This window comes from Polyodon spathula, chromosome 3 (genome assembly GCF_017654505.1).
Source record: "Polyodon spathula isolate WHYD16114869_AA chromosome 3, ASM1765450v1, whole genome shotgun sequence".
Lineage (NCBI taxonomy): Eukaryota > Metazoa > Chordata > Actinopteri > Acipenseriformes > Polyodontidae > Polyodon > Polyodon spathula.
In genome coordinates this window covers 34848598-34920686 of record NC_054536.1, presented here as the reverse complement: position 1 = coordinate 34920686, position 72089 = coordinate 34848598, and the positions used below count along the sequence as shown (strand labels likewise).

Sequence of the window (72089 nt, the reverse complement as noted above, 5' to 3'; positions counted from 1 at the left end):
TATCCCTTTTTTATAAAGTAGTAGTGCACCCTTTTTGTTGCAAACATTTTTATGTAGGTGTTTTATTTTTTATAAAAAAAACAGTTTTTGTCTTTTTCTTTGTCTCCCTGCACTTGTGTTTGTTTGGGGGAGATTTTTCTTCTTTCATTGATTTTATTTTTGCCACAAAGGTCTTATCTTTCTGGTGTTATAAATTATTATTTTTATACACAAAACAGTTTTTACTCTGTAGTTAAAAATATCTTTGTTTTAAAATCCCCCATCTCTGCTGTGTGCAGAGTGGGGGAGGGGCAGGCAGGGAGTACAGGCCATGTGCTCCTTTGTTTGAATTATGCACTATTGTTTGTTATTTTTATTTTTATTTTTATTTAAAACTAGTTTTAGTTTGAATTTATTTAATTTCCTTTGTTAAGGAAAAAAACACTGTGTTTGTTTTGTGTGCCCCTGCCCTATTGGAGTGCAGGAGAGTGTTGTGTGTACCCCTGCTCTCCTAGTTTTTACAGAGCAGTGGTGTGTCTGTTTTGTTTTGTTAATTTAATAAATACGTAAACATAAAAATAACAATATACAAATAACAATAAACATCCAATTAACAATAAACAAATACAAATAAAAAAATAAATAAATAAATAAATAAATAAATAAATAAAAATGATTGGGCAAGCTCTACAAGGCCCAAAAAAGTGGTCACAGATGGCTGCAGGGCAGGCTGTAGTCCCTTTTAAAAATATTACAAGGAGGCACAGGGTGAGACACCCTCTCAATCGAGGCCATGGTAAAAGCCATGGCCAAAGTAGTCGAACCATCAACCATTGTGGCACACACAGCGATTGAGAGGAGTCTCACAGTCGAGGGGATGTACATCCCCAGAGAACCCCTGGAGGGGTTGGGCAGCAGGGTCATCCTTTCAAACGTCCCACCTTTCCTAAAGGACAACCCCCTGAAGCCCCATCTTCAGGTCCTAGGGGAGCTAAAAACAGCTATCCACCTACCCCCCCCCAGGGTGCAAGGACCAGCCCCTGCGCCATGTATTGTCCTTCTGATGCCAGGTTACCATCTCTCTGGCTCCTAGAAGTTTGGGCACTATAGTGGTTAAGTGATTGAGAGCAGCTCGGTTGGAACAAAAACCAGCAACACAGTGGGTCCCCAGGACCACGGTTGGGAAACACTGATGTTGATTGAGGAGACACAGTTTGTAGCTTTTAAACACTGCGAAACTTGACTCCCTTAACTTATTATTCTTAGTCCAGTTATATTATTTATGCATGAGTATTCATCAATTGTTGTAAGGGTGTGAATTCAACTGTTTTCTCCTCTGTCAATGTCAGAATATTTAGTTTCCCACTGTATTTATATTATCCATTGCACATTGTCTATTGTAAACCTTACTTGATATTGGATGCATACAGGGGTGATAGACTTGAATTGTCTGCCTCCCTATGTGTCACATTTTATCTAGAGAAACTCCTTTATCACAAGGGTATCAGAATGTGGAGGTATAATGAGGCCCATTGGTCAGTACTTACAGTAACTTACACAGTCAACTTTTTACTGATACAGATGCTGTAGGGTGGCCAGTGTCATAGTCCCTCATCTTTCTTGAGCACTCTGAACCCTTATAAAAGTTTACCACAGTAAATGTGCACAGAAATATTGCTTTTTTTTTTACATGCTCTTCCCATGCTTATACTTTGCATTAAGTAGTCTGCCGTGGTTTTCTTTAATACTATACCATACCATTAAAGTCAAGTTACTTTAAAATAAAATTTTAAACATTTAATTAATAGACTGGTATTTTGCTTCCAACATATAAATTAATGGGACAAATTCACATAAGCCTTCCCAATGGCTAATTAAAGACCAACAAAACAAAGACCTGACCAAAATAGTTGGTATTGTGGATAATCCTACCTGGAGATGGTTAGTAAAGTAGCTGTAAATCCTGCAGAATCACTGCTATATATTACCCTTTTTACTGATAAGATCGACTTCATTAAGTGTGTGAATTCAAAGGTTTGCCCTTCTGTTATCAGATATTATCTTTTTCCCACGCTATTCATGTTAACCATTGTCTTTAACCGTTAACCATTGTAAACCCTACTCTTTAAAAGTGACATTTTTATTGTTTGTTCTTTAATAATGAAAGAAATATGCTTGTACAACAATAACAATTTCCTTGGATAGTTGATCCTTGAAGTGTTTAAATTTATTTTTAATAGTGAAGCTTTTGTCAAGGTGTTTACCCCTGAATGTTAAAGATAATAGCCCTATTCACAAATATCTTAAAGATATTAACAAAATGTTAGTCTGCTTGATGGATAAAGAAACCATGAATATCAGTTTCCTTTTTTTTAAGCAATGGAATGAGTCATTCAGCAGTTTGGGATGTGCTGTAAAGGGGAGCCTGTGTGACATTTGTTTATTGAAACTATACCATGTCCTGTTTTTGCAGGATAACAGGAATTCCAATAAAAGTGACTGCCAAAGAGTTTGATGCCCACTGAATTAGAATATTGTGGTCATGCTTTTGATCACTAACATCATAAACCAAAATTGTGATGTCATTAATACTTCACAATCAGGTTGATATGCTATCTATATTTAAAATCACTGTAGCATGTGTTTGATGTTTTGTTTTGATCTTTGACACTTCCCTAAAAAGTTTCAATTACTTCAAGAAACTGTCTATTTTACCGTCTATTATTGTATGATTACATTTACTTTTAAGAACTACTGAAACTAACAACATGTTTCAAAAGATAGCAGCATTTTATGAGGACCACGTCAAACACCTCTTGTTTCCCAAGGAAGATTTGTCGGATTTAGCAGCAGACAACCTACATGTCAGGAAAATAACCCGGGCTGGTAAAGACATTAGGAACACATATATCCCTCTAAAGAAGAGAATCCAAGCTGCATCCCATCTTGGTCTACTGACATACACAGGTAGGTAAATATTAAGTGTGTAAGCCTACAGGGACCAGCTTTGGCATGTTAACTAATCCCAGTTCATTGTCAATTGCAGTTATCTTTAAAGTGAAAAATATTGTCATTTTAGTACATATAAGTCAAACTATAACTATTCCTCCATGAAAAAAAAAACAGTTCTATATTATGAATATAAGAACTGTTATGTAGTGGGAAATGTGGGTGAGTAGGGTAGCCTATTGCAGATGTACTACCAGTATAAAAAATGTACTGTACTAAAAACATTTTGACTGGATCATTTTCATATCATTTAAATACACCCTCCCGTATTTTAATATGAATTAGGTTATTGCATTTGGAAAGAGAATTGGAAAGACCCAAAAGGTACTAAAACACAGTTAGAAAAAGGCTTTTTTTCATTTTTCCATGAAAACTGCCCCAGTATCTCCTGAGCATCACTCCCTAGTTTTTTCAGAGGAATCATATTTAGACCAACTATTTTAACACCGGAAACCTGCAGCCCCAAGGTGTTATGGGTAATCCGAAAAGCAACTACCCTCTGTTCTTAACATGTCTTCAATCAACTTCCAAATATGTCCTCTTGTGCTGGTCTCTGTGTGAAGGACCTGGTATTGATTTTGTTGGCTAATTATAGATTTTAAAAACCTGGATCAGGTTTTCCCCAAACAAAGTGAAGCTGAGCTGTTCTGGTGCTTGACTGTGCGAAATTATACGTTTTTGAACATTGGAATTTTGGTGTTCTATGCACAGGATGACATCTGTACACAGGATAATATGTACTGGAATGCTGGCAAATACTGCACTGTGATTGGTTGATTTCTGATATGTGACTTATAATAGAGGTCACAGTGTTAAATTACGTAGAGATAGACTTGGGACAGGGAAGGAGACACCTTCACAGAGAGTGGTGAGGGTATGAATGGGTTATCTAGCCATGTTGTTGAGGCAGAGTCACATGCCTCTTTTCCACTGTACAACCGAACCGTACTGAGCCCTCACGATGTGGTTAAGTAGAGCCTGGGTTGTTTTTCCACTGCAGAGCTGAGTTGTGCTACTGACGTCACACACAGTGAAAGACAGTTGTTATTAATTAAGTCAGCGGGATTAAGGATTTTTCGTCATTAACTAATGCATTTAGACAGTTCAAGAGTGATTGTATTTTGATGGGCTTGTATTCATATTATTAAGTACAAATGTCATCTCATGCATAACACAGTAAGGTTTGAAAGTAGGAAAAAAATGACACTTTTCATGTTTAATATTAAATTCCACAGTACAGGCTTTGTTGTGTGATTTATAATAAGCTATAGCAATGTGTAGTGTCTTAACCTAAAGATGTCATTTAGCATGGTTTGCGATGTGTTGGGTTATTATCATAACCCTGGTTCCCTGAAATAGTAATGTAACTATTACCTAATGGATATTTAACCTAAAGACCCTGAATCCTGAATATGTTACATCAACACTGCATGTAGTGCCTGTGACGCAATCAAGCCCACCCTCCAAGGGCAAAAAAATGACTGCTGACAAACATCACCATCATTTTTCCTTCAAGACTGCTGCAATCATGGACGCAGCGACCTTGAAGGTTAATGGTTACATTTCTATTTCAAGGAACCAGGGTTATGATAATAATTTAACGTTCCCTACCAAGTACGAAATGTAACCGTTACCTAATGGGTTTGAATACCAAGGCTAAGCCAAAGGCCACTTTGCGTGTTACCATTAGGAACCCCAGTACAAGTAGCTAGGCCTAAAACATTGAGGGAGAACAATATGTCAACTATATGTCTATTTGTAAGGGTTGAACCTGAATGTGCCCTTATTAATCTAGATCCAAAAAAACAAGGTTTAGTGGATCCACGACCTACTGTAAATGTGTAGAACCTAGTAAATGTATGGGGAGTAGCCCACACCGCTGCATTGCAAATGTCATTGACAGATGCACCCGGGAATAAAGCCCACAAAATTACCATGCCCCTGATAGAATTGGCAGTGAGTTTTTCTCGAGGGGGCAGGCTGGCCAGCTCATAAGCAGTTCTGCATGTGTCTGCTATCCTTTTGGACAGTCTCTGCCTAGACAGCGTTTGATCATGGGATCATCCCAGATCAGACAACACATCGTACGGGCTGCCTACAACTTTTTATCCTGTCAACATAGCATGCCAGGACCAGCACTGGGCAGAGTGAATGGAGCTGCAGCTCCCTGTCAGACTGGAAGGAAGTGGAAAGGTAGTGTTAGGCAAAGGCAGGATCGGTAGCGAGCATAACTCTTGTCCTGGCCTCTGTAAAAATTAAACAGGTTCTCATTAAGGAGAAACCCTGCATCTCGTTCACCTTTGCAAAGGCGATAGCAAGAAAACAGTCACTTGAGCAATTATATTTCAGTTCAGCTGAATGCATGGGTTCAAATGGAGGCCTTGAGCGCCATATTTAACCTCCAGCGAGGAACAATGACCTTCATAGGCGACCGAAGCCACCAAACCCTTTCAAAATGTTTTGCTTCTGGTGGGACTGAATCAATTTTGATATAGTAAGCTGAAATAGCTGCCAAATAGACCTTTAATGTAGAGGGGGATTTCCACTCATCAAACAGGTCCTGCAAAAATTGCAGTATAACTGCCATGGGACAGGTCATGGGGTCAAAGACCTTAGGCAAACACCATGTCTGAAAAACACCCCACTTGTACACATACCAGGAATGCACGGATGCTGCTCTGGCATTCTGCAGAGTGTCAATAGCCCTATTTGACAGGTGTGCCAATGTTCAGGGCCCAGGCCCAGAGCTACAAGCTTGAAATTCCCCCATGCCTGACTGAGCAGGTCACGGCGCTTGGGCAGACTCCACGGCTGGCCGCTGCATCAGGGTTTAAACACGTCCCCTGCGCCAATAACGGGCTACTAGGAGCCCCTTGGCCTGGTGCCTGATTTTCTCCACACACAGCAGGAGCAAGGCAATGCGCTGGGAAAGCATACAACAGTTACCTTGGCAACTGTTGTACCAAGGCATCTACCACCAGTGGGTCCCCATCTCCTGTTATGGAGAGCCAGAGGTGATAGTGGGTTAATTCCTGGGAGGCAAGAGATGTATTTCTGCTCTCCTGAACCTCTCCCAAATGACGCTACCACCTGAGGAGGGTTCGCCTCCACTTTGAGGCACTGGGACCCTCCTTGAGAAGAGGTCAGCTACCCAGTTTTTCCCCTTGGGCAGATGTACTGCCCACAGTGAGAGAAGGTTATCGTGTGCTCAGAGCAAGGCTTACGGCAATATGATGGAGAATGAGCAACCTGAGGCCGCCTTTGTGGTTGATGTAAGCCACCACTGTTACGTTGCCTACATAGGCAAGGACATGCTTCCCCCGAACCTTCTGTAACAATGCCACACAATGCACCAGCCCAGGCTGGATGCGCTCATAGTGACGGCCTCTCTTTGGTGACACTGCCCAACGCTACCCTGAGGCACAGATGGGCAGGTTGTTTGCACCAGTAGAGTGCCTTTAGACAGTGATGAACACCATCAATGGGCAGTCACGGTTCAATGCAGGCTGAAAAAGCATTTTGAACATTTTGAACCTCCTTCAGGTCAGAAACAGGTAGACCTGCCTCAGGTGGATTGGTTTGAGACCACCATCCCGCTTGAGCATGGAGTAGACCCATCCTCCAACTGGAGGGGGTATACCATATGAATAGTTAGTTTTTGCAGTAGAGCATCTACTTCCTGAGACACCACAGCGGTGTCCTGTGGGTCCGAGACTGATGCTGCCGTCCACACGTGAATGCTGCAGGGGGGTGTGGGGGGGGGGGGTTGGGGGGGGGGGGGGGGGGGGGTGGGGGGGGGGGGGTGGGGGGGGGGCTGGTCTGAACGATAGTAAGCACCCAGATGTCTGTAGTGCACTCAAGTCAATAGTCCAGATAGCTCCTTGAGAAAGGACCCTGGACCTGTGGCAGCAAACTCCTAGAGCTGTTGCTCACCTTGTGGCTTGGCCTGAAGCTCTTGCTTCTGTGACGGGCGGTGGTCTGGCTGCAGGCACAGCTGGCTGTGCTGGCCCGTGAGGCTGTTGGCACTGGGATAAAAACCCAGGAATAAAGCAATAGCAAGCAATGTACAGAAGAATGTACCGTTGCTGCCTCAGACAATAGGATTGTCAAATGACAACAGGATTGTCAACAAGGCCTGCTTGGTACCAGACTGGGGTGTAAAGCACACATGCCTGTGGGAAACTGCTGCCCAGAGCTTCTCTATTCCCGGGTGCGTGGCTCTCCCTTGGCACAGTGTCATGAGGTGAGGATGCAGCCACCTCTCTATGAGAGGGTGATGAGGAAGAGTGCTGTACAAATACAAAGCAATGTACTGTAAGAATGTACAGTTGCTGCCTCAGCTTGCTAAAAAAACACCAATCCGACTGTCAACAAGGCCCTGTTCACTACCAGATTGGGGATTGTAAAAGCCTGGTTGGTAGCAGGTCTGAACCAGGACTATTAACGGAACGATACAGGTCGGTTTGGTAGCACCAGGTTGGTGCAGTAATGTAAGTACTGTTGCTTCCCTCAAGGGGGCGTCTACTCATGCAGCAACGACGCTGAGCAGTAATGCAACAGAGAGGATCTGTAGACTAGGGCACCTGCAAGACTGCAGTGGCCTCTTGACCAATGGCATAAGCTCTGCCATTACAGGGAGAGCTTAACCGCAGGGGATGAGCCATGTGTGTTCATATCCTCAGAGACTGGGAGCGCCTTGGAGGAATGTGCATAAAACTTGCAGAAAAGCAGTTTGATAAAGACAGTAACTGGGCTGTCAACAAGGTCTGCTTGGTACCAGACAGACAGGCTGGCCTTGCATGTGTCACAGGGATGAACCCATGCATTATGCAAATAGCAAGCAATGCACAGTAAGAATGTACAGTTGCTGCCTCAGCTCATTAAAGACAGTAACTGGACTGTCAACAAGGTCTGCATGGTATTAGACAGGCAGGCTGGCTTTGCATGTATCACATGGATAAAACCCAGGCATACAGCGAGCAATGTACAGTAAGAAAGGATTTGTATTGGACCCCGACACCCACGATATATCGAGTGGGTGGTGTATTTTGGTGTCCTGTACTGTCTAGGGGCTTGCAGGTCTAAAAATTGAAAATACATTTTATGTAAATATGTCTACATTTCTTAACAGTTTTACATAATATTTTATGATTATACCATGGTCCTGTAGTGTAAAACACAAATACAAAAAACACAATGGACATAAGTGGAGGGGGTGTTGCCTGTGTTATATTTCTGTCAATGTTACAACTGGTATGAGAATGGTAAGTGTCATGTTTATACAGTGGCTCTGAAAGTGCTGTAATATCTGGGGGAGTGGCCTGTATTGTGATGTATTTGCATTATGAAATGACTTCTGTTGTGTTGTGGGCTTTTTGTATTTGTGTTTTCTGGTCTTATATTTGTGTTTCCTGCTTTTGCTTTTGTGTTCTCTGGTTTTTCTTTTTCTTTTTATGCTTTTTTTGTTTGTTTTTTTTTTTTTTTTTGCATTTGTGGTTTTTAATTTGTATTTGTGTTTTTTTATTTGTCTTTGTGTTTTTGTATTTGTGTTTTGCACTTCAGGGCCACCGTATGATTAAGGCAATTGGAAATAAATACAAAGACGAAAGAAAGGTTTTAACAAAGAGAATGTTTGATTCACGAATATATACTGAGCACTAATGATAAGCTAAACTTCCTGAGTGAGAGATTTCTGCAATCAATTACTTGCTTCTTTTTTATTTACACTAATTAATCAGTCATCGTTTGTATTGTTCATTTTAGTGGGTAAAGAGACTTAGTTGACAGGCTTAACTGAGAGCAAAATGGTAAACCTTTGCAGGTTAAGAATCTGAATAAAAGGTAAAACTATAAAAGATCAAGATGAGGAATCATGCTCATTACCAAAACAAAACTGTTTGTAATTTTGAAATTCGGGGTATATTATAATATCTGATGTAGTTTTTTCAAAGTAATAAGTAGTTGTTTCTTGATGAAAGAAATGCACAGTCTTTTTCTTCAGATATAAGTTTGGTTTATTCAATATATACAGGTTTAAGTTGGAAAACAAAAAGAACGCTCAAAGCAAAACAGTACAGATCACACTTTCATATGCAAACTGCACTGTGCAAGTTTAAAACAAAACATAAGAGAACAAAATAATACAATTCAATGCTGTAGGTTTGCCAGGACTTTCTCGATCGACAAGTCTCCAATACTAGTCTTAATGAAAGAGAGAAGTTAGCTGAGCTGAGTGCACCTTGATTAAGTAGCCACTGACCTCAGCCCCACCCTCCTTTCTTCTCTTTGTGGGTTCAATCACCCCGGGCAACCCCCTGCGGAGAGTCTCCTGTACGTGTCGTAAGAAAACTGGTTCTGGCTCACACTGCCTAACACAGTGTTATCTTGGTGTGGCCCTTTGTTTCTTTATGCTGCCTAAGATGGTGTTATCTTGGTGTGGCCCTTTGTTCCTTTATGCTTAACCTATGTTATCTCTTGAGCGCATTGGTTCCTCAGCCCCCATGTTGTACGCTCAGGTGTGTGACCACGTGGTCAGGGTAGGCACTGTGCATAGCTGCTCCTGGTGTTTTTTAAATATTGCAGTGCGTGAGACTCAGCCCGTGCTACTTAGGTACCACGGTGCGCACAGTGCTTATTGACTCGCAGTACCAATACAGGCAAGTGTGCCGGTGCTGCACGGTACTCAATGCACGTGGTGCTCACGGTGCCCGGCCCTGCACGGTGCTCGGTGCACGCGGTGCACATTATACTGGTGCTCAGTGTGCACTGTGCCAAATAATGGAGCTTTTAGAGAGGCAACAGACCCCACCGGCTCCAGCCGTGGCCCCTTGTGTCGCTGTACCTCCCCCTGACTTCCACGTGGGAAAGCAAGGCGAGCGGGTCGACCGGGCACTTTGCTCTGACGAGGACACGCTCTCCATCACCTCCGCGTGGGGGGGAGTCTGTTTTTCCAGCAGGGATGGAGGTCGAGGCGGAACCTGAGTTTCCTATGGATGCGGTCCCTAATTCCGAGGTTTCCTCGATCACTAGCATGCCACCGCTATCAGGGTCAAGCAGCATACCTGCAGGTCCCCTGGACAATAGAGGCAGAGCCACGTCGCTCCATCTTTCGGCGGCATGATGTGGCTCCTTGACCCCAACCCTTCCTCACTTTCCCTGATTTTATGGAGGAGGTGCACACCTCACGGGACCACTCAGCCACAGCGCTGGCTCAGTTGAGACACGGTTCTCAACTGGCCTCGCTGGAGGGGGCAGAGAAGCTAGGCCTGGCAGGGCTTCCCCCCGTAGACTCCACCATCGCAGCCTCAGTGAAGGCTCCACCGGTGGGAGGTATGCCCAGCGACCCTATGTTCCCAAACCTGCAATGCAGGATACAGAGACAAACATCCAGAGGGCTTACGTGGCAGGGGCCCAGGGCCTCAGCCAACCCCGCCTCAGACTCAACCACCCTAACAGGGCCCCTGAGGGGTTGCGGTCTCAGACCCAGTTTACGGCACATCAGCTGCACTACTGGCGCACTTGCACCTCTGATGAGTGGATGCTCACAACCGTACAATACGGTTACGCACTTCAGTTTCGCTTGGGACCCCCTCCTTTTCACAACGTCACGACTACGTACGTGACGGATCTGCTTCAGGTCTCGGTGCTCCAGACCGAAGTGGCAGCCTTGTTGGACAAGCGCTCCATTCATCTTGTAGACCCCACCTCTTCCAGGTAGGGGTTCTACTCGAGATACTTTCTGATGCCGAAGAAGGACGGTGGCTTTCACCCCATCCTAGACCTGCAGTTCCTCAACCGGTTTCTGAAACAGAGGAGGTTCCAAATGCTGATTCACCATCACATACTCCAGTCTGTCTGGCTGGGCGACTGGTTTACCACCGTGGACTTGCAGGACGCGTATTTTCACGTCCCCATTCGTCCACAGCACAGGAAATATCTCAGCTTCGCCTTTCAAGGCAATGTGTACTGTAATTTTCCGTGCTGCTGTTTGGCTTCTCCCTAAGTACCTGTACATTTTTAAAGTGCGTAGATGTTATCCTCACCCCCTTGCGGCAGCAAGGGGTCAGAGAGTGATAAACTACCTCGACAACCTTGATCTGTTCCCAGTCACGGGAGGCAGCGGTGGCCCACAGGATGCTGGTGATGGAGCATCTAGTGAGGCTGGGCCTCACCATCAACGATGCCAAGAGTCCTGAAGGCGGTACAGTGCACAACGTATGTGGGGCTCCAGCTGGACTCCACTATGATGCGCGCATACCTGTCAGACGACAGGGTAGCAGCTCCCCAGCACCACCTCTTCCTGTTTCGACAGGGATCGAGGGTGACCCTTGTTTTGTGCCAGAAGTTACTGGGTCTGACGGCGGCAGTGATATCAGCCATCGAGCTGGGCTTATTGAGCATGCGCCTGCTGCAGTTGTGGCTCAATGCGTTCCACTTACATCCCAAGCGCGACAGGCACTGTCGGCTGACAGTGTGTCTTCCTTGCGTGGCGGTCCTGCGCTGGTGGAGGATTCCCTCTCACCTGCGCCAAGGAGTCTGAATGGGAGGGTGGTGACAACAGATGCCTCCAACTCAGGTTGGGGCGTGGTCTGCGAAGTTAGAGGAGTTAGCGGGCCCTGGTCGGGTTGTTGGACGTCCCTGCATATCAACATGCTGGAGCTGCAGGTGGTGTTCCTTGCCCTCACCATAGTGCGGAATGGGCATTTGTTGATCCGCACGGACAACACATCAGTTGTGGCGTAGGTCAACCACCAGGGTGGCCTTCGGTCCCAATGTTTGCATCGCCCGGCCTTCAGGCTCCTGATTTCGGCACAATGGAACCTGCTGTCTCTTCGGGCAGTGCATGTTCTGGGCATGGAAAATTAGGCGGCGGACCTCCTCTCAAGGGACTGCCTGCATCCGTTGGCATGGCGGCTCCACCTTCAGGAGGTGGAGCGCATTTGGGAATGGTTCGGGAAGGCGCAGGTCGATCTCTTCGCCTCGGCGGAGATGACACATTGCCCCCTGTGGTACTCCCTCTACTGCTGTGGTGGTCCACTCAGCATCAACGTCCTAGCCCACGTATAGCCCAGAACGCTCCTTTACACGTTCCCACCTCTGCCATTACTCCCAGCCTTTCTCGAAAAGGTCCAGTCAGAGAAGGCATCAGTTCTCCTCATGGCCCCCAGGTGGCCCAGGAGAATCTGGTTCTCAACCCTGTGGCAGCTATTAAATGGCCCACCTGGGAGATCTCGCCTCTTCGGGATCTCCTCAGCCAGCTGAGAGGCATGCTTTGGCGCCTGGAGCCGGGCAGGCTCTAGTTATGGGTCTGCCCTCTGAAAGGGACCTCTGGTCAGCCTTAGGGCTGTCAGACGCGGTTGTGGATACACTGCTGAATGCTACGGCGCATTCCACTAGGTCGCTGTACTCCTATAGTGGAAATATTTCCAAGGTTGGTGCCATACTAACGGTCATGATCCAATCTCTTGTCCCATGCCTGTCATCTTGCAGTTTCTGCAAGATCTGCTTGAGGCTGGTAGATCACCTTCCACACTGAAGGTATACCTAGTGACTCAGTGTCCCCGGGTGCGCATTTCCTGGCTACCCGGTTTCTCCTAGGCGCTCGGTGGTTGCGCCCTCTTAGGAGGGCTATTCTCCCCGAGTGGAGCCTTAAGATTGTATTGGAGGCTCTCACGCAGGCCTCGTTCGAGCCTATATACTCCACTGAGTTGAAGCACCTGTCCATGAAGACAGCCTTCCTCTTGGCTATCATCTCCGCAAAGTGGGTTAGTGAGCTGCAGGCGCTGTCTGGGCATAGCTCCTGCATGCGTATTTGGGATGATGGTAGCAGAATATCACTGTGCGCAAACCCTGCTTTTCTCCCCAAGGTGGTTACAGCCTTCCACATCAATGAGTCTGTGGAACTGGAGTCCTTTCATCCTCCACCATTTTCTGCGGAGAATAGGAAGTTGAACTTTCTCTGCTCGGTTCGGGCATTGAGATGTTATGTGGAGAGGACGAGAGCGCTGCGTCAGTCTGACCAGCTCTTCGTCTGCCACGGGACATGGACCCTGGGACAGCCCCTTTCGAAGCAGCGACTGTAGCGTGATGGTGCTGGCTTACCCTCGCCTGGGTGGATAGGCGCACATTCCACAAGAGGTGTGGCTACGTCATGGGCCCTCTTCAGAGGTGCCTCCATGGCTGAGATCTGTGATGCGGCTAGCTGGGCTACCCTGCATACTTTTTCCAGGTTCTATCACCTGAATGTGATAAATCCCTCATTGCCCTCTATGGGCACTAGGGTCCTTGAGGTTGCACCCTCCACCGCTGACCTTGGTCAGGCAGGGCTAAGGTGTCCCTCATATGCTGCCGTTCTTCTCTCCCTCGTGATGGCACTGGTACTCGTTTTCCAATAACAATGTTTTGGTGGCCATCTTTGAATTGAAAGGGACCGTTAGTTTACCTACCATAAACCCGGTTTCCTGAAAGAGAAGATGGCCACCGACCGCGAGGTCGCACCGGTCGTCATCACGGTTTCGTCGCAAAAAGAAGGTGAGGCTCCCCTACGTGACGGTTATGTAAACTCAGTAGGCGGGACTGAGGGGGTCACCGAGGGGAGGGGCCCTATCGGCAGCTTTGATAGAAAGAGCTCAGTAACCCCTACCAATAGGCAGGTGTATATCCCATAACGATGTTTTGGTGGCCATTTTCTCTTTCAGGGATCAGGTTTATGGTAGGTAAACTAACGTTTTGAAATATATACTGAATTATTTAAAAAATAAATCAAGAATCAAAAGATTCTGCACAATAAAAGGATTATTGGCACAATAAAAAGGGGAGGACCAAGAATAATGATAATACAGCTTATATGAGGTAAAACTGGATTTTAAAGCACTGACTAGTGATCCTTTAAATACATGGTATTTGCATTTTAGCATGCATTTTATTAAGATTATGTCATTTTGTAAGTATGATGATTTTTGTATTTAAAAAATGTGTTAAAAATACAGGCATTTAACTAAATATGAACACTATGATAAGAGGATGGAATCCTAAAAGACAGACAAACTTATCTCTTGCTTATGCTATCTTAAAGTTTTGACCATTGATATTCACCTACTCAAAGCATGAAAGAAACTGACCTAATTCCCCCTGTACATAACGATAAATATTGTTTAAATGTTCATGAGCTACCGTCAATTAAATTAAGTGCAGGAAGTTTGTTTACATGTGAAAACTATTAGAGATACATCTTGACAGCTATTCGTGAAAAATTGATGTAAAACTTCTGCATAAGATGAAAATTATGTAAACGAGTCCCTTAAATATTATGCATTCTCAATCATTTTGTAAGCCTTTTGTAGTGTTTTTTTTTATTTACTTCACTTAAAAATATTACAGTTGAAAATAGTTAGTGTTTGGTTGATCATTCATAGTCATTTGTTGAGCCACAATCAACTGATTACTCATTATTTGCGATCATCAGAGCAAGTAGGTCCAGGGTTAGCAATATATAAGGAAAACGTGTTCCACAGGCTGGTTGAATGTAGGTACTGTTATTACTTTATCAAAGTGTATTTGCCATGAATTGCAGCCATTACAGAACATATAGATGCTTCTCATGGCTTATCACACTGTATTTGTGTAAAAACGGTTTATCCCAGCCATCATCATCAATATGAGTCATATCCAGACTATGAAAAATCAACTCAGCTGTTGAATATAATTGCCTAATGATGTTGAATATGTTGATTACTCCTCTAGGACGGCAGTCTAACCTAGTTTAGTCACGATAGCTACACCGATAAGTGAGGCACACAGACTCGACCAAGTTTGACTCCCTAGAATTGCTAGGTGTTGCAGCCAATTAAATATATTTAATATGAACAATGAGAGATATTGTAAGTTTGGAAATCTTCAAGGGCAACCAAGAGGCTGTCTTTGTTTTACAGTGAGTTTTGTACAGTCAGTCAGAGAAAGGGAAGAGCAGGCATAACATCTTGAAGCAAAGCAAAAAAAAAGGACCTTGCATATACCATCTTTAACCAACATAGCCAAACATGAACGAATAACTCAGAGTAAGGAGATTGCTTTTAATAACTGGACTGCAAGCTCTAAATAACATCTAGAAAACACCCAATAATTAATAAACTTGAAAAAGACTCAGAAGATTGTTTAAAGGGCATTAAAATACAAATAACTTCACTACCTGGGATCAAGAAGAGGACAACTAATGATTTAAAGACTCAATTAATTGATCTACCAGGAATGGTCAGTTTTACTGGAAGAGTTTATGTTTTGTTAAACAAAGACTGAAAGAGGGCACCATTTAAACTAAAGAACAGAAAGTGTTACAAAAACTATACTTGGGGAATTAAATAGATGTGTATTTGCAGAAAAGTGGATAGTGGTGTAATGTAAAAAGGGTGTATGTTATATTTTGTTTTCTTACAAAAAGAAAGGCTAGTTTTAATCTTCAATTGCAGCCAACAGCTAGAATTGCAAGGCCATCTATGAACTTGAATAAAGAGTGCTGACTCATATTTTCCTTAAAGAACAGATGAAGGAATGTTAAAATGTTTTTGTGCAGTGATTCTAATTAAGGATATATAATTACCAACTGACTGATAAAGAATTAAGAATGATTTTGTAATATCCTATGAATTAGAATTCACTGAATTTATATTCATTTATTTAGTCACTCAAACGATTATCCTGCTTGCATAATCATATTATTATATTTAGTGACTTAAAAATATAATTAGTATTTGTAATTGACCTTTACACTGAGATTTTGCGTAACCATTAATGCATAGAGATTAACGTGCTGATTTATAATATTTTGATATTAACCTTCTTTTCTGCTTTTGTACTGCATTTTATTCACAAACATCTGATAAAAGTTATAAAAGATTAGAACAGTGCTGTGTGTTCTATTGTATAATTGTTTCCTCACGATCTTGATCTTGTTTTGGGAGAAATTTGTAACTAAGAGTGCTAACTGAATTAACCCATTACATATATTAATTATCTTCATCTAAACACCCATTCTCCCCAACAATTTGTGGTAAAAGTCATTTTTGGCAGATTCTTTTAAGATTAATTGTATAGCACTATTACTTCTAGACTTAGGTTGAGAGTTTTCTAGCCATTTAGTATAATTGTATCTTTACATGCCAAATGTGAGAAACCCTCCTAACAAACAAGACAAAGTTAACTAATTCCATAACAGGCCTTACAGCCAATGTCATGCTTTTCTGAGGTGGGATAACTCTAGAGGTGAAACAAACAACCTGAAATGAAGTAATTCAAAATTAGAGCTTTTTAACTGTTACACTACGAGAGAGAGAGAGAGAGAGAGAGAGAGAGAGAGAGAGAGAGAGAGAGAGAGAGAGAGAGAGAGAGAGAGAGAGAGAGAGAGAGAGAGAGAGAGAGAGAGAGAGAGAGAGAGAGAGAGAGAGAGAGAGAGAGAGAGAGAGAGAGAGAGAGAGAGAGAGAGAGAGAGAGAGAGAGAGAGAGAGAGAGAGAGAAACTGCACACTTCAGACCTGCATAGTGGACATAATATTTATGGAAATGATTTCATTTACATTACCCCTTTAAATTATTTTATTATTTTTAAATGTATTTTTTTTGTACATGTTGTAGGTGGCTCTGGGGAAGCATCGCAGGCTGGACATTACATGGGAGATCTGATCAACTTCCTACTGATTCCAGACCTTTCAGATAGTGAAAAAGTAACAGTCCTACAGAGTCTGAGTGGAATTTGCTATGGCAACACCAACACCCAGAAACAGGCCAAAGACCTCAAGCTCTATGGGCTTTTACTGAGTTATCTCCATACAAAAGAAATAAATCCTCTGCCTGATTCTCATGAATCTATTAAATTGAAGTTTTGGACCTGTTACCTCTTGAATATCCTCTGCTGCAACAACATCCCAGCTATTAAAATGTTAAACCATGATGAAAGTCTTCAGAGAAATCTGGAAATTTTAGCACACAAAGGATGGTACGGCTGGCCAAATAATTATGCCCAAGTACTCCTTTACCTTTTTGGCTATCACGTTCCAAAAACTGAAAATTGTAGATAAAAAAAACTGTTGTTATCAATAAAAGTCTAAAACAATTCAACAATTTACAGATTTAGTATTTCATTCTTCAATAAATGGCTATATTAAATAGCGGCATCTAGTTTTAATATCCATAAATGTATACAATATGTAGCTTATTCAATCATGTGACATGCAAAGGGTCCTCTCTCAAACTGTAGCCTGTGGAAGGTACTACATTACTACATCTTGTTTAATTTCTGAAGGATACTGTTACATACACAGCTACGGTCAAAAGTTTTGTATAGCACCCTATAGAATTAATACTCTTTAATGTGGAGTGAATCGTGTTCTCTGCCAAACTTGCATTCAAAATAAATCAATCTTATTTAAACCCAACACCAAAACCATACATGCACCATGCGGCTTACTTGTGTAACACACACACATTCTGGGTCTTCCATCAGGGACACCTGTTTACCCCCTTTTAAGACCTCTGGGCTTTTATAAGGGGGTGCCTGCTTAATCCTCTTTTTATCTCCTAAGATAAAGAGGCATTTTCCCACTCCAGGCTTCTCTAAAGAGAGTAGGCCAACCTGGGGGCAAGTGCCAGACTTGCATTCGGCAGTACCATTGGAAGCGACGCTGGACCCTCTGGTGTTGGTGGTGGGAGTGGCGCAGGTTCCGCCGACAGTAGTGGTGGAGCTGGGCACTCCGATGGGGGCAGCAAAGACCTCGACACGGGACCCTCCGGCATGGACAGTGGTGACAGTGACAAGGGACCCTGTGAATGTGCGGCTGGCTTTCACATTGCTCCCCTCAGCATCAGGTCTAGAGCGCTTCAGAGTCTGGAGCCAGCAGAAGCTCCTTGCCAACTGACATTGGACAGCAGAGGGTCCTCCCCTTCCGGCACTAGAGATGGGAACAGCTGTCAAAATGGCCAAGACTGTTTACTGGCAGGAAGGAGACCCAGAGGCAGTTTTAGCACTATCACACACATTTATTTACAGACAAAGAATAAACAAAACAAAGAAACAAGGCACAGGGGCCAAAATAAAAGGTTCTTGGACACATTCAGCTTGTTCGATGTAGAACAGGAACCGGTTTTAGCCTTTTCATGAAATCAGTTTGTTCTATTTTTCTGCTGTAGCATCATGTCTGATAGCAATTTGGGTATGCTGTTGTTTGTGCCTTGTGATGATTTTTTTCAGTCAGAAAGTTCTAAGCAGTATTTATACTGATCACATCAACAGACAATAAATAGTTGCTAGAGGCAGGACTTGAAAGGTATCTATGTATTAAGTGCTGTGGTTTCATTCCCATAAGTCGCCCTTTGAGTCCACAGTAAGTTGGGACCACCAAATTTCACGTGTCACTTCTGAATTTTAATCATTCAAATAAATACAATTTAAATATAGGTAGCAAATAAAATAATAATATACTATAATAATAGCAATAACCAAGTTAGCAAAGTTATTTCTACTGAAATAAATTACATAGGATAAACATTGGTAAAACCACTCGCTATTTTTTAAATTTCTTACCAAAAATAATAATTTAGAAATCATCTCTAGTTTGTGTAGTTTTAATATTTGCTGTCTGTCCGGTCTCCATTCCGCTCTGAATGACTAGGGGTCGTTGTCAGTCATCTCAGTGGTCCCCGTAATAGGCTACTGTAGTTTCACTGTCAGTCGTTGTCTTCTTCATCGTCCGTTTCAGACTCCACATCCTTGTCTATCACTGACATGTCTAAGATTTCAGTGTCAGTTGCCATTGCTGCTATCTCCACGTCATTGTCAAAGTGAGTGTCGTCATCAAAAGTCAGAGGGCCACCTCCAGTTACAGGTGCCCAATGTTCAGGTGCTGGGAGATCAGAATTTTCCTTGCTCATCTCAGAATCCTCCGAAACATGATCACTTTGCGGTGCTCCTTTTTCATGCGCTGAACAAAGGCTACAAGCCATTCCTGAAGATCGCTGATCATACAGGATTTCTTATTGGCTCGATACTCAACAGGCAAGGTTTTCACATTATGAAAGCAGCGTGTTTTCTTGGATTTGCCGATCACCAAGAGTTTACATTGGTCAGTCCCAGACATGTTAGCTCATTTCCAAAGCAAAACGTCTTGTCAGGAAGTGCTCTGTAAAACTGTCCCGTCTCATCCATGTTATACTTTGTCTGCAGAGTATCCGTCAAGCAGTAATGGTAACTTTGTCTTAAATTCGGAAACAATATCTTCAGAAACTGATGCAGACTCACCAACTGCTGCTTTGAACTTGATGCCGTGTCTCTTTTTAAAGTGTTCTAAAAAAAACGCTTGAACAGAAGTCCGAGAGTCCAAGTTCTTTGGCAAAATCTTTACCCTTTTCAGCAGGCAGAGGCCCACTAATATGTTTCAACCACGTACAAATTTAAACCAGTTCAACAGCATGTCTTCTAAATCCTCATACTTCCCAGTACGCATTATTTTAGTAGTGGAGGTCACGTGAGAATTATGATAGGCACTTAAAATTGCATCCTTGTTTTTAACAATATTTGAAATAGTTGATGGATGCATGGACAACTTTTCAGTTTTGTTTTTTTCTACCTTTCTCAAATAGAACAAATAGTTACATCTGATAATTTACAAGCCTTTTCCATTTATCCATACGCTTATTGAGGCCTTAACCGTTACAATAAGTCGCATTGATCACGTGACTGCAAGACTAAGGTAGACCGAACGTGCCAAAATTGGTTGGTCACAGATTGGCAGTTGAAAGTGATATTAAGTAGGAGTGAAATTAATTATGTGTCTGTTAAATGCGACTGACATTAACCGGAGTGTAACAATAACAGAAGTGATATAATCAGGAGTGTGTTTCCATTGACTTACATTATATTGGGGCCCGGACATTTCAATTTGATGATAATAAGCGGAGTGTGACATTAAGCAGATTCGACTGTATAACAATTCAGAACATGTTTATTATATATTGGTTTGCATGCAGCATTATATATTTAACTGTAGTACCAAATGTACCACAATACAGCCCTGTTTTTTTTTTGTTTAACAGAACGGATTTCAGTTATATGTAGTAATTACTACACTAGATATGCTGCTTTATGATAAATGTCTCCCATTAGTCTTAATTCTACCTAGCCAGATTCAGTTTATCTTGAAAACCAAATGCAATACAGGTTTACAGATGTTCATACAGGAGCATTTGGGCTCTCTGGCTGTACCGATCAATACAAGAACCATGTACTCCTGGTGTTGCAAGACCAGTACACAACAACACACTCCCTCTGCCCTACTTACAGTCAGTGATCAGCAGTAATCATTTGGCGTCAAGCCTAAAGCCCAATATTTTTTAGTAGTTTTTTTTTTTTTTTATGCAAATGGTTAGACCTTACGATTTAATTCTCTGAAATGGAAGATATTAGATAATAAATGACCACAGCTGCATTTTAAGGGTCTTGGTGTATTTCATCATACTCAACAGTTTAAGTAAGCAGCTTGAAACTTTACATATAATTTCAATGTTATCAATACAGCTAGCAGGCAACTTGTGTACCTTCAACTGGAACTGCTAATGTCAACAAATGGAACAGCCCTGACTTCTGGTAATGTAGAGCAAAAAAACAAACAAAAAAAAACTCAATTCAGTAGTTACACTTATTTTATTTGGATATAACAACCAGATTTTGGAACACTGCAATTATATGTTCACTTCTGTACCATTTTTTTTGGTCCAAGTTGAGAACGTTAAGCCCCAAATTAACTACAGACATTTCCAAGGAAGGTTAAACACAGTCCCAGACAAGGATTACCAGAGAGAATATGAATCACATAACATTTGCTTCTATAAAATTACAACTTTGGCATAGGAAGTACTGTACTTCCCACCAAAAAAAGATTAAATAGTAAAATTAGTACCAGTAATTGTTTGAGGATTATGGCCTATGGATATCATTTTTATAGCTTTACCTGTCAGAGTTGTTTGAAACACCACTTGATAAAAAAAACCTAATAACCTATTTAAATAGTATGTTGCATGTCTAATAATTTAAAATTAAAACGTGGCTTTGCAAGAAACTTACTCAACAATCTAAAGGATTTTATACAATAATCTTCAGACTTCTCCGGTTATATATTAAAAGTGCAGTTATAGGTTACTTGGCACCAGTATATTGACTAAATGTCAAAGTATAACAAGCCATGTAAAAGCACATCAAACCAATTAAAGAATATTGAGAATCACCAATTTTATTTTTGTGTTTAGATAAACATGCATTAAAACTGTACAATTTCAAAATATACATATTTAACTGTTCACAGCTGGTTAAACCTGTATTGGCAGGCCACAATTTATACCTTAACACAGGGGTGGCCAACGCTGATCCTGGACAGCCACAATGCTGCAGGTTTTCTGGGTGTCTTTAAAGCAATGACTAAAGACCTGGAAACAATGTTAGTGTTGACCAATAAAAGAAAATTGTTTCAAATCAAGTAATTGAGAAATGGTTTTCGTTCCATCTGAGAAGACCCCACGACTCTCCAGAACCTGGGTTGGCAACCCCTGCATTAACACATACAATGCATGAACAACTTCTTATCTCCAAAAAGAAAAAGACTGAACACGTCCCTCCGGCAGTATGAGAATCCAAGCCTTCACTTCCCACCAAGTTAACCATTCATTCTCACCTCGGTTAACCTTTGTAAAACGTGCAAAAGCTGATCTTTGGAAAGGTTCTCTGCCCAAGTCGATACAGACCCACTGGTTCAGTGAGTGAATCCTAATGCAAAATGCTTTTTTCCACATTGGTCCCTTTAAGAATTTATATTAAAAAAATAACAAATTGTCTAGTTTAACTGGATTTGACAACATTAATCAGGCAGAGTTGTATCATCTTCATTGTCACTTTCAATTTCTGAAAGCTTATCGTCTTCGTCCTCATCCTCACTGTTAATGTATTTCTCATCTTCGTGTTCTTGTTCTTCTACATCAAGGTCTCCAAGGACTTTGAGGTTATCTGGACTGTTCCCAGTTAATCTCTACAAAAAGGAAAGAAAACTGTTACTCAAGCTATTGAAAGCTTCATAGTTATGGATTCTTTTGTTTTTATAAATATACTAATCTTACCTCAATCATACTGGCCATGTGTTGTACATGCTCTGCAAGTTCAGCCAGTTCTTCATTTTCTTGCTTTAACTTTGAGATGGTCTCATCTTGTAACTCAATTTTCTTATGCAGCTTTTAGGGAGGGGGGGGGGGGGGGGGGGGGGGACACCACAATAAGTTAAACTGGTCTCAAGAGTTCATCTCGCAGGCCGCATTCAATGTTGCACATTGTCTTTTGCTGTAGCAATCATTCACTGAACAAGGCATTAATGTATTCTGATCCCATGCCAAGAGTTTATTAATTTTTAATTCACATGCGAGTCATTCAAAGCATGGGAAAAAAAGTCTGTACATTCAGACAAGTAAAAAAAACCTATACCTTTTCATTTTCTTGAAGAACCTTATGAAGTGCTTCCCTCCTTTCATCTGCCAGTTCTTTCCAGTATGTAGATGGAGGAGTTTCTGTTCAAAACAGAAACAAGGAAAGACTTTAAATATTACTGACTACAGAAATTGGTGCTTCCAAATGCTAGTAAATGTCTCGTTCCAGCAAAGTCATAGCTTAAAACACAAGCAACACACAAAGACCTTATCATGTTGCCACAATTAGTGGAGCAGTTAAAGGTGTAGCTACAGCAAAAACATGCAGGTTTGACGACTTACCTTTGACCATAAGCTCATAAGTCTCTTTGGTCATTCCCTCTGGCCGAGTCTCATTTTCACTGTCCTCTGTACACACAGCCACTTCAGTTTTGGCCCTCTTTGAACTTTTTGGCTGTTGAGTGCTGCAAAATGTCCTTTTTGGAAGAGACTTGACTGGCTACAAAATAAAAATTATGTTAAAAACTCCCAAGATTACAAATGTTATCCCTATAAAATGTTTGATTCAATTTTCTAAATAAATGAACAAGTGTTTCTTTACCTCTGCGGTCCTCCCAACAAGCTGCCCGGTTGTCACTGTAGGTTGAATTGCTTGTAGGGTACGCCTAGGATTTGAGCCTCCATTAACTCCTGCCGTTAAGAAGTTCTAAGAGAAAATAATAATAAAAAACAAACCTTTACCGTTTGACCAAGGACAGCTTAAACCACTTCTATGCTGCCTAATGTATCTGTTACGTCCTCAAAAACGCTCACCCAGTGCTGCCTAATGCAAGCAATACGTCCTAATCACATGCAAGTCATGTTGTTGAAGCCCACACCCTGGAATCCTTTTAATATGTATTAAAACCTATGAATAAAAAGTAAGTTAAAAAAGTAATGCAAGTGCAGAAATGTACAGTACAGGTGTGCTATATTACTGCAAATTGTTTCCAGCGAAGAACTCTGCGATACGCATCTGGACGATCTTTTTTTGCAACTATGGACGGCAAACCTTGTCAGTGTTTTCTTAAAAAAAAAAAAAAAAAAAAAAAAATCCCAATTCTGCTCTATATCCAAATGCTGCTCCATATTAGCAACGGTACCATCGCAGCACGTACGCTTACGTCATCGGTCTCCATTTCAGGCAGAGCATCCTGGTCCCTAAGGTGAGAGAGCTGAGAATTCTTCTCCGAAATCCCCTCTGGTGTTGTCAGTTTCAGTTTCGGTTGTATTTTTGTCTGCACTTTCCTCCTCAACTACAGAAATCCCAGCTTTTTTGAAGCAACGTTGCATTGTTTGCTGACTGACAGAGTTCCAATCACGCTTTAGCAAGCGCACAGTATTTACTTCCATTGAATTTGTACCACTGCCTGTCACTTCTCTTTCCAGCCATACTTGCTTTTAGTCAGTGCTGTTTTTTCAAACTCGAAAACCGACACTGCGTACAAGAATCAAATAGCCAAGGTACAGTACAAGGTCAATCGCACAGTAACGAGGTGCAAACAGTTGATTGAGCGATCTGTCAAGCTTTTACTACAATAAAGCGCTGCCTTTTGTATGAATCAAAGTGAATGGTAAAGTAACAAAGCGAAAGGAGCTGATTAGTGGATTAGTAGGAGTGATTAATACAGCATAAAGCAGTGTTTTATTTAAATCTATGTGAATGGCACATAACGGGATTAAACAGCTCAGCTTGCCCAAAATATACGGAGTGCTTAACACAAAGTCAACGATGCCTTTGTTATTGAAATCAATGGGAATGGCAAACGCCAATTGTCTGATACAAACTGCTGCCTGAAATAAACCTGCATGGTGAAAGTTGTGGATACTGTATATAGAACCAGTTAGATTCCCACGGGTAGCAGCTTTGCCTAAAATTGCTGCAGTGCTCTTGAACAAATGACAACTAGCGTGGGAACAGGCAAATCTATCATTAAGGCCAATTTTGTGTTACAGGTTAGTTAATACTTTTTAAATCACAACAAAGTGTGACAGCAGCATCTATGGTAGTTCTCAAAAGCACTGTATGAGGTCTGGGTAGGGAGGATTCTGTTCATTAAAAAGGCATTGGGGTGAAGATCAAAACTGTTGTATAACTATTATTCAAAATGACTATTACCTTTTGTAGGGGTTGAACAGTAAAATCTACAAACTGCCATCCATATACATTATTGGTTTAATTCTAAAAGCTTTTTTTATGCAGGCAATTTACAATAAGTGTAAAAAGCCAGGATCAAAGTATAAGTGATATAACACTGATAGTGCATTTTATTCAATGACTGAAGAGTAAATCATATCTGATTAATTTGCTTACCTTTATGCTTACAGCTGACTTGTCTGCATCCAGTCGGTGTTTCATGTTTGTATTCATTTCTTCAATGCTTAAAAATAAATAAATAAATAAATAAATACGCTTCCAGTTATGCATGTCTACAGATGGTTTAACAATAGTACATTAATTAGATTTACATATAAACAGAATAATGTAAGGCAAAATACTTTAATGCACTGAAACCCTGTTTTAAAAAATGGTTAAAAAAAAAAAAAACACACACAGCAAAAAGACCTAAAACTAATAAGGACATAGCTAAGTAACTGTGCATTTAAAAATTAAATGACTCGATTCGTCTACATGCATTAAACCGGAAGAATGTCCTATCACAATTAACAAATGGTACACTTGATCTACCATGGTGACACCAGTTTTAATTTTAGCGTTACATTTGTTTGTTTCTACCGATTGAGCTGCACGCTAGTTATAAGAAAGCGGTTACAAAGCATGTGCCCGCCGAAAATAAACCGCCAACTCACAACAAAGTAGCTCCCCATCCTACCGCTAGTTTCTCATGTACTCTTGTTTTGGTTTTTATATACATACATTATATATATATATATATATATATATATATATATATATATATATATATATATACACACACACACATCCAAAAACCAAAACAAGAGTATATATGTGTGTGTGTGTGTGTGTGTGTGTGTGTGTGTGTGTGTGTGTGTGTGTGTGTGTGTGTGTGTGTGGTGTGTTTTAATAAAACTCCACGGCTCACCATAGCTGCATTAAATGCCACAGATTAATTCACTGAATACCAAGCGACACCAGTAACTTTTAACAATGCGTTTTACAAAAACATCTTTCTAATACTGTAGTACTACGCTTCCGGGTGAAGTTATTTTGTTACAAAAACTAAAAAAGAACTACACACCGTCATCAGCTTAACTTCATGTTACACTAGTGCTGACGTACTGCATGACACATTGTACTTCAATTTGACTACTTGCCACACATCATCAGATATATATATATATATATTTATATATATATATATTATATATATATATATATATATATATATATATATATATATATATATATATATATATATATATATATATATATATATATATATATATATATATACAATTACCCACACTTACTTTGCGTAGTACAAAGAGCTGAGATACACGCCAATGTTACCCACACACCTCCGAGCTGACTGCTCTCTGGTACTTGAATGCGATATAATCGCGCGCTGGGTTCAATTGTGATCACTTGTCACGTGATCACCGTTCTCAAGGCGGATCCTCGGATGTCTCAAAGAACTGTGAGAAACAGCAGTGTTTGCAAACTTTAAGTATGTATAACCTGTCGTACCCTATGTAATTGGTTCCGGGGTACATAGAATAATTTAAAATATCCTATCTGAGGGAGTCTTATATACTACATTGGAGTTGCTTTATTAACGCCCGGAAATGCATTACAAAATTAACAAAGTCAGGTACATCAGTGTGTCACTGCAGCACAGCACTGCACGTATACACAAAGAAGATCAATGAACATTACTGCAAAAAAAAAAATTCGATCTGTCGCCTCTCCCGTATTCACCGGGAGTGTCGCGTAGTTTGGATCCTTCTCCCAGACATCACCCGGGAGAGACATTCTCCCGTATTTTGGTCAGAACTCTACTGTTAAACACCCTTATGTCAGCAAACCATTAATGTCTGCAAAAGTCATGGCCGGTGTGTGGTTACTTAAACCCCCATCTGTACCTACTGTACCTGTATCACGCACTGCGCCCCCTGCTGTTGTTTCGCCTTTCGGGACCATATTTTCACAAAGGAACTTCTGTATTTTCACGTTGTTGTTTTTGTCACATGTAGGACCCACTTGTGCAGTTTTGCTATTTTTTAAACATAAACGATGTGTGCTCCATCTTTAAATATTAAAGAATATTATTACATATTTAAAAATGGACACAAAGTAAACTGACCTTCCATGACCTAAACTGTATTTTTATTATTTGCGGTTAACAATGATACTACCAGGGTCGGGGTGTATTCGGTTTGTTTTTCAATTTCAATTCCATTTCCATTTTTTTTTTTAAGTCCCTTCTTTTAATTGATTAAAAAGGAATGGGATTTGTAATTGGGAATTTATGTTAAAAAAGGGATTGAATTGACTCAATTATACTAGAATACACAGTTCACATGTCTTAGGCTACAACATTGAAATGCTAAATATTTGGAAGTTGTTTATGCATGCGCGAGCAAGGCAGTGAGCTGCTTACCACTTTTTACCTGTGTACTGTTGAAAATAACACAACACTGGCAACCTGACAAAAACATTATTTCACTTTAATCAGTACTGTAGGCCAGTGGCGTGTAAAGGGCGGGGCGCGTATTTATTCATTGATTTAATGCATACAAGTTTTGAATTTAAAAATACGCGAGTTACATTACATTACATACATTAAATTAAGTTAAAATATAACGTTTTAAATGTGCGTCAGAGTTGGGGAGCAACAAAACGTATTCTAAGGGGGCTGCATAAATTTGCTCAATAAAAACGAATCACAGTGCTGTTTTATGTAATACAATCATTTGTGTGTCAGATATTCAAACTAGTAAATAATGAGAACTTAATTGAAATTTGAATTTTTACTAAGCACCCATTCCCCCTTCCTTCCCCAAACGCAAAGCGCTCATTCTTCTCTCCACCACGCACTTCAATCATATAACAAGTGGGAGGAGTTAACCCATGCCCTAGGACAATTGCAATTCATTTTCAATGAATTAAAAATAATTTTAATACAAACAGGCGACATCTTGATATTAACGATATAATATAAAACAAACTAAACAGAAAAAAATAATATATTTCCAAAGTTCTAATTAAAACAGTGATGCGTAGGCGTGGCGTGTAATCAGCCATTTTGGGTTGTTTGTTCTTACTGTCTCCGTTTTTCAGCCCAGTGAGGCGAGAGAGAAACGCATTGCAGGAATTGAGAAGACAGACCAACGAGCAAAAACGTCGTTTTATTAATTAATTGTAGTATGGGTCCGCCAGGGAGCAGAAACTGCTGTGTAACATTTGAAAGAATGGAGGATTTCGGCTGGTTGGTCAGTTTATCTTGACATGGCTTACTGGAGGGTGGGGGCCAACGTTTAAAAGAAGAAAGAAAAAAGTAAAACTATTTAAAAACAAGAAAGCGAATAAAGAACTGAGACGACTTTTCAATGATACTTTAAGAAAGGATGTCATTGGTGTGTAACCTGTAGCCATGGCGTTACTATAAGAGATTACAAAATGACGGAGTGTATTGTAGTTAAGCTAAAAAAGCCGGAACAAGACAGAATGTAAAAGGCGGAGAATCAGGCATTACTCCCAGGCCATGATTACGTTGCGTAGTACGGGGAGATAAGATGTAGTTGTATAGTCTCAAAAGACTCGTGACAACCTCCACTAAATTTACAATTACTGAGGTAATAGTAATGCTAACGAACTCAGAAATGATTTCTCATTTTTTTCCGTTTCCTCTGTTGGTGCCAACTATGTTTGTTTGGCATGTGCTTGCATCTGCCTTGGCCATTTTTACCTATCCTTTAATTACGTGTTCATAAAATAGTCACTTAAGACAAAAGTAACACCAGCCAAGAATGAGGTTGGGAGAAGCCAAACGTGTGTACTTATTTTATATTTGGTAGCAGTTGCGTAGGCATGGATTTGGCAGCACCCTTTCAAGTTCTTGTCATTTGCATTTATAAAAATAAATCGCAGCTTGGTTTGACTTTTTTCGGTTAGTTTAGGTCACGTTTATTGTTTTTGGACCCTTTGTTTTACAAGTGACATCTTTTTGGTGGACTGTTTCATTCAATTGGTTTTTCTACATATAACTATGAAAAATAATATATTTAAATAAGCTCAGCCCTCCGTATATTTTCATCATGACTGGAAAAATGACTTAAATTATTTAAGTCTTGTCCTTTAGAAGTAGAATAGGACTTAAGTAGTGTAAGATACATTATTACTTCTAGTTTCTCAAGAAACTTGCCCCGTGTTCAGATTTTTTTTTTCAAAAGTAAATGAATAAAAATAGGAAACGCCACCAGTAATTCACAATGGGGGACCCAAACTCCCGAAAAAAACAAACTATGAACCGACTTCGTGCTCAACTTAGGAAGAAAAAGGAATCGTTAGCTGATCAGTTTGATTTCAAGATGTACATTGCCTTTGTATTCAAGGATAAGGTGAGTAATCAACAAGAGTTCGTGACACCTTACAATTCGTTTTAAAATACTGATTCCTTTTTGTTGTATGGATAAGTGTTACACTTATTTCCACTGGTATACCATACCTCAGTAGCCAACTACATCCAAGTTGCTGGTCTATATTACTATTCTTCTGACCTTTAAGTTTTCCTCTTGCTTTAGTGCTGTTAAAAAATATCCAGGACAAGTAAGCGAAATTATGTTTTTGATAGTCTCAGCACTTATGTTGGTTGACTTCTGGTGTGATTGCAGCATGAAAAGAGATGCAGTATGGGGGATTTCTAGACTGTCGCTTATTCCTTTTCCTTTAATGAGAATTGGCAAAATACATTTTAAATGGTCTGTTTTAGGTACAGTGGAATAACCACTGATTTATAGAACCACATTCTAGCATTCGTAAACAATCATTGTGGCAACGGTGCTATGATTCTCTGGTACTGTACTTGGGTTAGTCAAGTACAACCCAATTCTCCAGTGGCTTTCTAGTGTAGGACTCTAAAGTTTCACTGTAGGACTTTAACATGTTTTAAGCAATATGAGTTTTGTGTGGTGTTTGGACAAATTCAGAAATAAGCTCCTGAGTTTCATATTGACACACTCCTGATCATACTTGCTTCACCTGTTACAGAAGAAAAAGTCTGCACTTTTTGAAGTAGCTGAAGTGGTACCAGTTATGACCAATAACTATGAAGAGAATATTCTTAAGGGTGTGCGGGATTGCAGCTACTCTTTGGAAAGTTCCTTGGAGCTTCTGCAGAAGGATGTTGTGCAGTTGCATGCACCCCGCTACCAGTCCATGCGCAGGGTAAGCTCACATAGCACTGTATTTCTATTTGTTTCCGATGAGTGAAAATTTACTGTTTTCACTGTGTTGCCTGAAAAACCGATTAAGCTGACAAATCATACCAGAAACAAAGGTGTGCTTTCAGAACAATAATGTATGCCATTGTCCCTCATCTTTCACAAAATAAAGAAATGTAATGCAGGTATAACTCACGTTAGTTATTCTGAATGAGTTAAACACCGTTTTTCCATATTGTATGCCTTTTTTGAGCAATCTGGACCTAAAATGTGTTAAATAAAAAAAGCAGAACTAATTGATGGCTTCAGTTTTTATAAGGTAATACCCACAAGCTCCCCGAGATGGGTGGTATTGTTGCCCAAAAGCAAAGTTGTTGTCTTCCTGTGTATACAACCTCTTAGGGGAATAATAATCCTAGATTTTCATTTTGTGTATTTGCTGTATTTCAGGGACATCCAAAGGATAAAAATGATATTCCATAGCTTTATTAATGACAAAATGATAATTAATGTAAGATACTTAAATCATTTGGTATTTTGTCATTAATCAAGAAATAAAAGGCAACATTAATTCATAACAGCTCTTGTCCTATTGCAGGATGTCATAGGTTGCACCCAGGAGATGGACTTCATCCTTTGGCCTCGCAATGATATCGAGAAAATAGTCTGTCTCCTGTTCTCCAGGTGGAAGGGATCTGATGATGAGCCCTTTAGGCTTGTTCAGGTACTGCTACTGTCAGTCCATGTTTTCAGTGTATTGTTTACTTTCCAGTTGCTATACCCCAGCTGTCACTAACTTTGCTCCAAATATATTAATGCACTGTACAGAGCAGAGCTGCAGGCAAGGTTAGTCTGTTCAGATTGATCTCTCAGTGATGCGTGTTGGGCTAATTTACCAATCCAAGCGAAAGTGGAATAAACATCTGGAATTTGTGTCGATTGCTGTGTTTCCTAGTAGGGATGTGCATTTGGGACATTTTTAAGAACGTTTAAATGTTTTAAATCATATCTGCATACACACACTATTTAGATTACATTATGATCTATACTGACTCCTGGTTAGTGTTTTCTAAGCAAATAACATTAACATAGCAAATACTTAACTACAAAGTTATAAGAAAAAAAGTGTGTGTGTATATATATATATATATATATATATATATATATATATATATATATATATATATATATATATATATATATATATATATATATATAAAAATATACACACACACACAAATATATATATCACTATATATATATATATATATATATATATATTAATGTGTGTGTATTAGTATATATATATATATATATATATATATATATATATATATACACACACACACACACACACACACACACACACATATATATATATTGAAATTATGGCTGTCACGCGACAGTCAAAGTTTTGATTGGTTAATTAAGAGCATTAGTTGATTTAACCGATTTATTCATCTGTTAAAAAATAAATACATTTAAAAAACTGTTCTCCTGTTTACAAAACTGATGCTTTAGTTTGTCAGCCTTCATTTGTGGAAAACTTGCACGTAAACAAACCCACTTACCGTACTGGGTTTAAAAAAAAAAAAAAAATTACTGTGGTTTAAAGAAGTCATTTATTTTAGACTGCGTCAAGCCTTTTTCAGGTTAAACAAATCGACCTGTTCCATCAAGGTAAGCCATTTGTTTTTATCCATTAGAATGTCTCCAATTGTCCTTCGATTAACAGTATATACACCTTGCTTCGTCAAGAAAACATTTGCAATGTCTTGCTGACTTGCTTTCTTATTTTTTTGATGCGTACATGCAGATTTTTTTCTTTTGCTGTGGTGTATAAATGTAGAGTCTACTCGCAGAGAGAAACTCTAAGGCCATGTCTCAGGCAGTAATTGAGTGCGCTGTGCTTATTCTTTAAATTTATATAAAATACGCAATGCAAATACTGTTTGTACAGATAACCATGAATAAATTAAAATAAAAGCTCGCTCATCTCCAGTACAATTCGGAGAAAGTGGATTTGTAACTAAGTCTACTACAGTGTTTCCCTTCTCTGGTGAAATTAAAAATTATATTGAGAGACTTAAATTCAAAATACTAATGTTATTTTTTCAATGTCATAGTCGCCGAAATTCAGTGCTTATCCGGCATATTAACACCCCACCTCTGCTCATGAATGATTGGGCAACTGTCAGATCTTTTGCTTTCCCATTGGCTACTCACTTGCCTTCAATTTTCATGCAGAATACCGTGAACCCTCTGCTTGCTTATGATTGGACAGCTGCGTAAAAATTGGCAGATATTTGACTCTCATTAGTTAAACTTACTGTCAGTACCTGCACCTGAAACGGACACATTTTATTTCCCACCCAGCTAACTTATGATTGGACTAACACAGAGAAATTGCAGATATTCAATTGTTTGATCGTATTGCAGAGGTGCTTCAGGAAAAGAGAATGTTGAGTACGTACAATCGCAGCATAACAGAGCAGCATTGGCAACAGATTGCTGTGACGTTTTGTTGGGAAACGTGTTTAAAGCTTTATTTTCCCACGCTACAACCCACCAGAAATGTTTTCACAACCCCCATAATTTAAGAACAGCTGCCGCGGGCATGATGGCCTGGCTTTGTGGGCACCACTTTGAGGACCACTGGTATAAAGGATGTAGTCGCTACACTACACACCATTGGTTTCATAAAGACATTATCTCTGGAGACATTACTCTTTAAATCTTGCAAATAACACTGCAGAATTAGGAATGAAACAATTGAGAGGATTAATTATGCGTTTACATTAAATGGGGCGCTGTTTAAATTACAATCAGGCAATACATAGCAGTGAACCTGTTTTAGAGCATCAAGTCAGTCAACACGCCTTTGTCAGGGTTTCATATTTTATCCTGGTTATTATAATCCCAGTAAAACGCTAAACTTAATTTGTGGAGTACTGTGCATAGGATTACTCTCGCATGACATTGCTGGACTGTTGCTAAACTGTTTTAGTTTTTTTTTTTTTATTGTAAATGCCAGCAATAAGCTAAACAGGTCTTTTCAAAAACCTTTATTTGTAGACTGAACTACTGTGTTAGTGGAAAACTATGTAAATATGTGTGGTTTTCAGAACTGTTGTAATGTAATTCTTAGACTGGCCTGCTTATTTTAATGTTGGTAATGAGCCAAGTGATGTCTATAAACATTGACAGGTTTGAAGTGTCTTCAGGTGCTTTACTTACTATTATAGCAACAAGAGTCTAAAAAATTGAATTGTGGTAATATTACGTTTACTTATTTTAACTAGTAACATTATATTTGTTCAAATGCCATATTTAATTATTAATATGTTAAGAAGTGGGAACAAATGGAATGGCCATTTTTGAAAAACAGAATTTGGTATTCCCAAGAATGGAACAATTAGTAGCCCTAATGATGCTTACAATTGAAGGCAGTGCAGATGCCAGTGTTTTATGCAGTAGTATAAAGCAATTTTATGCAGGCCACCAGTTAAGCATGCAGTCTGTATCTATGATAGCAACTGATAGGGCTGCATAGGATCAGATGATGATTAAAAAATATTAAAAGGGTTAATGCGTTTTGAAGCAAAGTTGTTGTTATTGCTTTTCATATGTAAATATGTTAATGTGTGTGTGTTTGTTCTGTTTTGGAAGACTATCTTTTTACAGAAGTATATTTGAAAAAAAAAAAAAAATTTTTTTTTTTTTGGTGTGTTTTTGATAGGCCAAGTTTGAATTCCATCATGGAGACTATGAAAAGCAGTTTCTGCATGCACTGAGTCGGAAGGACAAGGCAGGAATTGTCATGAACAACCCTAGCCAGACGCTGTTCCTCTTTATCGACAGACAGCACTTGCAGGTAAAGGGATAACCCCCACCACAACTAATACAGAGCATTCCCGTTATGAAATTAATGAGCTACATAAATGATGCCTGGTAATTTTGTAAACAAGGGGTTATATGCTTTCAATTCTGTAAAGATGCATAAATCTATGTATATTAATCTTGTCAGTCTATTCAGGCATATGAACGTGTAACTGGACCATAGAGAAGGATGCCCCCCTCACTCAAGATTTAGTTTTAATTCAGCTTATTCAGTTTGTGCCTAGGCCCAGCAGAGGTATTGCAAACACTATAGGAGTTTTGCATTGGATGGTTCTTTGAAGTTTCCCTCACTACTTTTGTTCCCTCAAAATATTTTTGTAAGAGATTTGGGATAATAAGGCTTATCACAGTGAAATAGGCACATGAGTTTATACTTATACTGGTGAGTTAGTTTGGATTCATATTTGGGTACAGAAAGCATGGTATGTTGAATGGTGAAATGTCTTCAGTAATAATTCAAGTATAAAAGCTGCTTTGATGGGTTTCTGATGGATTTTTACATCTATTATTAAAATAGCTCTCCTGTAAAAGCCACATTTTGCTGTACAAATAGTAGGTTAGCCACTGTCTATTAATCCCATCTGTTTTTGCCTCACAGACTCCAAAAAACAAGGCCACGGTTTTCAAGTTATGCAGCATCTGCCTGTACCTGCCGCAGGACCAGCTGACCCAGTGGGGAGTGGGAAGCATTGAGGACCACCTCCATCCCTACATGCCAGACTAGTATCTGGGCCAGCAAAACAGGGAAGAGCCCAGACAATTACAACAGCAAATTCTCACTTTCTCATCTCCAGAGTTTAGAAGACAAGTGAACTCGTGCTTGGAACACTCATAACAATTCTCATTCATCCTGGATCTAACATTTTATGATTCATTTTATTTTTTTGTTGCTATTTTTGTTTAGATTTTTAAACCCATTTGCATCTCTAAACTTTTTTTTTTTTCTGCATGAACATTGTGGTTTGAAAGGCTGCTTTTTGCAGTAGCATTATTTTCGCAGAAATTAGAAAATTTAAGGAACTCTATACACACAACAGGAACGTCAAGTCTTAAGGTGGTCTTATTTTTTGCAGGTCATGTACTCTTGTCAAAAGCAGTACAGTCTGAATGTCAGTATTTACACAGGATGATGGATGATTCATAGCAGAGAAATCGCATAGGAGTGAAGGCCTACAAGCAAAACAGGTGTTTAACTATAGCCTATTAAGTCCTGCAAATGCAGTGAAATGTAAGCAGCTAAAAATGAGGTGGGAAAATATTTGGGGTTCAGAGATTTCTGTTCAATGTAGGCATTGTGGTCTTTCTTTTGCTGAGCTGTTTTTGAGTTTGCTGATACTTTTTGTTGGATCTCTTTCCCTGAATTGCTGTACAAGCATCTAAAAGATATTTGTTTTAAGACTTGCACAGGTTATCGAAAGGTATACCCTAGAAAAGACCAGAGATGTAAGTAGCTTCAGAAAAGGTAGCTAAGATCATAATTCTGGTGCAATATTGTTAATGCAAAATTCTAACTGCAAAAGACAAATGTTTTCAATGCATACAGTCACATTGTTACCATGCAAGAAGGTTATGCATAACATTGTAGCTACTGAAAACCGAATACATGGATTTATATGTGGGGGAAATGCATTTACAGAAAACCTGAGGTACCGAGCAATTATACACTGTGGTCAAAAAAAATGTGAGTGTTTAGATTTAAGAATTCTATTTTGACATGCAAAGCTGTAACAGAGTTAATTGTTGCAGTGCTTTCTTTGGCTGGGTATTTTGTAAGCTGGCTTTACTGGGAATAAAAGCATGAAATCATTAGCAAATTAAAGTGTCTTCTGTTATAAATTTGAAAATATAGTAATTTGAAATAAAGGGTAATCCTAATGTTTCTAAATTGACTGGTTCTGTACATTTTATTTACTATGTTTATTAACCAAGGGACAGTAGCAAGGGATTATAAAAATTAATAACATCTCTTGTTCCAAAAAGTCAGTCCCATATTTCTCATTTTATGTAGGTGACCTCATATCCACTTACATTTGGGAGAGGTTTACCTATTTAGTTAAAATAGTGTTTCAGTGAAAACTGTTTCAGAAGGTTTCAGGTTTTATTTTTGATCACATGATGTCCCTTTTTTAACCTTATTTTGAGCTGTTTTTTGTTTTCCAATTAAACTCAGAAGCAGTTAATTTACAAAACAATGTCACTTGTTTTTACCTTCATATCTTTACTGAGCCTGATTCTGTTATGCTTATCAAACAGATGTGACAAATTACCTTATTTGCTGATTCTAATTCCATTTCATTCTTGCATTTGATAGACAGCTTAACAACTATTAATTAACATGTAAGAAGGGGGTAGAGATTTGGGAAATAAAAAACAAAAAGTTCAAGTCCTAAGGATCTTGCATAAAAGCAGCAAAGAAAGAGGCTTGAACGGGGTCATAGCAGCTTCTGCAGGAGGTGAACAAGTGCAGGAAGCTCTTATTGGTATTGTGGCTAGATGTTTTGGCTTCCTCCCAATCAAAGTGATAAAGTCCTTGGAGGAAAAAGGTTGTGAAATTGAGTCGTTCATGCAGTCTTAAATGTGGAAGCAACTAACTTCTGACTTGCCTGTTTATCAAAGTCTGACTCCAATTGCAGTGTTTGTTAGCAACATTTTGTGAACAGATGTTTCTGTGAATAACTACCATTCTTGACTGCAAGAAGAGGTGAATATAATAATCCACGTTTGCATAACAAATTAATCATTCATGTCAAAGACAGATAAGTGTGTGAAATACAGTTATCCTAATTGACATGTATTGCATCATGTAAAGAAGTTATTATAGTAATCCGATCATATTTCCATGTTTGGCATCATAAAATGGGACCGTCGCTAATCATCACACCATAATAAGACATGTCTTACTTAATGCTGCATCAAATATCCCATCAGGGATAGTTGTTGGGGAGGGGGGTGGGGGGTGGAATATGGAGTACCATGTTGTAACCATGGTGCTGGACTTGAGACAGCCAAGACGTGGTCAAAATGGACAAATGAGAAAATACCACACTAATTAATGACATGTTCTAAAAGCACTGCTTACTGATGAAACACTTCAGAGGCACAAACCCTGCTCTACAAAGTGGATGACAATGATCATTTTAGACAAACTGTGGTAAATACATAAATAACTTTATACGGCTGCAATGAAGTGTACTTTCTGACCTTTGAAGGTTTGGAACACGTTACCGAAGGAAGGTTCCAACCTTCGATGGTACATATTTGAATTTGTACGTAATTGAAGATGTTTGCAATATGTACAGTAAGCTTGCATTGCACAACTGCAGCGAACTTAGCCAAAAAACTTTAAAAGTCACTGTTCCAAGCAGGTTATGACAGGTAGTCACATTTTACTACTACTAAAAATATTAATACTAATAATAATAATATGAACTTTGGCTTGTCAAGTGACCCCAGAGTTTGGTTATACTCCCATTATGCTACAAGTCACTTGCACAGTTTGCATTCAACTTTTGTTTTGGTCGTCCGGGCATTTAACAAAAAAATCCTGAACAGCAGAGACATTTCGTTCAATACAGCTTGCGCTATACAACGCTTTGCTGTTGAGATGGAGAATGAAAAAATTAAAGGTTTGCTTCGGGGTAACACCGGGGGGGGCGACAACGAAGGTGCTCAGTTTTTTAATTTAAATTATTGGTGTTATCATATATTTGATATGTTTCAAACATATTCTACCATAGCACTTCTCTTACACTGTCTTGTACTGTAGATACTCGGTACATATTTTACTGAAGCACTACAATCGTACCATCACAGTGCTTTGGATAACATATCATGCTCCATACACGGCAGCGGCACCATGTAGTTGCTACGTGTAATGATTTGGTAGCTGATTTTAATACAACTTTTGTTTATGTAATATGCATTATACAAATCAAAAGATCAAATTTTAACATTTAATGTGCTATTTATAGCATTCATATATTGTCAAACAGTTTCTGTTAACAGGAAAAAAAAAATAAAACTCTGTTAATGGAGTCTGATGAATCTTCGAAGGTTTAAAACAACCTTTGAATCTGGCTAGCGAACAAACCTTCAAACGCAGCCCTACAACTTTGTAGTACAATAGTGATAATGGCACTGCTGTGGTGTGTTCCTTGGCAAAAATGTAACTCCCTTGTTCAAATAATGCCCTTGACTTCAGGTTTGAGGCTTTAATGACTCGGGAGTTCCATTATAACCTTGTAACACACCACACCAGAGCCATTATCCCTTACATTTAGCACTTAGGAGGACAACTAATAAATACATTTACTTCTGTTTGGTAGGGCCATCTGATATTTTGATATATACACATTTTAAAGAACGAACAATATAAAATGCAGAGGTCTTGTAGATACCCAGGAGATGGGACACAAAGGAAAAACATGAATATTTCCTTGTGCAATGTTAACCAGTTTCTTGGCAGACCAACAAGAATATAAATAATACTTTCATACTGACAAGTTTTTGTATTTATTTGTTTTTAACAATTCTGACTTTACATTTAGGCAAGCAGATATTGCAGAAATATATACATTAATTGTTTCCTTTGTTATCACTATGTAACACAATTTTTGTTCCTGGGTAGTAAGTGTTATTTCCTAATTGCTTATGCCTCAAAAGTATAGAAAATGGCTATTATTCCCCACAAACTTTGCTTTTGTGACCAGGACAGTGATATTTCAAAATATCACTATTTCCAATGGGAAAATGGGAAAATGTGTGTCTTTTCAGTCACATAAATTCAGAAAAAAACAACATATGAATCCAAATTAACATGTATTTATACTAAAGTAATACAAAGATGACTACAAAAGATTTAGAAGTGAGTAGTTGTTCGAGATTTACAATTATACTGTATTTACTGTACTGTATTTACATCTGTTGTTTTTTTCTGACTTTATGTGACTATGATTATGTATTAATAGCCATTTTCTATACTTTTGAGGCATAAGCAATTAGGAAATAACACTTACTACCCAGGAACAAAAAAAAAAATTTTTTTTTGTTACACAGTGTATTTACAGTCATAGTGTAAAAGATGTGATGCTAGTGCTTTGTCAGTATAACTGTTGTCAGTTATGTTTTAATGGAATGAACCATTGGCATATTAGTTTCCCAGGTGCTTTGTATGTCGTCCTTGAGCAATGAGTTTTCCAGTAGCTTTGCTGGTCACATCTACAGTAGCAAAAGCAAGAGTTTTGCCTTGTTTCAGAACCTGTGCCGTAATAAGAACATCTTCACCGATCTTTGCTGCATTCATGTACCTGGTAAATGGTACAAATAAAAATTACAGTGAAGCAAACTGAAGTTACATTTAAAATGATGTAGTAAGTTTCTTAGTTATTTTAAAACAATTGTTTTGTATTAGAATAATATGAGAAAACTGCCAAACCACAATTGCCTTCTTTCAATTGCAACATGACTTGTGGCTCTACAGTGGAATAAGAAAAATGGCTAGAAAATACCATTTTAAAAACATTTTATTCTGAATTGAAATACACTGAGACCCAGCCAAACCTTTTAAGAAGTTAACTTATTTAAAATAAATAAATAAATACATTTTTTGCTCAATCTGTAGTTTTAGTTCTACTTTATTTCAACTGTTTATTTCCACCCAGCGTATTACATTCTGTGAAGTTCCCATTCATAACCATAGTTTTCGGTAATTTAAAATGAATAAAAGATAGCTCTGGGAGAATCTTTTTCTTCGCTTGTAGTTTGGTGTTTATTCAAATGCAAATATTTCAAATACAATGCTTAAGATAAATGAATGCAGCCTGGTACCTTTGATGTAGGTCATGTGATCTGATTTCAGCTAAAACAGCTAAAACTACTGCACACTTCAAGATAAATTTGGTTAAGCGGTCCATTGAAAGTGGTGTGAAAAGTGCTCACGTTATATTCATGTCCACGCTGACACCTGGGGCTCCACGCTCTGTGTACATCAATGCTGTTGTTGAAATCACATCTACCAGGGTTGCAGTCAAGCCTCCATGCAGCGTGCCTCCGCGGTTTGTGTGCTCCTCTTCCACTTTCATTTCACAGACCACCTTTCCAGGGCTAGCTGAAACAAGAGCCACCTAAATATACAAATAAAAGTACTGAAGTCACTGTACATAAAATATTCAGTTGTTTCAGTAATGAAATAGAAGCCAGAGTAAAAAAAAAAACTGATATTTGCAGGAAGTAGGGCCTTTTTCTATAGCCAACTAACTTCTGCAATGTGTACATTGAGGGAGGGATGTAACACATTCAAGCCCAGCACATCTGCAACAATCCAATACAGGCCTTGGAAAATGTCCCCCATGTGACTGATTAATTCCTAACACGTATGGGCAAGACTTGGATATCTTCAATATACATCCGGTTTTAGGCTGGAAGGTGCTTCTATGGCTAAGACTGAACACAGAATAATAAAATGATGACTAAAGACCAGCTTTCAACAAAGCTTTAAATTGCCTTGCTCCCGGAGAGCTAAAAGGTTTGCCAGTCCCATATGTCCCAAGTCGCACTCGTATATATCTCTTATATCACAGGACAAAGGTTGCTTAATATTCCATGGACACAGAAAGAAGGCAGTGGCAGAGCGTTTATCTTTGGAATGATCTGCCACGATTTTTAAGGGAGGCACCATCTCCTGCTCCTTTTAAAGTAAAATTAAAACATTTTTAAAATTTAGCATATGTATTTTAAAGGGATAATGTATCATCCTATTTTAAACTCATTTCTGTCACTGCTTTTTAAAGCAAGAATTAAAATGACTTGCTATTTTAATGGATGTAATTTAAAGGGGTATTTTATCACTTTTTTTTTTTTTTTTTTTTTACAATTTCTCTAAATTGATTTCATTAATATCTGAAGTTATTTTTTTTTTTTTATCTGTAAAGTGCTTTGAAATGATTTATCATGAAAAGCGCTATATAAGAAATAAGGATTGAGTGACTGAAGGTGGGAATCACTGGTGAACAGTCCCGTGTCCCTCCAGAACAATTTAAAAACCTTGCAGACTGGTCACATCAAATCAGTACACTAAACCTCTATTTTAAACAACACTGCTGACTGCAGACTGCAAAACTAAAGGGGGATCATACAGAATAGCACAGGTAAGACGCCCTGCGACAATACCCAAGTTAGTATCTGAAACCATGAAAGAAACTTTTTACAGTTTTCAAATATGACCGCTAGCAATCGCCTATCATAATTCAGAAGCGGAGATCAGATATTATTAAAAGCCAGATATATAGATCGGAATGATAATTTTACTGTATTTGTCAGGATTATAAATTGAGATAATACAACATTTGTAGCAGCAAATTTCAAATCGTTAATACTGTGAAGGCACTGTTCACAGTGATGCGTACCCCATTGTTTTTCATAGTTACAACACTTTTACCTAGATGGTATCAGAATGGTAACTGTTTAATTTGGTGATTCTTATCACAGCTTCTGTGTCAACAAGTACAGGTGATTCAATTGTGACACAGCATGTGTGTTAAGAAGTACATGTGATTATATGGTGACACAGAGGCTGTGTTACAATATAATCACCTGGGCTGGGTTGCACCAGCTATGCGTAAGTTCATTCCTAAGTTAGAACGTAAAGTCTCTGCTAAGTCCTTAATTGTTACTAGTTAGTTTATAACTAAGCATCTCTTATTTCAGTTGCACCACATATACTTAAGATAATACTTTGTTAGTTTATCACTAAGAGTGGTTCATACTAAGTCGTGACATCATCACAGCTCGGTATCCAATTAGAAGCAAGGATACTTCAGAGGGCTTGCTTAAAATTAAATCAGTGCCTTTTTGTGAATTGGGATGCTGCGAGGGCAAACATAATATATGTGTGTGTGTGTGCGTTGTGACAGACAAGCTGACAAGACAGCTGTGACAGACAGAAGACGGCTAATTCAAGAATATTTTGTACAGGGAATCGCTACTGAATACTCAATACTGAAATTTAAAACCAAGTCTTAGGAGAGTTTATAAATTATTAATCAGTACAACTTTAATAATGTTAATTAATGTTCTGGGTCTCTGAGCCATTACGGATAATAAATATACACATTTAATGATACATTAAAATATAACCCTGGTGAAAAAATCCTATAGGAATGCTTCAGAAATTGAAATAATTACTATTGGATCATATAGCAACTTTAAAATTATTTCTATAATATGTTATTATCCTATTAAATCCTACAAGAAACGTTATGTAATAGGATTTAATTAAAAAAAATTGTAGCCAACATTAGTCCTGGAATTATCGAGAGAGAATGTATGCGGTCTCGCAGGATTCGCTGCCGACAAAAACTATGAACAAAATCATCTTGAAAGAGAAGCTCTCGCAGAAGTTGCCGTGTCATCTTATATTTTGTTTCTACAAACAGCTTACACTTCCTTAAAGGTATCAGAAGTGCTGGAACTAGGGGTGCTGGGGGTGCGGCAGCACCCCCTGGATTGAAGTGCTGTGCACATTCTTCCATCATATACAGGGGTTACAGTTTTGTACAATGGCTTTCAGCACCCCCACTATAAAAATTATTCCAGCACCACTGAAATCTATGCATACATTTTAAGCAACAACTAGTCTTACGTTATTACTATCAGAGCTGGTGCAGCCTGAGAAAAAGTAATGTGTAAAATCAACATTAGCTTTAACTTATCCACAGCTGTTGCAATCCAGCACTGTGCTCGTTGACACAGATGCTGCATCACAAACTATATCACCTGTACTTGCTGACACAGACGCTGTGTCACAATTTATAAATTGGTTTGGATAAATTAAGTGCTGTGATTGGCTGAACAAGATCACATGACCATGTGGTAAGAATTGTCTTACCGCATGACTATGACATCATAGACCAATTTGCTTACCTGATCTATTAATATTACTACGCCTTAATAGTAACAATTATCTACAGGTAATATCAACATACAACTGAAACAGCATTTAAATCACTCAACAATCTGTTTTTTTCTTCATCTGTTACTAAGATTACAGAAAAACTGGCAAATATACTGTGGAATTTATTCAGAGAACAGAACAAAGAAAACTCTGAGGCAAGCAGTAGCAGTAACACTATTCAAAAGCCATTTGAGAAACCACCATGCAAGTCTCACTCAGCATGTAATATACTGTATATGCAGCAGCGGCACCTACTTATTAAACTAAATAGCGCCTTATAAAACTGACTAGCAAGTATGCAATATTTAAACGTGATACAACAGATACATCTCACCACTACCCTCCGATTTCAGAAACATATTTAAAACAAAATTAAAATCTCTTCTGCTATTCGCTGACACAACCGTTGGGCTTTTAAACAAGGTCGGGTTCGGCATTGAATTCTATTGTGACTCATTTAGTCCACATGTCATCTAATGCTGGTTTACAATCTAAGGAAATTATGCCAGTTACCGGCATCGGTGTGAAAACAGCCTCAGAAAGTATTGGTCAGCTTCTCTTGAAGGCCGCAAAGCCTGAGTAGGATCATTTCCTACAAATAAATAAATAAATAGATAAATAAATAAAAACACTCGGAAGCCCCTCCCTCCAGTGCCAGTGCAGTGTGTTTGGCTGCTCCATGAATCCTCCCTCAGATGTGGGAAATCAGTATGCTTTCAATTCACAAACATAATTTCATCTTGAAAATGTTACTATAAATGGCAATGTTCAATGTAGTGTTTATGGCAAATAAAAAGGTACAAAATATGTTACAAACAGTCTTCAGGGACTTTTTTCTCAGTGAAAGGATACATAATATATTTCTTACTTTTTTCTTTAAAAAAGCTAGTTTGTGTAATTATTTTCAACAAAAAAAATATAATGTAGCCATTTTATAAGCAAAATAACCCACTCCAGGGTGAATTCTCTTACCACACTTCCTGGGTGGTTGACAGCACTGGGCCTGCAGCTTCGTGAATCACAACACACCCAGGGTGTGTGGTAAGAATTGTCTTGGGTTATTTCTTAAATAATCACATGTACTTGTTGACACAGATGCTATCACAATATAATCACCTGTACTTGTTGGCACAGAGTCTGTGATAAGAATCACCAAGTTAAACAGTTACTTTGCCATGAATGAAGCACATAGCCTTTTAACCATTCTGCTACAACATAAATAATAAGTTCTCCCTACACGAATATATTGGTTTGACCCAAGGACTGCACCCTGGCTAACGCTAGCTAACAAAAACTTTTACGTGGAAGTGAACTCGGCAGGCGGTCAGGAGAGATGACTCAATGAAATATTAATACTTAATAGGCACATATTTTTTATAACTCCCACAATTATCTTAAGGAAGAGAATATCAGATCATTATTAAAAGAACAGAGGTAAGGAAGAGAGAGAATCAGATATTTAAAAAATGAAATAAGAAGTTAGCAGGTTTATGTTGCTGCGGGAAACAAGTTGAAGTTCAATTCCCATCTATATCTTTTATTTGTTTTAACTTACATTAAGCAGCAGTAAATATATAGTGCCATTTCAAAATCACACAAGCCTGATTTTACTTAAGTTGGCTACAATATTTTCATTAAAAACTTGTAACTTAGTTGTTCTTTGCTGATATTAATATTCAGCTTTGATATGGAAACGTGTGTACTTACTAATAATTTAAACTCGCATTCGTTAAATCGGGTAGAACCCGAAAATCAGACGCCCTAGGTATATTATGTAAAAAATGTAGAAATAAATGCTGACTCCTCAATATTTACTACTAGGGTCGATGACATAGTGAAATCTCTTTTGGAGGAATTGCAGTGTTCTAAATTAGCACTTGCCAAATGCGGGTGGATTTCACGTACTCTCCCCAAGTGGCGCATCCATTTTTTATTGCTGTTTTTATTGATTCGTTTATTTTGGTGACCAACAATGCGAGAATTCGGTGCGCTTGTAGTGCGGCCGCACTCACAACTTTTCACTTGTTAATGTTTATGAGCATGGTTGATCTGCGCTGTGGGTACTAGTATCATGAATAAACTGTTTCAGCCAATTAACCCTGCCATCTGGGGCTGGCATTAGTGTTTCAATTAATACTAAGCATTGCCATGTGAGGGTGGGTCTTATTGTTTCAACCTATCAGCTCCAAACATTACCCTGTTACAGTGAGTGTTTATTTTCCGAAATTCTCCTAGCAGCTGGTTTCACTTTGATAACTGAGCTCAGCATTGCCTGATGACAAAACGTGAAAAACATCCTCTCGCATTGTACATGTTGTACATGTTATGGTTTGTTTAGCACTTCCCTTTAATAAGATGCATGTCTGAATTATAGGTACTGAACAGCACTGTGTAGATCTGCCACTGGAACTGGCTCTACCATTTGGCGCTCAGTTAGTAAATATTCTGTATTTTATATTGAAACACATGTCCAGTTTTGTGAGTTAACGATTACAAAAAACATAACTTGAAAAGGACTGAACAGTAAAAATGAGGTTTCCCAGAGCTTCTTAGCAGCTACACTCGGCAGGTCTTCGTCTGCCTCCCAACAAAGTTAGGTGCCCATGCCTGTGCAACAGTGTGGACAGTGCCTTCTTTGCGGTGTTAACGTTTTGAAGTGTGGTGCTATTCCATCAATTACTGTACAGTTGATTGCATTTTTCAGTTCTCTGATAGCTGACTAAGACTTTCTATTTTATGTTGTTGTTTTTTTTTTTTTTTTTTTTTTTTTTTTTTGGTTTTTTAAATCTCATATTCCCGCTTCTGAATTCTGATTCCCGGTTGCTAGGTTCTAACTTCCACGAGGTTAAAATATATTCAGTACAGTAATTAGTTAGGTAACACCGCAGGTTGTACATACTGAGGAAAATTGTATTAAAATACATCCTGTACATGTAACACAATTCATATAATACATTATGAATCGCCTAAAAACAGCACACACGTACGACACACTTTGCCCTACTGTATACCAGACAAATATACCAATATATACCACAACAACCCAATGTGAAAACTTAAAAATGATTCCTCAGTCTTCATTACCTTACTTAATACTCGATCAAAGCCAGGAGAGTCAATCATCGCTCTCATTAACTGTTTAAGACAGCTGAGAGACATGGAACCCATTGACAAACAGTGATGTAAATTATTATTATTATTATTATTATCAAAATAAACCAATACTGCAAAACTTCCTTCTGCTCAAATACCGAACATCAATATTGACCTTCTCACTGCAGAGCCCACTGTCTTTTTAATACTTAATGCAACCTCTGTTTGAAACTTTGGTTCCGCTTTGGGATAAAACATTACAACTTTTGGAAAACAAGCATACACTGCATGATTTAACTGTAATAAATAATATATACAATATAAAGTACTTTACTTTATTAATATATCATTTAAAGCAGCCTTTCTGTAACAAGCATGCTCTTCCAAAGCGAGTCGTTATAACATTTTATAAAACAACCAGTACATCTAGCACAGATATATTAGTATGTGAATAATAAAGTTAGTGTTGGCACTAAATGTCTATGTCTATGTCAAAAAATGAAAGTCTAGGTTCAAAGTACTCCAGATCCATTTACACTGCTCGTGGAAGTAGAGTGTCAACTCGGCTCTAATTGAGGGGGACACACGGTAGGAACACGTCATATTGTTGCTGGCGGGTTGGATTGGTTTGATTCGGTTCAGGAATCGTAAGGCGAAAGATAGACTCTGTTTTTATTATTACATTTTAACTAAAGTTAATTTAAAAAATGGAAGATACTGAAGACAAAATGCAGCAATCAGAATTGGCTGTGGTGGCCGAGAGAACCCGCATGTGCGATGAATTTGCCTTGATAACGAGCTCAGATAATGCTGTGGCACAAGGATACCTTGCTGAAAATGACTGGGATATAGAAGTATGTGCTTTGCTTGTTGCATTTCCACTTAAATAATATTTTTAAATACGTGTTTTTTAATCAGTTTAAATAAGTGTACAATAAAATAAACAACAATCTATAGGGTAAACACGCATGATCAACTGCGATGCACTTTGGAATTTAGTAAGAACATAAGAAAGTTTACAAACGAGAGGAGGCCATTCGGCCCATCTTGCTCGTTTGGTTGTTAGTAGCTTATTGATCCCAGAATCTCATCAGCAGCTTCTTGAAGGATCCCAGGGTGTCAGCTTCAACAACATTACTGGGGAGTTGATTCCAGACCCTCACAATTCTCTGTGTAAAAAAGTGCCTCCTATTTTCTGTTCTGAATGCCCCTTTGTCTAATCTCCATTTGTGACCCCTGGCCCTTGTTTCTTTTTTCAGGCTGAAAAAGTCCCTTGGGTCGACACTGTCAATACCTTTTAGAATTTTGAATGCTTGAATTAGGTCGCCACGGAGTCGTCTTTGTTCAAGATTGAACAGATTCAATTCTTTTAGCCTGTCTGCATATGACATGCCTTTTAAACCTGGAATAATTCTGGTTGCTCTTCTTTCCACTCTTTCTAGAGCAGCAATATCTTTTTTATAGCGAGGTGACCAGAACTGAACACAATATTCAAGATGAGGTCTTACTAGTGCATTGTACAGTTTTAACATTACTTCCCTTGATTTAAATTCAACACTTTTCACAATGTATCCGAGCATCTTGTTAGCCTTTTTTTATAGCTTCCCCACATTGTCTAGATGAAGACATTTCTGAGTCAACAAAAACTCCTAGGTCTTTTTCATAGATTCCTTCTCCAATTTCAGTATCTCCCATATGATATTTATAATGTACATTTTTATTTCCTGCGTGCAGTACCTTACACTTTTCTCTATTAAATGTCATTTGCCATGTGTCTGCCCAGTTCTGAATCTTGTCTAGATCATTTTGAATGACCTTTGCTGCTGCAACAGTGTTTGCCACTCCTCCTACTTTTGTGTCGTCTGCAAATTTAACAAGTTTGCTTACTATACCAGAATCTAAATCATTAATGTAGATTAGGAATAGCAGAGGACCTAATACTGATCCCTGTGGTACACCGCTGGTTACCACACTCCATTCTGAGGTTTTTCCTCTAATCAGTACTTTCTGTTTTCTACATGTTAACCACTCCCTAATCCATGTACATGCGTTTCCTTGAATCCCAACTGCGTTCAGTTTGAGAATTAATCTTTTGTGCGGGACTTTGTCAAAAGCTTTCTGGAAATCTAAATAAACCATGTCATATGCTTTGCAATTATCCATTATCAATGTTGCATCCTCAAAAAAATCAAGCAAGTTAGTTAGACACGATCTCCCTTTCCTAAAACCATGTTGACTGTCTCCCAGGACCCTGTTACCATATAGGTAATTTTCCATTTTGGATCTTATTATAGTTTCCATAAGTTTGCATATAATAGAAGTCAGGCTTACTGGTCTGTAGTTACCTGGTTCAGTTTTTTCCCTTTTTGTGGATCGGTATTACGTTTGCAATTTTCCAGTCTGTCGGTACCACCCCTGTGTCAAGAGACTGCTGCATGATCTTGGTTAGCGGTTTGTAAATTACTTCTTTCATTTCTTTGAGTACTACTGGGAGGATCTCATCCGGCCCAGGGGATTTGTTTATTTTAAGAGCTCCTAGTCCCTTTAACACTTCTGCCTCAGTTATGCTAAAGTTATTTAAAACTGGATAGGAACTGGATGACATGTGGGGCATGTTGTCAGTATCTTCCTTTGTAAAAACTTGTGAAAAGTAATCATTTAATATATTTGCTATTTTTTTTTCTTCCTCTACGATTTTGCCATTTGTATCTCTTAAACATTTAATCTCCTCTTTGAATGTTCTCTTGCTGTTGTAATATTGGAAAAACATTTTGGAATTGGTTTTAGCTCCCTTAGCAATGTTCATTTCTATTTCTCTCTTGGCCTTTCTAACTTCCTTTTTGACTTGCGTTTGCAGTTCCGTGTACTCTTTCTGCGTACTTTCTTTTTGGTCCCTTTTTAATGCTCTGTAAAGTGCCTTTTTTCGCTGAATATTTTTTTTAATTGATCTATTAAACCATTTTGGCAATTTAGTTTTACATTTAGATTTGTCTACTTTAGGGATGTAATTGTTTTGCGCCTCTAGTACTACATTTTTGAAGAACAACCATCCTTCTTCTGTGGGTGTTTTCTCTATTTTACTCCAATCTACTTCTGTTAGTCTCTGTTTCATACCTTCATAGTTTGCTTTTCTAAAATTGTAAACCTTAGCTTTAGTCATTACTTTTGGGGTTTTAAAAAACACTTCAAATGAGACCATGTTGTGCTCTGAGTTTGCCAGTGGTTCTCTGACCTCTGTTTTAGTTATTCTGTCTTCGTTATTTGAAAAGACTAAATCAAGGCATGCCTCCCCTCTAGTCGGTGCCTTGACAAATTGTGTTAGGAAGCAGTCATTTGTCATTTCCACCATTTCAATTTCATCCTTCGTGCTACCCACCGGGTTTTCCCATTTTAAATGGGGGAAGTTGAAATCCCCCATTAGTATGGCTTCTCCTTTGCTACATGCATTTCTAATGTCATTGTATAACAGATTATTTTGCTCACTGTCTGAATCTGGCGGTCTATAGCATGCTCCTATTATTATGCCCTTTCAATTTGTGTCCGATATTCTGACACATACTGATTCGGCTTTATTTTCTTTGTCCAGGTTTAACACCTGGGCTTCAGGACTGTTTCTTATGTATAGCGCTACCCCTCCTCCTCTTCTGTCCTGCCTGTCTTTCCTATACAGTGTATACCCACAAATATTATATTCGTCCCCATCACTCTCAGACAACCAAGTTTCAGTAGCACCTATCACATCATAGTTACTTGTTAGTGCAGTAGCTTCAAGTTCTAGAATTTTGTTTCTGATACTTCTAGCATTTAGATAAATACATTTAATGGTTGTCTTACCTGAGTTGTTGTTCTTGTTTTGATGCGGTCTCCCTTCTGTTTTTTTGTTGATTTCTCCCCCCTTCCTTTCTAGTTTAAATGCTTACGGATCTTGGGACTAAACAGCGTATTACAGCACTTCCTAGTACGGTACTCTCAGACTCTTAGCAATTGAATACCAAATTGCAATGTAAAAATGCACTGTGCTAATTTGTGGATCAGGTGATCCCGAACTTTAGCACAAAACTTGGGGAAAGAGTCAGTGGTGGGGTGGGGCAAAATTATGTAGTTCCGAAGTCAGCACTCATATCCAACACTCATATCCAACACTGTCACATTTTGACTTAAGACTCAGTGATGGTTAAACGAATGTGACGCATAACTGATTCATTTTTGCCCTTTGCAAACTTTGTAAGTTTTTTTTCAGGGAGCACAAAAGAGATACGGAGAAAATTACATAGCCGAAAGTACTGTGTTTTAAAATAAGCAGGTTTCTATTTAGATGTACTGTAGTTGGTTTTGTTGGTATAGTACTGTATTTTCAACAGAAGTATTTTAATTCAGAACAATAGGATTCTGAAAATACCACTTGCCAAAACAGACGACTGTAATACAGTACATACTTTTAAATCCTTACTATTGTAGCAGTATGGAACATTCCCCATTAACGACCCAACAGCAAAATTAAATCAAAATGTTACCCATGCACAGAACAGCGTAAAAGGCATATGTTATGTTGGAGATAAAATAGTGTTTGCAGTATATCTCTTCACTCTAGACAGGAATGTTACCATGTAAATGTAAGCAACTTTAATATGTACAGTTGACCCTGGCTCTGATGTTTAGTGCGACAAAGTGCCATTGGTTTTTCATCAGGGAAGTCTAGTGGGTCTATTTCCTGACTCACCTCACCTGAGATGATGTCATAAACGTGACTGAGGCGGGTCATCGAAATTTGACACCAACTCAAATTGCCCTCCTTGACCTTTTCAGGATCCTTCACCTTATGAAGCCCAATCATCATTGAAAACACCTATACAATATTTCCATTACTGTACACACATTCATAATTACACCAAGAAGCCAAAGACAGTATCAGTTGTGAGAATTATTGTAATTGTTCAAGAGTATAGTGCTATTGATGCATGAAATGCGTAACAAAAAAGGAAAAATATACAGAATGAAAATGTATAAACTGTACTGCATCCCTATGATAAAAAATACAAACAAAAAACCCTGTGAGGATTCCACCTGGAGAATTGTTTGGAACTACACTACTACTACTCAGGGAGTCTCCTCATCAGAATATAAACAGCATGCCACAAATAGATTAAAGGTAACTACCATTATTTAAAATAAAAAATAAATACAAATATAGTAATATTTTCAGCAGATCTTTAGTTTGTTTTTCCCCCTGGATTTGACTTTTGCTTAAACAATGTTCGGTTCAATACACTCTAAGCACATTGCATTTCTAAACTGCAGTTATTTTTTTCAGTATAATAAGTAAAATAAATAAACAATAAAAATAAACACCTTTGTGATCCCATCCAAGACATGCAGGGGCAAGCATTCAAGAAAAATAGCATGCAAGTCATTTATTAACTAGCTAACACAGGGCTGTAAGCGATCGGCTAAAACAAACGAACGAAAATACTGCTCAGTGTTATCGTTATGATCTTAGTATAGCCTCATGCCTTTAAAGCCTGTTGAGTTAAAATACACATCTCTTATGATAATGATTATAAAAATTATATTGACACTTTTTAAAATGTGATCTCCAGCCATACAAGGCTCTAATTAAGGTCTGGTAGAGCAAGAGCACTGCCTGTAAATAGTGTGGGTGTTTGTGTGTGTTTTGGTGGTGGTTGGCATTGATGGGGTTAATTCCTGTCCCTGCCAGAAACATGCGAGAATGCGGCGGTTCCAGATGGAATAATTGGTGTTAATTGGGAATAGCCACAGCCTATAAAAAGAGAGCCCAAAGTTACTGTTATTATTAGCTTACCAAATTCATGTTCTGACGCGGAAATCTAGTAGCTTACTTCTTGAAACTTCGTGTCTCCATGAAGCAATTTTCTCTATGGAACAGCGTAATAGATCAAATAAAGGCAATTTACGTTCGATCACTCCATACTATGAGAAAGAGCATGTTTGGATAAGATTCTTCAGTATGATGCCAGTTACCCTGGTGCTAAACATGACGCGAGCGGGGCTTCACGCACAATGCAGATTCCTTGTTTTCATTTTGTAATTATTTGATCTTACTTCGTTATTTACTTATGCCGTATTAGCTATATTTAAACAAAATATTGTAAAGCCATAAATATTTGCGACCAAAATATTTGGCGAATCACACCCATAAAATGTATTTTGCTGCAGAAATGTTGGCAACATGTTGCACTGTTAGTACAGTGTACTCCGTTTATAAGAATCAACCACATATAGTGATCAAAACCACTGGGACAAAATCAAGGATTGCAGAGCTTTGCATCTGCACTTAGTGAAAATCTACATCACAACTGAAAATCAGTAAGCCACAGATGCTTAAATGCAATGGTAGTCCCTACTGTAAAATACTGTACCGTAATGTCATTTTAATTCAAAGGCCATTACACTTAACACCGCGGGGCAGTTAAACTAGGCACCCTCACGAGGCGATCACTTCTCAAGTATATTGTAGTAAAATAAGATTCTGCAGTCTTGAGTAAACATAATTGTGAACATATAACAAGTTGCTTACTCACTTGTTTTGATGTACTGTCCTCAGTGATTGAGCACCATTGACATTTGTATACTGTATTTAAACTGCTGATGCATGGAGGCCCGCCTTTGCTAATTGTAATGTGACGTGGCCAAGGGCAGTGTAAATGATTTACAGTTTAAAACCGGTGTTTGTTTTATTTTTCTTAGAGTGCGGTGGGGAAACAACCGATAATAAAATAAAACGAACAAAATAAAGCTAGCTCTCAGTTGGAGCGCTAACTAAACAATACCTTGTGGTCCCTGTCTGACGTCAGGACGGTCAAGCCGTTTACTCAACTAAACAAATACAAATCAAAACAGTTCATACATTCCCCCGAGAACTACAGATACACTGTCACTACTTTACTTATCTGCACAGTGTAGTAGTGGAACAAACAGATCTCTTACTTGCTCTTTGGTTTTGTTTTCTTTCTCTTCTGATTCCGCAATGCACACATGCTTCCACTTCCTTACTCCTCTAAACCCCCATCACAAAGCTAGAGGCTAAGCCCTTTTCATCGAGGGGTCATTAACTTTAACAAGCAGTTAACTAATTGACCATTATCTTTAATTTGTTAAGGAAACAAGCAACTGGATTTTTTCAGAGGTGTGCATGCACGTGGGAACTCATCTAGTGGTCAACCCATTACACTGCAGGGAACAAAGCTTTCATTCTCAAACTAACATACTGATTCTGCAGCACTTCACCACAGTAATCATATCAGTCCACTTTTAAGAATCAGCCACTTATAAGTATCAAATCATCCGGGACAGATGTGTTGAAAAGATCAAAGCACACAGGCAGGCACCTCTACAGTGTCCAAGAAACAGGGATCAGAAGGTTCAGCAAAAAAGACAAGAAAACAAATATATTTTTCATTTATCTAGTTTGCAGGAAAAAAAAAAAAGATGTTCAATGGCAGTCTTGTTTAGCGATGTTTACTTTTGGATAAAGTGAGTATTTAACCCCCTCCCTCCCACCCATTACTCTCCACACACACACACTACACTGGCAGGGGTGCAAGTCCACTTTTTTGTTTAAAAAATAAATTGGCAAGCACTGTATGTATATGAAAATCACAACCGTGAGTTTACAGTAACATCCGACCCATGTTCAGAATTTCAGCAGCCGATTAGCGGATAGAAAACAAGCGTTCAAACAGGTTTATAACTAGTTATAAAGACAGTCATCATTGTTGTGATGGTATGTCTGTGTGTCCAGTGGGAAGGCACTTAACTTTTAACAGTGAAGATGTAAAAGAAAGACTGCTTTACAGACAGTGTGGTAAAGACAACACTCGGAATGGCAGACTAACCAAATATATGTATACTAAATATTCATAACATGTTCCCATTTTTATAAAAAATGTCTTCAGAACACACTGAACTTGTATCATGAGAGAGTGCTGAAAGACAGTGTATTTGTTGTAGTGTTTAGGTAGCTCTTTAATGTTTTGTCACCTTCTCTGGCTGTGTTGTGCTGAGTGGTGGGAGAGTGGCTGTTTGCCGGTTGTGTGAGTCATAGTCTGGGTGATGTACTTGCTGTTGGCAGGTATTCTGCCTTCACAATAAACACTCAGTAAAAGGGCTGTCTAGGATAACCTTTGCTTGATAGACCCAACAGCAGCATTTGTAAGTGCTACAATACCGCCTCCCCTGCTTGGGACCCCGCACACACACACACACACACAGCCAGCCACTACAGTATGTTGAGTTAACTATTGAGTGTATAGGGCAGCATAAAAAGAGGATGTGGCGATTATTTGTTTTAGCAGGGTCTCAGTGAAAAACAAATACAATATAAAAACCTTCATAAACCTACATCACCGAGAGCTGAAAGTGTGTTGAAAGTGCCTGAGCTGGCTGGGTAGTACTCATGCTGTGTGTCCACCAGGAGGGCTGTTTCCCTTACTACCCTACTGTGTGTGTTATTATTTTCCATCCTAAATATGGGTATGGCACAAGCCTCACGGTGAAATCTATTGCTGTGGCTCGCGTCTATTGTTGAGCACCCCTGCCTTAACCTATAAGAAAAATATTCGAGAGGTGAATTCAACCTTTTTTTATTTTATGCAGCAGTGTACAAGTGTAGACCTTTTTTTTTTTTTGGCAACCTCTCTTAACCAATTGACCACAGTACTCTACAGGCTCCTTGTGGAATCTATGCCTCGTTGAGAAAGTGTTCCTAGTAAACAGACCGATTCTTGTATTTGTCACACAGGGAATAATTTGTGTCATCAAGTTGCTTGTGAACTGCACTGCGTATGGATTACAAATTGCACGTAATGTTTTGCAGGCTTGAGTTAAAGATTAAGTAGCAGGGTTCCGAAAAACTTAGCGTTGCACATCCCCATGTGTTGCTACAACTGTTTAAATAACGTACCTGTAATTTATCTTTTCATTGTTAACATCCTGACAACTTTTGAACCATGTAACTTTAAAATTTGTTTCAAAACTCTTTTCAAAATGTCTGCTCTAGTGCACTGATAGTGTAGGGATTATTGCCCAAATTGTCAAACAGGTAACACAGCAATAACGATCCATGATTTAGAGAACAGATCTGAAACCCCAGTGCACTAGAGCAGCCGTTTTGAAAAGCGCTTTGAAACAGACTCAAAAGTTATAAGTGTAAAAAGTTGTCAGGATGTTAACAATGAAAAGAAAAATTGCAGGTACATTATTTAAATTGTAGCAACACATGGGGACGTATAACGCTGTATTTTTTGTAACCCCACTACTTATTCTTTAAGATTCGGTATGGCACTGGACACATCTCTTCTAACTTCTTCTTTTCCATCCTTAGAGGGCAGTACATTCTTTTTTTGAAGCTGACGTTGAGACAGTCCCTTGTGATATATCCCCAGAGCTGGATTCGATCAAGAAAAGCAATATGAAGTGCGGATCAGAGCCTCTAGTTTGGTGAGGACCACTTTATATTTTAGAGTGGAGTAACAAATGGGTTATAGATCAGTAACTTACAATCAGTCATCATGCTTATCTTATGACAAATAGTTTTCATTTTATGTTGCCATATGATGCTTGTTTATTCAGCACAATATTTGGGTAGACATTATTTAATTTATCTGTGTGTGTGTATGTGTATACACACACACACACACACACACACATCTAGATCTTGACACATATTTACTAAGACTTTCAAAGTGCAGTACAAGAAGTCATATTTCAAAACTAAAAACTTAGGCTACAACTTGGTTTCAGGCGGAAGTTTAATTATTATTTATACTTTAATGCCATATTGCAAGTTCTTCCAAATAGGGCATATCAATGTTAATGCATTCCACTTGATCACACTAAGCACTGGATCAAAAGCTTTGTAAAATGTATTTGTCTTTCTTTCATTTTAAGCTATATAAGCTTGGACCTGCTGTCCAATAAAACTACTCAGCAATGTCAGTTTTCCTGTAGCTGGGGAACCACCATACCTGTTTTAGTCAGCAAGAATGAAGCCTTTCAGCATCTCTGTTTTGAAAATCAGAATCTCCTAATTTTGTATTGATGTTTCTTTCTTAATTCTTAAATGCATCTGTGTAAATAATTTACTGAATCTTACAGTATACCGTTTTGAAATCCAGTATTAGGCCTAGCACAGAAGTTGTTGTTGGTTTGAACATCATCTGATTTCAAAGGAGTTTCTTCTTGACCTGCAGTATTGACCTGACTGAAGACGAGCCAGCCAGTGGAAGTAGCAGTACAGTTGAAGGCGGTGGTTCTAAAGTCCAGACAGAGCCAGAGGATAAGAGCAGGTTTTCAGTGCTGACCTGGAACATTGACGGACTTGACCTCACAAACCCAGCTGAACGTGCCAGGGGGGTATGTTCATACATAGCACTGTAAGTCCTGTATGTGTCACGTTGTTTACAAAGGATAGCCAGGTACAAAGTAGTAACTCTTCTTGGAAAATAACTATTTATGGGACATGCATGGGTAAAAGTGAGCACTGGTCATTTTGACTGAAACTCCTAGGGCAAAACCAATCTTTTGGCCGGGGGTCTGCATAGGCCACCCAAAGCCTGGGGTTGTACATGCACTCGGATGCATTCTGAGCCATTTTAGACCACTTTCAGAAGCAAATTTGAACTTGACTTTGTAGAAAAAAAAATTCAGAAATTACTTCACTTACAACCTGTCATTTTATCAGATGGACCGACCAGATAAATCTCTTTAACAGACATAGTTTTTGAAATGTTATTGATCAAACCTTTTCCATGTATGACTAATGCACATAATATTCATTTTAAATTACTGTATCAACAAATGTATTCAGAAAGGTGAGGCAGATTTCAAAGCAAGTGTGGGCAATTTTACTGGGAACATTTTAGTTTTAAACAAAGCACAGGGTCCCCCAATAAAACTTTGTATCGGACAGTTTTTTTTTTAAATTTTACTATTGATGTTTAAAATGTAACTGTCATAATGACTGAGGAGTATAACTGCAGCGGTTAAAGGGACATGCTGAAGTATGCATATTCTCCCCAGTTGTTAAAAACAAAGTCCTTTGTATTTATTTAATAAGTTGTAATTTGAATGCAACTTGTGCCTTTTTGTTTATTATGCACAACAATGTTTTTCGGTTATTGGATCTTCTGTAAAAAAAACCTACGGTTTGTTCTTTATTTTGAAAAATAAAACGCCAATACATCAATTATCATTGATAAATGCCTGTACAATAATCGAACACTAAATTAGGGTGCCGATTGCACCACTAGTATTTGTATATTTTGTTTAATGTTTTGTGCTAAATTATCCTTCAAACTGTCGCAGTTTTGCTGTTTATCGTCTGTAAAGTCTAACATTTCTTTTCAATAGCTGACTTACCTAGTTTAAAAAACACCCTTGTTCCTGATCAAACACCTGCAGTCAAACTCTTATAACATTTGAATCACAATCCATAATAAGAATAACCAGTTACTAATTTAACAATTAACACATTTCTCCGTTTTAATTGAGAAACCAAAACAAAGGAGAAAAAATCAGAAAAAAAGTAGAACAATGGGAGGCGGGGGACGGTAGCGTTTTAAACAGTGTCATTCTCTTGTCTTTTTACCTTGGCAATTAAATATTGATGGTGGACCACTCTAAAAACTCCCGTATTATTGTCACCTGATTAAGACGACGGTCATATTATCAATTCATCCATTGAATGACCGTTTTAAAGTGGTTTTATGAGAAATTGAGGCATCGCAGTCCCGCCCCCAAGTTTCGTTTTCAGATTGATTGTTCAAACAAGCTTACGTAGATGAAAAAGACGAGACTGGCAAAAGTAAACCAAAACATTTTCTTTGTTAATTTTGTATAACACGCACATCTGTAAAACTGAGTAACGGGTATTTTTTAATTCCTCCCCCCGTCCCCCCCCGTCCCCCGTCCCCCGCAGTTTCAGACGGACTTGAAGGCCCCCCTGTCCCAGATGCGGACTCGCATTTGTTCATGTTAAGGACCAGTCTTATTAATTTATAATTAAGTTAGCAGTATTATTTTTTCCTACACACGGTTAGAACACAAACGCTGTGCCTATTCTCTTCCACAGCAGTGTATACGTAGATATGAACGTGATATTTTATTGTTAGCTATAGTTTTTCCAATTTCTTCTTTTAGGTACAGTCCTGATGTGGTGTTTCTTCAAGAGGTTGTACCACCGTATTTGTCCTATCTGAAAAAAAGAGCCGTCAGTTATACAATCGTTGAAGGTAAACCTATGCAGCACACCACACACCAGAGATTTTATATATATATATATATATATATATATATATATATATATATATTATACTAAAATATATATATATATATATGATATATATATATAGAGATATATAATATATATATATATATTATAATATATATAATCTTTTCTGTGCTATTGTGCTTTCACCTGTGTTCAGAAACTACTGTTTCAGTGATCACATCAACATAGAACAAATGTGGTATTTCTTTTATCAACTAGGGGGCCAGGTTTAATGGTTACATTGTGTACCAGCCATGTTTGAGTCCTTGTGAAGCTACAGGTGTGCTGTACATTTTTAATAGTAAGAATACTTTAGTTGACGTACCCTGGATATTTTTGATCCATAACAAGTTGCTCTTTAAAGAGCCTGAACAACATGTGAGTAAATGCGACACTGATTTTTTGTACTTATTCTTAATTTGCTAAGAGTAGTTGTATAGAACAGGGATTAATATTTAGATAGATCAGTATGTTCATAAAGGTGCTTTTTTTATCTGTGGTTCCTTTTTGTAGGAAATGAGGATTGCTATTTTACTGCAGTAATGTTGAAGAAGTCTAGAGTTAAACTCCTAAAGACGGAAATAATTCCTTTCCCTTCAACGTCAATGATGAGGAATCTGCTAACCGTGCAGGTAGGACAACGTTTTAAATGCAAACAGTGCATATGCCCTTGTAGAATTAAAAATAGCCTGCTGTTAGAAGATTTCTTTGCCATTTAAAGTTACCATTTTTACAGGACAGGTGTCTAATTTACAAGGCTTTAATGCCCAGTGAATGTTAGTCAGTAAGACCAGATATGCTTTGTTGAGTGCTAGTATGTTTTATTGAGATCCTGCCTTAATGTATGAAAGTATTTTAGATGTTTTATTTTAGATAATTATTTTTTACAAAATTGCAAATCAATGCCGTGTGGTGTTCAATTTAATCACGTTAACTAAATTGACATTGAATATTTAACTTGAACGAGAGTGTATTTGTTATATTCACAGGCCAGTTTTTGTGGCAATGAGCTGTACTTAATGACATCCCATCTGGAAAGCACTAAAGACCATTCACGAGAAAGAATGAACCAGCTGAAGACAGTGTTGACAAAAATCAAAGAAGCACCTGAGACTTCTACAGTGATATTTGGAGGTGATACCAACCTGAGGGACCACGAGGTTAGCTCAAGGTTTACTTACTACATATCCATTATAACCTTAATCAAGCAAACATATGTTTGCTGCGGTGAGCTGTTAATAATAGTTGCTGTGATGTCTGAACTGGAACTTTTCAATCTGCAGTAACAGTTTTTGTATCGTCATGGACCATTGGAACACATTGGGGTCTGTTGTAATTATCTAAACAAAGGGTCTTAACACCAACACCCTAAAATGTGTAACCCAGATATTTTGCTCACTTCCTTCCATGTTAATATTTCTATTTATGTTGTGTTAGTAGTGTTAATAAGGTGGTAATTAAATCACCATCTAGGGAAACGGCAATATTGTTATATTGTTAACATTAAGCTTTGGACTGATCCATTTGAACTTCATAGGTAGTATAAACTTGGGGGTTCAGGTAATGTATGCAATTCCTGCCGTAGTATATTGTCTTCAGGATGGCTACAAGTAACCACAGACTGTGCAAACTTGCACAGAAATATTTTTTCATACCAGCAACACGTTCTGCATCTGAGAGAGTTTTCAGTACATTTGGTAACGTTGTTACATGCAGCGCTCCAGATTAAAATATGAATTAACGTATGATATTTAAATATATGTGTAAAGAACACTCTTAGCAATATTTCTGCACAGCTTGAGTCTGCATTTTATCAAGCTTCTTGTTCTTCATTAGTTCCCCATGTCTCAATGGTCAATTGTGAATATACTGCATGCGATAGATAGAGAATGGATCATAGAAATGCCTTTACCTAACCTGCCAATCTACCTATCTGTCAACTGAAATTTGTGAAGGTGAATCTATGTAATAAATACAGTATTCTGTGTTTTGAGTCAGGATGCTTTATAGTGCTGAAGCAAGGCGATCAATAAAGAATGCAGTAGTATTTGCATTAGTGCAGTGTTGGTACAGTTTTTAAAAAACTGACTTTTTTGTTTTAAAATTTTTTGGGAGCGTATGAGTTTACTAGTAAAGGGAAAGCACAAAAGTAAGTAAGATTTACAGAAAACTATAACCACTGTAACAACCATGTACTAAAGTGACTCAGTTAACACAGTACTAGTGACATTACAGTTAAAATGTAAGGCTGTAGTTAAATCGTACACCATATGTTAAGGTCATGTTGCATTTTACTGTTACAAACCTTATATTTTTTGGCTACTGGATTAACTAACTGATAGCATGCTGCTGCCACCACCTTTTATTTCTATCAGAAGGTCCGGAATTTACTAATATGCATTTATCTAAAATAGGATGGGAGAGTGTGCAATAATCATACCACAAAGACACTAAGACCATCAACTTGGGGCAGATAGTTTATTAACAAGCATTTCATTAAAACAGGGGGTTAACAATCTCTGAACCACACAGGTAGAAATGACAATCGGGTCAATAGATTATGTATGTAACACAGTGTAAAAGGATGAGAGAAGGGGCAGACACACCCATACCAAAACCCTTACAAATGATATAGAAAATAAGCCAAAAGAACCACAAATCCAAACCATAAACACATGCTGTTAGTAATCAAACAAAGTAATATTCAACATAAAATAATATGTGAATAATAGACAAATCAACTCAACTTGACGCATGCAAAATAAACCACCACAGGTTTAGTAGTGTCCATCGCTTACTGATCCACGTACACAGGTTCAGCAATATGCATTGATTTAAAATGATCAATCTACACAGGTTCAGCAATATGCATTGATTTAAAATGATCAATCTACACAGGTTCAGCAATATGCATTGATTTAAAATGATCAATCTACACAGGTTCAGCAATATGCATTGATTTAAAATGATCAATCTACACAGGTTCAGCAATATGCATTGATTTAAAATGATCAATCTACACAGGTTCAGCAATATGCATTGATTTAAAATGATCAATGTAGTTCTTATTTTGCTCCTTTTGAAAATCATGCTTACAGTATCAATTACTCAAGGACTCAAAACCTTATCTGGCACGCTGGCTAGATGTAAACAGACAAGACTAAAACTTGATACTGTTGATAAATTTGTATTTTTGGCAAAATATGGATTTAAAAAAAAAAAAAAGAAATAAAAAATCCTTGATCATATTGCTCAAATATTGTGATATATACACACACACACACACACACACACACACACACCGTTTATCGTCTTGAACATCTGAAATATCATGATATTTTTTTTGGTATATTGCCGACCCCTACAGTCATGACAAGGTTGCAGGCGTTTTTGGGAGTAAAATAAAATATTTTGCTTATTAAAAAGGAGAGGATTTTCTTTTTAGGGCTACCAAGGTATATAAGCATGGTGTCTAAGTTGTTTAAAACCACAAAGCCCCACTCTTAACATTTCTTGGAGGATGAGGGCATATGCGTGTGATATATATATATATATATATATATTTGTTCACAGGTTGCTAAAGTTGGAGGTTTACCCAGCAACGTGTGTGATATTTGGGAGTACCTTGGAAAACCTGAGCACTGCAGGTATACCTGGGATACGAAAACAAACCACAACATGAAGGCAAACTACGTTAGCAGGATGCGCTTTGATCGCGTATTCTATCGAGCCTCGAAAGGTGGGGGTCAGATCATTCCACAGAGCATGGACCTCATAGGACTAGAAAAGCTGGACTGTGGCAAATTCCCCAGTGATCACTGGGGGATCTACTGTGATTTTAGTGTTGTATTATAAAGCAAAAGGCGTGATTTTAAGTGTTTAAAAATAAAGTTGTTTTTATGTGTTATTTCAGTATACATAATTATGCCTTTTAAGCTATGTGTACAATCTTTAAAAACGGCTGCTAATACCAATTACTTTGAAATACCAGAAAATAAATGTCTTGCAAGTTTGACATGATTGTTAATCTGTTGTATCTGTTTAGACCTGCTTTTATATTTTCATTCCTAGACATTGGAGTTAATTCACTTTACAGCATATTTTAGCATTTTATACTGTCCTAACGTTGGTTGATACCAGCTTAGAACAAATCAGCCTTTATATATAGGGTGACTTGACGGGTTTATGGATGTACCGGGGAAATGTAAGTGATGTAGAGCAGTGATCCTTGGCAGGTATGGAGGAGAGATTTATGGGGTTAACATAATTGACTACTAGGGCACTCTTTTATATAGCATGTCTAGTATTCTTAATTAGGTTTTAATATCATTGTTTTCCAGTAAATATTCACCACTGCCACATTTTTTTTTTTTTTTTTTTTTTTTTTTTTTAATCTACTGGCCATATCAGTCATGCGGAGATACTTGCTGTCTTCACATTTAGTACACAGCTGTTTTTTCTAATATTCTTTGTCTAAAACTGTCTGTTGAAATTAGGTCTTCTGATATAACTAAATGCCAGTATTTTTGAAACATAAAAATTGTTGACTTCCTTTTTTTTATTAACCAGGTACTCGTAAGCACAATAAAGATTAAAATAATTTCTTCAATACAAAACGCTGCGTTTGAAGTACATTTTATCTTTACAGAAGAGTGAGCATCTAAATATTAGTAAGCAGTCACTAAACAAAATCTAAATAATGTAATAATATAATAATATTTCTGAGCAGCAATACATGCATCTAATTGCATGCTAGCAATTAAATATATGTTGTGTCTATATCTGCAACACCCAGACAAAATGTGTCAAAACAGAAACATGTCAAATAGTACCTTCAACATAACCTTATCCTTATTTCTAACATTAACTTAGAGCCAGCAAAACATCCTTCCACTCAAACCTTGACTACCGGACAAAGAACCAGAACCCAAAAACACGTAGGATGGATCAGCACTTTGATACTGTAAAAAAAAAATCAAATAGAGCAAAGCAACATCTCCCCTTCCTAGTTACCAATGGTTTGGCCCCTCATTATTTCAACCCTGTCACCAGTCCTAGTGAGTTTCATTACAATTGGACAAGTGTACCCCTTGAACAGTTATCAGTGGAAATGTAAATGCAACAAACACAGACAGTCAGACAGGCAGACATACTATAGCTCCACACACATATAGAGTACCTATACTGTACCTCCACACATATATACTGTAACCACACACATATATGCTTGTCTTGCTCCCATCTCATCTCAGTTTCCTCTAGAGCAGATACATGCTTTCATTGTTACATTTTAACTTTTCATGAGATTTTTACATATTGCCCACTGTATGAGACCTCTTTTCCTCTCATAGCATGTCCAGTGCTGACTCAGTAATGGTGTTGAGTCTCAGTGTCTGGGGATCAACCTTTAATTTGTTGTATGGTAAATTATTGTAAATCTGTAGTGTTCTGTTGAATCATTAAACCAAAATGTTCACTTTACTATTTGTCCTGCCTTTGTTTGAATATCTCTATTGTACATTGTGACAGACTATTCAAAACACCTACACTGTAAAACCAAATTTAAAAAAAAATAAGCAGACATTTTAGTGTTGACATTATTTGTTTAGACTTTAGTTCAAACACACAAAAAACTGCTTAGAAACGTGTGTTAAGTATACGACTCCAGGCCTACCTCATTCCCGCTTTGACACCTAACGTCTGGATCCCCTGGACAAAGCGGGCTCACTCGTTCTCCACTCCCAGAATGAACACTGGTAAGCATCTGCTGCACATACCTTTACTAACTCCTTCTCCCCCTATGCTGCCTGCTACAAATCTTTTTCAATTGTTGCTGTCTGACTAACAAATCTGTGCTTCTCAGCAAACTTATAACCAATATCAATCTTGATCTTCTCTGTCTAGCTGAAACCTGGCACTCTGTAAACCACATGCACTCCCTACATCTAGCCACCCCAAAGGGCTATTCCCTCTGACAAACCTTGCCTCACTCTCCGAGGCGGGGGCACTGCTGTTATTGCAAATTCTGATCTTGCTTCCTCAGTTCTTTCTTTGCCTGCCTTTTCTTCATTTGAGCATCTCGCCTTCAAGCTCCCTCTCCCAAGTCCCTCACCCATGCTGTTCTCTACCATCCACCTAAGAGCAACTGCTTTTATTGCAGTTTTCAGAATTTCTCTCCCTTGTCTGCACTTCTACTGACAAAATCCTACTTCTTGGTGACTTCAACATTCATGTTGACTTGCCTTCCTCCCCCCTAGTGACCAACTTCAACACAGACTCACACCCGAGGACACACCTGGATATGCTCATCACCAGGCGCCTTGATATCTCCAATCTCAGTCTAAGACACTCTAAACCCAATGTTCTCTTTAAGACCATTGACCAAATCCTACATCCAGCCACAGACTGATCCATCTCCCGTCCATACTCCTGTCTTACCTGTCATGATTTCTCCTCTTTCTTTCTGAAAAAAATTGACATCTGTTCTACGCTCTCCCACCACAAACCCAGTTTACTACTTGACCACCTTGATGCTCCTCCAGTTGCCCCTCCTGCCCTCTCCTCCTTTCCTCTCTCCATTGCTACTGCCACCTGCCCCTTAGACCCCTGGCCGACTAACCTTGTCTGTCTCTGTGCTTCTGACCTTGCTCCTTCCATTATGCACACTCTCAACCTGTTCCTGGACTTTGGCTTGGTTCCTGCTGCCCTTAAGCTTTCCATAGTTACATCGGTACTCAAAAAAAACCCTCCCTCGACCCGGCTGACTCATCTAATTTCCATCCCATCTCCAATCTCCCTTTTCTCTCCAAAGTTCTTGTCTCATCTTGACTACTGTAACTTATATGGTGGTCTCCCAGCACACACCATAAACTAACTGCAGCTAGTTCAGAATGCCGCTGCCAGGATCCTTATCAGATGTAAAAAACTTAATCACGTCACCCCGTCTTGCCCAGCCGTACTGGCTACCTGTAATGTTCAGGATTAATTTCTAAACTCTCCTGTTCATCTACAATGCCCTTCATCACACAGGTCCCGAGTACCTCCTCAATCTGTTGACCCGCTATGTCCCTGCCCGCAAACTGAGGTCCTCCGACTCTGGCACCACACTTGGAGAACGCTTGTTCAGCTTCATGGCTCCAACTCTTTGGATTCTCTCCTAGCTTTGATATATAATCCTCCCACCGTCGCGCTCTTTAAATCAACTCTCAAGACCCACCTGTTCTCTTTTGCTTTCCATGCTCTTTAAGCCTGATATCCGCTATTAGCTTCTGTGTTGCTGTTACTACTTCATGTATTATGCATTGCTTTGTTTTACTGTGTAATGCATTTCGCTGTATGTAAAGTATTATGGATTTTCTTGTTACTGCATCTTGTAAAACGCTTTTTGATAGTGGTCCTCTATGAAAGGCACTATTTAAAATAAAAATTGAGTGTTTGATACTGACCCCGGATTCACTTAATGTATTAGGATTAGTAATGTTATCCTTGCACCTCTTATCACTTGTTGAAAATCTTTTCAAACACAACATTATTATATACAACAAAGTCTGCTGCTTCCTGGCGTCTAATTTAATCTTGTATTTTGATTGCAGCTAGACCATTTACAATAAGGCTCCAAATGGTCAAAAAAAACCTATGATATAGTATTGGCATTAATTTAATCAAACAGCTCACTCCTCGGTTGCAAAGTTAAAAAAATAAATAAAAAAAGCTATCAGTAACATGTTTACTGTTTTAACAGGTGAAAATGTAAGTTTGACATACGAAAGGATGGACGATGTCTTATACGCAAGGCTACAATTTTGTCACAGTCACGGAGGACACATAAATTGGGAAAATCATGAATGTGAATAAAGTCTGTGAAATCTTGAAAATGGATGTAAAACACATTTGATTAGACTCTTTATTTCTATGAAAAATGCAGTATGTCATTCATTGAAAATACAAATCTGCGAGTGTCTGTAAATTGTTTGCACACAGCATTTGTGCCATTCAGGAAATAATTAATTGGTTAATTTATAAATGGTATGTATAATTTATTTTTAAGATTGTTAATTGATGAGCACTATGGTTAATTTATTTTCAAGATGGTTAATTTCCGAACAGTATAGTTAATTTATTTTCAAGATGGTTCATTTTTTTAAGATGGTTAATTTATAAACAGTGTGGTTGGGGGTATCCCTTCAATTTGTCACACACTTTTCATCACCAACAATTCATCACCAGCGACAATTCATCAAGGACAATAACTCACTGATTAGGGTTATGGTTAGGTTTAGGGTTACAAGTGCCGCACCGGTCATTTTCACCTGTAGCGTTTTAAACAGCTGTGATATGATAATGTACCCTCCGTGATTAATTATCACTGGTGATGAATTGTTAGTGATAAATCGTTGGTGATAAATTGTCACAGACCCGTGGTTGGGACATTAAATTGCAATGTAAAGGTCACCCTTGGGGTCCTCCTTACTTTCATACCATATATAGACCCGTAAATAAACATATAATTTTATAGGATACTCATCATTTTCCAAGAAAATTACTACTTTAGTGTCTCACATTTCCCATCTGAGTATTGACACACTCCGGAAACGAAGATAGGCATAAACTTTCCATGAAATGGCTAAAATGATGAGCCATTATTTTAAATCTAAGAGGGCAAAAATGACAGCATTAGCGAAAGCTCACGAAAACGTGATTTAGTAGTCGGGCCTCATGCGTGGGCTAACACACATCAAATAGCGAATCATGCACCCAGCCAAGGATTCAACATTCCTTTTAAGTGCACCTGTGCATCAGCGATAGCGAACGGAGGGTATTTTGAAACCAAAAACAAGAGAAGGAAAGCAAAAGCACACATTTATTTTTAAATGTCCAGCAGCCCAAGTGAAAGGGATGACCAAGCCTCTCAAGCAAGGCTACACACTTTTTTTGCAGCAGCAGTCTGGAGGGGGAGAGTGAATACAAAATTTAAAAAGTGACGTGTGTAAAAGAGATAAAATAAAAAAAATTTTACAGGTCGTCGGGTTACACCCTGGCACTTGTCCCTACTGGATTCGGAGAGTTCCGTTCCGATTTGCTGTGACAAAAAACGGTTCGTCGTCAGACCTCCCCCTCTCCGTTGTTTTTAAATTTTTCAGGGTTTCACTAGAATACCGGGGTTTTATAGATATCTATATGCAAAATATATATATTTTTCAGTTTCATCTACTGAGCGATTGATCGGGGCGGGACGTGGGGACAGGGGGCAAAAAATTTAGAATCAGGAGTTTTCTTAAGTTATATATACCTCACCTTCGAACCATGAGCACCATCGCTGCTTTTATTATAAATCCTTTCCTGTTAGCAAAACGCATTTGCTTCTTAAACAACAATAACTAAGTCTGTATTTCTGTTGGTCTGCATGCGTACCTGTGTACCAGTCATGTGAACCCCTGTCTATAAGACATTGTCTGACCTGCCTGGAACTTGCAGGATCTGCAACCTCTAACACTGGGGCTTCAAGTTCAGCATCTGCTTCCCTCAAACTCTGTAATCTTTCCTCTGTAAGTTCAACATCCATTACGGAGAGCTATGTTGTGGAAAACACAAGAAGCCAGGACAATATTTCTAACCTGAGGAGTGTACTGTAGTGTTTCCCCAGAGACATCCAAACATCGGAATCACATTTTGAGGATAAACAAGTCATGAGAGGAGCAACAATAGTTTGCATACACATTTGTGATGTAGTTGTTGGCATCACAGATCACACACTACTTGTACGTTGACAGAATAGGTCCCCTTACGATTTACATAAAGGTGTCTATTCTGTGTTGGTGCATGTACCTTAGTGTTACAGGCAAACAGTGTGCTCTCTGCATGTCTTCTTCCAGGTCATCCTGAAGCAGTTGTAGGATGTCAGTGACTGTTTGTCGGTTGAGGTGAAATAGCTGCATATGTTGTGTGTCAGACAGGCTCAGAAAAGACAGATGACTTCTCAATATTTGGGGATGTCCCTTCCTCCTATCTTTGTCTGGCAATATAGAAATTATTATTATTATTATTATTATTATTATTATTATTATTATTATTATAATCTTGTGCTATTAGCAGACGCCCTTATCCCGCTGGCGACTTACAATTGTTACAAAAGTGTCATACTGTAATTAGGATCCACTTGAGGCATATATATATAAAAAAAAAAAAGAGAGAGAAAGAAACTTTGGACGAAGGGACTGTTTCATCAGTATTTACATTATGTAATCAGTTCATTACAGTCTGCAAAAAGGGTTCCAAGCGTTCGTCTAGAGCAACGTTGCGGCCGGTAGCGCCTCCCCCCCCCCCCTCCCCCTCCCCCTCCCCCTCCCCCTCCCCCTCCCCCTCGCTGGGAGAGAGCTTGTCGAACAGCTCCACCCCTCCTGAAAGCTGCAAGAAGTCTCCTTAGTGAAGCCATGTGCTCCTCACTGATCACGTCACACTGCAGTGGTTGCTACGGTTCAGGGAACCCAAAGGGCAGGTAGCCTGCTGGCTTGAAATACTCCAGTCCTACAAACTGGACATCCAGCACTCACCAGCAGTAAAGCACGGCAATGCTGACACCCAGTCCAGGCGACTGTGCAGCGAAATGGGGTAAGGATACTGCGATCACCAGGAAGCCAGGGAGAGAGAGGCACTGGAAGAAGGGGATAGGATGACGGTGAGAGGTGCAGCCCCCATCTCTCAATGAGTGGCAGGAGCAGCAGAGGCAGGACCCCGAGCTCAACCTGCTGATGAAGTAGAAGGAAGAGGACCGGTGGCCTGTTTGTTCTGAAGTAGCCCTTCTCTATCTCTGGCAGTGGTGGACTACTTGAAGTGGCCATAAGCCTACGCTTTGCCTAACCGGGAGGAGCAGACTTTGGTGGGCGTGCTCATCGGCGGGTTCTTCTCCCCGTTGGGAGTTCTCCAGGAGCTTCACTCCGACCAAGGGCATTGAAAGCAAGGTCTTTGGTGATGTCTGCAAGAGGCTGAGGATCAGCAAGACCCGCACCACCCCCCTTCACCCCCAAAGCGATGGCCTGGTTGAGCGTTTTAAATGCATTCTCGGCCCCCAACTGGTCATCGCCACCAGTGAGTAGAGGTGGGATTAAAATCTCCACTTGCCGCTGATACTGCTGGTCTGTCACACCACTGTACATGAGACTATCTGTTACACCCCTGCCCTATTAATGATGGGATGGGATCTGCAGGCTCCAGCTTCAATCTTGTATGGGCATACCAGGGGATGGAATACACCCAGCGCTTGTAAAACCACCTAGATAGTCCTCACGCCTTTGCCAGAGACCAGATCCTAGCCACCGGGATCCAACAACGGCAGAACTATGACCTGTGGGTTTCCACTACCCTCCAAAAGAAGGGGTGGTCTCCCAAACTAGACGCTCCCTGGGTGGGACCTTGGGACTTTGCATACAGAACCTGTAACCAGGGCTTAAATTTTACAAATCACAAGGTTGCACTCTCGCAAGAGTCGATTAGTAATGGAACGCATTAGACGCTAATGAGTACACTAGAACGCTTATTGAAAATGTCCCAAAAAATTTTCAGTGGCACCACCTGCTAAAATCAAAAGAGCACCAGTAAAAACACACATATACAGTGACATTCTGGACGCATTAGATGTCCATTCCCTCATAAAACAAATCATCAGCATTGCAAGTCAACCTTTGGAGCCTTGTGACTGTCCTTGTGTACGACAAAATAAAATACAACTTTTCAAACTGTTTTTATAAGTAAACATTTCTAAATTGCAGTACTTAAGCGGATCATAGCATTCATTATGCACTACTCTTCTGCAAGCCAGCACTCCTCTCTGCTCTAATTACCACTTCTATCACTGTGTTGTGTTATGGTGTGTGGTGAAGTGTTTCCCTGCCCTTGCAAGACCACCTGTGTTGTGTTGCTCAATGAGGGACACTCAGACAATGTATTTTCATAGGTCTGCAAAATAGTTCATCAGCTTCCATGTTCTTGTCCTCTTATTTCTTCCACTCATCCGAGAGGAAAACTGACTGAATGGTGCAGAGGTAATGACGTGACCAAAGCATGCCAATAAAAACATGCAATAAAAATGAATCTCCCGAATTCACTGGGCAACACATAAATACAATCAACTAGGGACCACGATTGTGGTGCCAATAAATTGTATTCATGTTAGATTTGCTATAAATGTTTTATGGTGAGCATTTTGTAAATACTGTTGCAAGGACTGTGGTTAAATATATATTTTTTTTACTTAAATAGGTAAACAGGTGTTGATGCTGGCTTCCTTTAATTAACAAGTTTAAAGCAATAGCAACTAAATGCATGGCTTCCAAAATATGCAGGAGTTACAGTTTTGTTCAATGGCTTTCAGCACCCCCATTATAAAAATTGTTCCAGCTCCACTGGGTGTTACATTCCCAGTTATTAGATTCACAAATTACTATAAAGAAAATAAAGAAAAGGTTTCATAAAGTAGTGCTGACAGTGTTCAGTCAAGTACTTCAATTCATTATGTTGTTTCAAACTAGTTAAGCTCGTACATTCTCAGGCAACAAAACCAATATCTTGCTTCAGGTCTGCTGATACTAGTGACTTATTTTAGTCTCGACAACAAAGCAAAAACATTGTGTCAAGTTTACACAGCAGTTAACTCGTTTACAGTTACACACGATACACGCGCACACAGCTCTAGCAACAACCAGGGAAAGAAAGGACAGACAGACACATACAGATACAGACGTGGCGCTCCTGTTATGCTGCTCTCCATATATTGTACGAAAATATTTTCACTTCTAATAATTGCCATGAAAATAAATCGCTACAGTCCTCATGAAAATTAATTCGTAGTTAAGCTGTATTTTGTATTGTTTTCACTACAGACAGTTTCAGGCTGAAGTCAAGGTGCGGAAATATTTACCAGAGCTCTGCTCCAGACAGCTCCGGTTGAATTTAAGCCCTGTCTGTAACTATCTCCTTGTTACAAGTGGAAGCTGAGTAAAAGTATGTTTAGATCAGAAGTTAGGAAGCACTTTTTTACAGAGTTATAAATGCATGGGATATCCTACCAGGTAGTAGGATCTAAAACTCTGGGAACATTTAAAAACAATACTAGATTCTGTGTTTTTTTTTTTTTTTTTTTTTATCAATGTATTGATAATTAAACATGGCATTTGAACATATATATAATGTTGATAGTTAAAATAAGTAAATAAAAATATATTACCACAATTCTTTCTTTTTTTATTACACCGTGTAACTATTTATTTATTTTTTTTTTGGTTCCTGGGTAGTAAGTGTTATTTCCTAATTGCTTATGCCTCAAAAGTATAGAAAATGGCTATTATTCCCCACAAACTTTGCTTTTGTGACCAGGACAGTGATATTTTGAAATGTACCTATTTTCCAGAACATTCCAGATAGATTCAGTGCTGAGTAAACTTGGAGTAACTTCTAGAACTTTCTAGAACTTTCTAGTAATATAAATAGTAGTATAAATACAGGGGACTTAAGCCCACCAGTTCAGTTTAGTTCCAGCTGCCTAAGTGGATACATATCTGCATTTTTCTGAGATGGCATCAAGAGGCAATGGTGGCATTCCTGATGGGTCTCCAAGGCGGTTTTACCAAGTTTCCCTGCTATCTTTGCCTTTGGGACAGCAGGGACACCAAGGCGCACTACCACTGGCAGGACTGGCCACAGCAGACCGAGTTCTCTGTGGGGAGAAACAACGTCAAGTGGGAGCCACTGGTGGACCCCCGGAAGGTGCTGATGCCACCACTGCACATCAAATTGGACATTATGAAATAATTTGTCAGAGCTCTAGATAAGGAGTCGGCAGCCTTCAAGTACCTTCAAGACTTCTTCCCTAAGCTGTCTGAGGCAAAAGACAAAGCCGGTGTCTTCGTTGGACCACAGATAAAGAAGATCCTGGAGTGCAATGAATTCCCCAAGAAGCTCACTAGTAAGGAGAAAGCGGCTTGGAACAGCTTTGTCGCAGTGGTTT

General features: G+C 38.8%; 4 protein-coding genes across 5 annotated transcripts; 2 read left to right on the top strand and 2 right to left on the bottom strand.

Moving 5' to 3' along the window:
• Positions 1–20650: 20650 nt before the first annotated feature.
• Positions 20651–26103, bottom strand: gmnn (geminin DNA replication inhibitor). Its single transcript, XM_041245131.1, has 7 exons — positions 25929–26103; positions 24790–24856; positions 23038–23142; positions 22779–22935; positions 22495–22577; positions 22137–22247; positions 20651–22048 (listed from the first exon to the last, which is right to left on the bottom strand). The coding sequence occupies exons 2-7, from the start codon at positions 24844–24846 to the stop codon at positions 21881–21883; spliced, it is 681 nt and encodes a 226-aa protein (XP_041101065.1). The 5' UTR covers positions 24847–24856; positions 25929–26103; the 3' UTR covers positions 20651–21880.
• Positions 26104–27694: 1591 nt separating this feature from the next.
• Positions 27695–35546, top strand: c3h6orf62 (chromosome 3 C6orf62 homolog). The gene is made up of 5 exons (XM_041245130.1): positions 27695–29018; positions 29668–29844; positions 30439–30564; positions 33580–33714; positions 34339–35546. The coding sequence occupies exons 1-5, from the start codon at positions 28890–28892 to the stop codon at positions 34462–34464; spliced, it is 693 nt and encodes a 230-aa protein (XP_041101064.1). The 5' UTR covers positions 27695–28889; the 3' UTR covers positions 34465–35546.
• A 3180-nt stretch (positions 35547–38726) lies between these two features.
• On the bottom strand, positions 38727–45975 carry acot13 (acyl-CoA thioesterase 13). The gene is made up of 3 exons (XM_041245129.1): positions 45775–45975; positions 39678–39862; positions 38727–39046 (listed from the first exon to the last, which is right to left on the bottom strand). The coding sequence occupies exons 1-3, from the start codon at positions 45856–45858 to the stop codon at positions 38890–38892; spliced, it is 426 nt and encodes a 141-aa protein (XP_041101063.1). The 5' UTR covers positions 45859–45975; the 3' UTR covers positions 38727–38889.
• Positions 45976–46385: 410 nt separating this feature from the next.
• tdp2b (tyrosyl-DNA phosphodiesterase 2b) lies at positions 46386–63571 on the top strand. 2 transcript variants are annotated; one of them, XR_005949937.1, is made up of 7 exons: positions 46386–46637; positions 55145–55260; positions 56013–56195; positions 57961–58052; positions 58604–58722; positions 59080–60904; positions 60947–61656. XR_005949937.1 is itself a non-coding variant. In XM_041245128.1 (7 exons), exons 1-7 carry the CDS (start codon positions 46491–46493, stop codon positions 61943–61945), a joined length of 1110 nt encoding a protein of 369 aa, XP_041101062.1. In that variant the 5' UTR covers positions 46386–46490; the 3' UTR covers positions 61946–63571. The 2 variants fall into 2 exon arrangements, 1 of the variants encoding a protein (XP_041101062.1); XM_041245128.1 differs by lacking the exon at positions 60947–61656 and adding an exon at positions 61664–63571 and having other exon boundaries at positions 59080–59250.
• The last annotated feature ends 8518 nt before the right edge of the window (positions 63572–72089 follow it).

What these genes read in the sequence shown, in the direction of transcription:
- acot13 (XM_041245129.1), bottom strand. Translation starts at nt 45,858, where the DNA reads ATGGGTTCCATGTCTCTCAGCTGTCTTAAACAGTTAATGAGAGCGATG. An exon ending in TTGATCGAGTATTAAGTAAG is followed by an intron (nt 39,863 to 45,774) that starts GTAATGAAGACT and finishes TTGTATATTTAG; the next exon opens with GTGGCTCTTGTTTCAGCTAG. An exon ending in AGCGTGGACATGAATATAAC is followed by an intron (nt 39,047 to 39,677) that starts GTGAGCACTTTT and finishes ACCATTTACCAG; the next exon opens with GTACATGAATGCAGCAAAGA.
- c3h6orf62 (XM_041245130.1), top strand. Translation starts at nt 28,890, where the DNA reads ATGGGGGACCCAAACTCCCGAAAAAAACAAACTATGAACCGACTTCGT. An exon ending in AGCCCTTTAGGCTTGTTCAG is followed by an intron (nt 30,565 to 33,579) that starts GTACTGCTACTG and finishes TGTTTTTGATAG; the next exon opens with GCCAAGTTTGAATTCCATCA. An exon ending in TCGACAGACAGCACTTGCAG is followed by an intron (nt 33,715 to 34,338) that starts GTAAAGGGATAA and finishes TTTGCCTCACAG; the next exon opens with ACTCCAAAAAACAAGGCCAC.
- tdp2b (XM_041245128.1), top strand. Translation starts at nt 46,491, where the DNA reads ATGGAAGATACTGAAGACAAAATGCAGCAATCAGAATTGGCTGTGGTG. An exon ending in CAGTTATACAATCGTTGAAG is followed by an intron (nt 58,053 to 58,603) that starts GTAAACCTATGC and finishes TCCTTTTTGTAG; the next exon opens with GAAATGAGGATTGCTATTTT. An exon ending in CCAACCTGAGGGACCACGAG is followed by an intron (nt 59,251 to 61,663) that starts GTTAGCTCAAGG and finishes ATTTGTTCACAG; the next exon opens with GTTGCTAAAGTTGGAGGTTT.
- gmnn (XM_041245131.1), bottom strand. Translation starts at nt 24,846, where the DNA reads ATGAATACAAACATGAAACACCGACTGGATGCAGACAAGTCAGCTGTA. An exon ending in TTGTTGGGAGGACCGCAGAG is followed by an intron (nt 22,936 to 23,037) that starts GTAAAGAAACAC and finishes TTTATTTTGTAG; the next exon opens with CCAGTCAAGTCTCTTCCAAA. An exon ending in TTATGAGCTTATGGTCAAAG is followed by an intron (nt 22,578 to 22,778) that starts GTAAGTCGTCAA and finishes TGTTTTGAACAG; the next exon opens with AAACTCCTCCATCTACATAC.